Source organism: Syngnathus scovelli, chromosome 1 (assembly GCF_024217435.2).
Source record: "Syngnathus scovelli strain Florida chromosome 1, RoL_Ssco_1.2, whole genome shotgun sequence".
In the NCBI taxonomy this organism is placed as follows: Eukaryota; Metazoa; Chordata; class Actinopteri; order Syngnathiformes; family Syngnathidae; genus Syngnathus; species Syngnathus scovelli.
Window position 1 is genome coordinate 17,839,945 of NC_090847.1, and position 72,089 is coordinate 17,912,033.

Genomic DNA, 72,089 nt, shown 5'->3' on the forward strand with positions numbered 1-72,089 from the left:
AAAGAGTTACAATAAATTACAATTAAATTATCCCATCCGTTATCGGGCAGTAGGCTGGGAACACCCTGAACTAGTTGCCAGCCAATCGCAGAGCACACAGAGATGAACAACCATCCGCGCTCACACCTACGGGCAATTTGGAGTGCTCAATTGGCCTACCGCGCATGTTTTGAGAATGTGGGAGGAAACCGGAATTCCCAGAGAAAACCCATGCAGGCACAGGGGAGAACATGCAAGCTCCACACAGGGAAGGCCGGAGGTGTAATCGAATCCACAACCTCTTAACTGTGATGTGGTGGTGCTAACCAGTGGGCAACCGCGCCGCACAATATAATTTAATAATCACATTTTTAAGGATAAGTCTATCCATAATTGACAGCCTTTTACTTGGTTTCCTCAAGCTGACCCTGAATGATATTAGAGAGTGTCCAAATCCAACTGCCAGCCCACATCAGACAACACAACACAACACACACGTGCCTACAGACATACATACATTCATCAAACACAACAGTACAGTGCGTAACATTATCCAAAATAAGAGTTTCCCCAAAAATACCTGCCCTTATAAAGAGAACAAGTTTTGTATGATTATTATTACAGTAGGTCAGTATACAGGAGTTTTGAACTGCAATGCATGCACCTGTTTCTAATATTACGGCTGCCTTCTTTAAACTACCTGAAATAGGGACCAATGAAGAAGACCCCAAAGTTTGCAAGTACTGTATGAATAATGTGTTTACTGAGTTTGTATATTTGCATCATTAACAAGTTCATCGTGCTATATTCAATGCAAGCGTAGCTGATTTTATATTTACCGTAATTTCCGGACTATAAGCCGCACCGGACTATAAGCCGCACCAGCTAAAATTCAGGGATATTTTAGTTTTTTTCTTACATAAGCCACACCGGACTATAAGCCGCACGTGCACATGAGTTTTTTACAAAGAAAGACAGTACACAGAAAGCCGTAAAAATCCATAAATACGCCGCGCCGCCATTTAAGCCTCAGTAACCTTCTGAATAAAATGCATTAAAAGTTCACATTCATTACAACTTGTTTTTGGTGAGCAAAATGTCAGAAGAATTGAATTTAAATGCTGATTGATTGGGTTTTAATACAATGCAGATGGTCCAAACAGCGCCACTGCTTTGTGTAATCTCTGAGTCACATGGCAGACTAAGAGAAAGGGTTGAGAGCCCTTTGACACAGGTCACCTAGCGTGCATTCCTACTAAAGCTCATGATAGTCACAAGCAACACAGCCAGAATAATAGTAGTGTTTCAAAATAGTATTTTTGTTGTTGTTTTTTTCTTCAAGATACCGCACAACAGTGGTCCACAGCCTTTTTACGAGTGCATAAAAGTGATCAAGTCATCACAAAAATCACGAAAAAAATCTTATACAAGCCGCACCTGACTATAAATCGCAGGGTTCAAAATTTTGGAAAAACGTTGCGGCTTATAGTCCGGAAATTACGGTATGTATTTGCTTAGAGGGCTCACACTTCAAATGATCAGATTTCCATATACAGATGGAGAAGAAACTTACCACATGAAGAATCTTATTCTCTGTCTCATACACAGTGCAGTCCTGTGAAAAGAGCAGAAAAAATATTGGTGTCAACTTCTGCTCTGAGAGTGTCCTATTGTAAAAAATACATTTGGGAGTATTGAGAGGGCCGATTGGTAGGACGATGTTTTTTCACTAAAAGTCAGCATTTCTATTAATAAGAAGCAATGATTATGCATATGAGTTAATAAAACAGGGAGCAGTTTACTGAGATTTTAGAAACCTATCGACATGTGAACCTGACAGATTGTTATTTAACGATTGTGACTTGGTAATCTATTTATTGGAAAGCAGCCAACTGAGCCCACCAGATGTACACAGTAATAGACAATACATCTGCTTGATCCATTAGTACAGGCTGTTTTACCCTCATTGTGTGTCTTGCTGCATTCTGGCAACCATGAGTCCATTTGGACCATTGTGGTGTTTCCCTACTCTGGCCCTTGTTAGACCGTTTGGGTGTTATCTGTAAGGCTCCAGGACTAACTGTGGGCACTGACTCCAAACTGGATCTTAAAGTAAATACAGACCATGGAAACGGTCGAGAGCAGTTACGGTCAATACGATTGCTCCAGTAGCAATCACTCACAGAAAAGGGGCAAAAGTATAAATGTAGGTAATCTACATGGAGGCACTACAGAGAGCAGAGGGAGGACAGGAAATGAAAGTATGAGAAACGAGTTGTTCGTTGCCCATAAAGGCATTTAAGTGAAGCTGAGGATTGTGGTTGACAGTCAATCAATGAAACTGTTGGGAGCAGTTGTGATAGAGCACTCTTATCCCATCAGCTGCAAACATCCCTAAGCAGATGTTCCACTCATAGTCAAATCTACAAAAACGGGATCGAGTGTATACCTGAGCTAGGTCAATTGGTGTTGAGTTTTGTTAGGCCATTTTTGGAGGGAAATGAATCCCAAGCTCTATTGAGCCAAGCAAGGCACATATTTTACGTTAAAGAAAAATCTCATAGCATACCACCATAGAAGAATGTCACAAAAAGTGGACACTCCTGTCAATTAGACACTTTGTGCCATCCAATAGTTATGGTATTTGTTTTTTCTCTATACATGTCAGTGGCATAGGTAGATAAAGAAAGATACATTTTCTATTAGTTCAATATAAATTCAAGGGCCAATTCCGTTCAATTCTCATGATTGACACTGGTTGAGAAACACTGCTTTCGATGGCAAAAAGAAAAAAAAAGATTTAGTTAGCTAAATTTGGGAAATTTATGCGCGTACCTGTGCTGGCTGATCAGTACAATGTTGTAGCAACAGTATTAGTAATCAAAACATTATCTTTGCGCTTAAAAATAGAATTAAAAGAAATACATAAATAGTGATCTGATTTAAAAAGGATTGCACATAAGGTAAATACAAATTGTACACAAATATATTTAAAAACAACATTAAATACAACTGAACTGCAAATAAAAAATGTTCTGTAGTAGAGTGAAAAAAAATGCATTCACTGTAACATCATGCACCTGAACACTGAATTCAGTAGGAGCCCACACTTTGAGAATTGCTGTTTCGGTACAAGAAGACCGTTAAGTGGCCTGGGCAAAACTGCTGTGGTGTTCTTGAGCAAGACGCTGATACCCCAAATTGTACACCGGGCATTTACTATGTAGTCCCCTCTCCAGTGTGCGCCACTTGCAGTGTGTGTTTCATGTAATTTTATATATAAATAAATAGATGTAAATAGATAAAGATTTTTCTCGTAGATCGCCCCCGCCAACAGTAATTTGTAGCAGTAATTTGACCCTAAGCGCGCATGTGTGAGGCGGTGGGTGGTGGGGGGGGGGGGGGGGGTGGTGTTACCTGCTGTACAATGGTAGTTAATTCGAGGCAGAGCTGCACAATATTGTTCTTCAGTAATGAATACTCTGTCACACTGGCAAACGGAGACCTGAAACGAAGGACAAGAACAGTGTGGTGTAACATTCTGAATGAAGTAGAGACAGTTAGACAAGTTAAACACATTTTTGTCATTTTACGTATTCCCTCAATTTCTTAAGGTCTGCAGTAGGGCTGTGCAGATCAATCCAAGTATCGATAGAATCAATACAAATGATGCTGTGTGTGTGTGTGTGTGTGTGTGTGTGTGTGTGTGTGTGTGTGTGTGTGTGTGTGTGTGTGTGTGCGTGCGTGCGTGCGTGCGTGCGTGCGTGCGTGCGTGTGTGTGTGCGTACGTGTGTACTGTACGTGTATATTGGACCCTTTTGACTCTGTTACTGCCAAACACCATTTCACTGTAATGCCTAATTATTTCTTATGCAGCTAAAAAAAATTCTCATTTAGCTCGTTTTTATATATAGGTTGCGCAGGTGTTTTAGCTTATGTGTGTATGCTTATTTGAGTTAATTTAACAAATGTCACTGTTTTCCTGGGCAAAAAAAAAATGAACATAAAATAAAATCACTGTCCAAACTAAATTGTGTATGTAGTTCCTACCTGTCAAGCCAGGCTAGCAGGTTTTTTGCCGCACCAATCAAATCCACCACTGAGGTGAGGAAATCATTGGGTAGCCTTCGGGAAGCTCTTCCATCATAGTGTCCTCCCCTTCGCCTTCCCAGGATGAAATTCTGAAGGTTCTTGGCTGAAGCATTCAACTTATGTGACAGAGTCCGGAGGTTTTCTGTCTCTAGGCCATAGTTCTGGAAGAAAAACGAGATTCCTTTTTTAACTGCCAGGTAGAGAAAACGGGGCATTTTCTTATGCCAGTGTGTAACTGACCCTAAAGTCCGCCACAACGTGGTTAAACCGGACCGAATTATCGGCAACTAGTTTACATATGTGTCCAAATGTCAGTCACTAATTTTGCTGGGACTTATTTTGCGGCACTGGGAACTTGAATCACAGATGAAAGGCACCATAACGTTGCAGACGTTAAAATGCCATGTAAGCTTTAAAAACCAACATGCAATATTTCAGGTATGAGTGAGATTTAACCACAGAACATTGGCAACCTGTAAAGTTTGTTTTGCAACTGTATTTAACCATATGTATAATGAATTATAATGTACCCGTGTGTGAATACATGAGTAAAGTCAATGAAGGAAAGCAACAGTCTCAAAAGTGTCGACACTCTATTTCTAATTTCATACGCAGTTTCTTTCTTTGCATTATTATATCATACAGCCGCCAGGCCAATCCACGGCCAGGGCAAATTTGCTTCTCCCTTAACAATCGTACTTTGTTGTTTGAGGTTAAAAAAAATAACAGCAACTGTGAGGCAAACATTCAAACCAATAACTCACTGTGTTGCACTTTAACTACAATAATCTAATATATTGAGAAATGTATACTTCTCTCGCAGTCCCAATGTAAATAGGAAACTTATGTCTATTTATCTATTATGTATATTCAACCATTCTACCGTGTATTGCATCTTTTATGAAAAAAACTCTCTGGACTACAGCGTTACACAGATCATTACTGCTCAACCCTGTGACCCTTCAAAAGAAACACTCAGACCCACTGAGCCACATTGTGCACAGCCAACCACGGCACCTCTGGAAATATCTTGCCGAAAAGAGGCTTATTTCTGCTGACATGACGACTGCACACGCACACATACACAGATCTAGACTCTATTCCTCTCTGCCTCAAGTTCTATTTAGTACAGTCACGACAGCAGCGACTACAATGGCGAGACTTGCACAGTGGCAGCGAGAGGAGTGAGAGACCAAATTAGAGAAGCTAGAGAGACATAAAACAAGATGAACAGAGAGCAATGCATCTTGGTGAAACTGGGTCATGCATAAATTACAGTATGTTCTTTTTGATCTAATGTATGGGAATATGATGTACTGTGCATGTGAACCTGAAACTCGTATTTGCACATGCTACAATTAGGTTCCCCCAGTGATTCAGTATGGCACTTGTGCCTGCCTCCTGGGGACAATGCACAAATGACAAGTGGAGGGAAATAATAATCTGATCACGGTTTATGGGGTACGAATTTGTGTGCGTTTGCATCTCTGTGTGTACTAAAAGAAATAATTTAAGCTTGCATATGAGGCTGTGTGTCAATCAATACAGTACAAGGACAATGCCATTAGAGCAGGCCTCCACTACCTTCATGTCGATCCGGTTGCCATAGCAGCGGTGTGGGGTAAAAGCTCTTCTATACTGAAATTACAATCGTTCCCAGACGTAAATAATCACAATCAAACTTCATTTATGATATGAAAATTGGGCCTCACAACTTTTTTATCTTTCTCCGAAACATCTGATGGTACGTTACGCAGCGTTCTCAAAAGTTATACATATTGATGCAGCATTTCCTATTCTCCCAAAATTAATAATAGCCACTAAATGTTGGTAAAATTGTCTAAATAGTAGTGAACAAAATAAATGGTAGGTAAATAAAAATAATTAAAATTAATAAATAGAAAGTTAAGATCACTAGCAAACCAAACAACCATTCACATGCACATTTATACTTGCAGGAAATTTTGTGTTTTCGTGTAGGAGGAAACAGGAATACACAAAACAAAAAAATAACAGGCAAGCACAACGGAAACATACAAGAAGGGCCTGAGTCGAAATGTGAACCCAAGATTCAAATGAAAGTCAGGCCACAGTGCTACAGATAACTAAACTATTGTATGCAAATTCGTTAGGAAAAGGGAACTGTATGAATTCATTATTGTCTATGAACAAAGCCGGTCTTTGAGGACTGCTGAATCACAGTTTACGAAAATAAGGTGCCTTCAAGTAAAAAACAAAAACAGCTACAGTGAAAGATAATGTGGACCGATAAACAAAAATGTTGCTAAAAGCAAAGAATTGAAGGACACCACAAAGGCAGTGAATGGAATCAGCTGGGAGAGTGTCATAACCACTGCATTCTAAAAGTAAATTCATGGCATTTTATAATATTTCCAAAAAGAATGTTCATAATGACACTGTGACCGAGGTATACATTTTGCTATATTTATTTATCTTGTCCCAATTTACAATTTTTGTCATGTATCTGATTAGGAGGTGTGTGGTTCTATGTGGCCCCTCAGTAGCACTAATACAAAATTGGGGCCCCTCAATCTTTTAAGTTGCCCTACCCTGATATAGAACTGTCTGTTTGCTACCGAGACATGAGGCTGTACTGAGACATTGGACGTTATGAGAATGAATTGGTTTGTCCTGTCCCTGGACATACTATGATGAATGTCACCATGTGCCACTTATTTCCGTGTTGTAAAATTTAAATGGCAAAAGGGGCTGATTAACAGTCACAAGCACGCGCATACGCACACATGCAAACAACCTCGGCTAATCCAGCAGTGTGTGCTTGAGAGATAAGGTGCATCATGTGTATTTTTTTTCCACATACTCTCTCTATTTCACTTCCCCTCTCACACCTCCTGTCTTCTCTTCCTCATTCTCTCTCTTGGAGGGTAGCACCTAATTCCCCCTAATTCTCTAATCCGGAGCAGGGCCACCACACAGGCTGCCTGTCAAGATATACAAAAACAGGCCTAAAATGAGTTAACCATTTCATAGCGAATATACAAACGAAAAAAAAACAGGATGAGGAAAATACATCCCGTATGTGGGTGTTGGGATGGGAACTAATACCAATGCCTTAGTTGGGTTTGATTTTGAACTTGGCCCGCATGACGATTTGACCTCTACCTGTTTTTTGAATATTTTGGCTTCCTATATCCCAATTTTTATTGCCTTTACATACTACATAGCTACCAACATCACTGCAACACAGTCAGGAAATCAAATAGTTGTTTTTAGAACCGTGAGTTAAATGTGCCATAACTGTACGATATGGCACAAGTCTCTACCGTTTGCTAGCCGCGAGCGACGAGTGCCCAGCTGGCAAGAGCAAGTACTCCAACTTCACTTTCTTTTTCTTCTTATTCAATGTGGACATAGGCTAGTTCGTAATTCACGCTCCGTGTTTAGGGTTTAAATATCATAATGTTTTTCCAATGCTTTTGAACGGACATCAGGTTTCGGTCCCAATCCCCTACAAATAGCGAGTGCCAGCTGTACAGTAAATAATCAAGTCCATCTTTTGATCACATTGGTAGTCGGTGATCGGCTCCAAAATCTAAAAATTTAGCATCAACTGGATGTTGGTAATTTGTGCTGCTGTGTGCACATACACAATTGACTGGATTCACTGCAAATCAGAGCAGCTCCTCTCAATCCCAGTGCAATGTCAGTCTCGCATGGAGATACATCTGTATGGAAAAGAACACAGCGATTCTTGTGTGACCAATGTCAACAGGTACCCTCATTATATACAGAATGATCTGATGATAACCGCTGGCAACTTAGGTAGTGCATGACCTCATCTCTACCACCAATTGTTTGTGTGGCCCTACTCGCAGTTGTGTCAACCAGTAGGATGACTTTAAAATTACAATAATCATATCATCCACCCATCCATTTTCCTAAGCACTTTATCCTCACGCGGGTCATGGGTCCGCTGGAGCCTATCCCAGCGGTGTTTAGACGGTAGACGGGGTACACCCTGAACTAGTTGCCAGCCAATCGCAGGGCACACAGAGACAAACAACCATTCAGGCACACGCTCACACCAAAGTACAACTTAGATTGCTCAATTCACCTACCATGCATGTCTTTGGAAAAATTAGGAGGAAACCGGAGTACCCGGAAGAAACCCACGCAGGCACGGGGAGAACATGCAAACTCCACACAGGAAGGCCAGCGCCTCTGAATTGTGAGGTGGACGTGCTAACCAGTCAACTATCGTGCTGCTCATTTAAATACTAAAATAAAAACACTAAACTATTATTATTATTATTGCAGCTGCTGCTGTCATAATTATGCATGGAATACAATGACATCCACCACACGCCTTCAGATCTCTGCCTGTGCCCTGATCAAATTTACCAAAATCACATTACGTCATCTGTTTACCAACTCTACCAGACTTAGATGTGGTCTGAGCAGGTGGAGAGTTCAGATGACTTTCTGCCACCATTATATGATGCGGTGGGCGCATGTCAAAGGACACACCCTTGTTACGCCAGAACATTCAGCTTGGCGCGGAACAGTGCAACTAGGGTTGCACCTCTATTAGTTTTACTTTTGTGAATGACTTGGGAGACAAATACAAGCACTCAACACTCGCCTCTTCTGTTTGTGTCCAGTAGTGAGGGCTTTAGATTGTTTCCTACTTAAAGAGTCCACGACTTGACCAAACTCAGTGTTGACCAGACACATCCAGTAAGGATTTGTAATTTCAGTAGTGGGGAGTTTGGGAAACTTGTTTTGCTGTAATTCAAAATACGAATATGAAAAAAAATAAATTAAAGAAAATTAAATACCCGTTTAAGCTAGCGGGATACAGCCAGCCGGCCATGAAGTATAAAATACAGTATATACAGTATGCAAGACCTGCCAGCCAATCAAATGAGGTCATGGCCCCAGTCAGCCAGCATTTTAGAAACACCCTGGGGGAGGTTCCGAAAATCGCTTTCATCATAACCGCATGAATCTCCAAATGGAAAAGTGACAACTCAGGGCCTTTCCGATATGGAAAAGCAGTTTCAAGGTGAGGAGAGTAACTGACCAGGGCACAGAGGAGATCAACTGCTTCTAGGATGAGCTCCTGGTGTCCTATCCTGGTAACCCCCAACTCCTCCAGCTCCTGATGAGTGATGTGAAGAAGCTGCTCCCCGCCCATTTGCTCCCGCTCGAAACTCTTCACATACTGCTGGAGACAGTCATCCAGACCTAAGAGAAGATAGGAGGAGATTCAGCTCAACACATGCATCAAAATTGCATCATAGTTGACAAACTATTATGACATTTTTGGGTGGTTATAAAATATAAAGAAATCGATAAAGACTCAATGAGAACATCCAATGTTTCTTTTATTAATAACACCAAAGGTTGAAATACATAATCTAACGTTTTGCTGGTATTGCTTACTGGGATTGGACGTTCCTTTTATACCTATAATTTTTGTGCAATGGTTATTTTGTGCTTTTGCAATGCTGGCACATTTCCCAATTAAAATTGTGTCAAACGCACAGTACCCCTCAAGAGACGCAAGCAATGTATTGGCTTTTGATCTGCCATGCAGCATATAGATGTGGCGGTCTGGGATATCATTGATCAGTTAAGCGCTTCAGGCTTTGGATAAAAAAAAGTCAGCAAAAAGCTCTCCACAGACCTAATGAACATGCCCATTAGAAATGAGAACGCATGAAGCAAAATAGGCATGAGCGCACCCAACCCAGCACAACAGTGCGCTAAAGTCTGCCTGTGAATGTTTGTTTCAAACACATCACACATACAAAACAAGTACGATTGCTGTTGAGTGAAGCCGTAAGGAAAACACTGAGGCCCGAGGGGAAGCGAGGATAACAGAGAGACAGTGTGGTAGCACCTTAACACGGTCAACACACACATGCACACTAATCGCAAAGAAAGAGTGAGAGAAATCTTGCACTCAGTATGTCATGGGACACAGAAGGAAGAACATCAGTCCAGTGTTATTCCGAGAGACTCACAATCTTGTTACATACGGCAAAGTAGAGCAAGTTTAAGTCTAACACATTTCTTTGGGCTGTTACTCCCCAAGCGGAAAAAAAAATATTGACAGTGGCTCATTTTGTTTGCTTCAGATGTGACAATTTTTTGATATTATCTCATGCAAGATCATGAAAATCTGTTTTGCACACAAAAGCAGTATAATGCATCAAAATGCAGAAACAGCATTTTACGACCTTCATCCGATTGTGATTGCAATATAACAAATGTCAATGAAATTTTTAATAATGCCTGATGGCATTGCTCATTCATCTTGCCAATATTATATGCATGTTATCCCAAAGATTCATCTTTCCAAGCTACAAACTGATTATATTTTTGATGACGGGGCATCCTTTGAAAAAAAAGAAGAGGCAGCAGATCTATGTATATGCTATAGGTTAGATATACAGGAACTGAAAACCAATGTGATTGTAGCTGTTTTATCATAATGAGGCAACATTTTGTTTGTTTGTTTGTTTGTTTGTTTGTTTGTTTGTTTGTTTGTTTGTTTGTTTGTTTGTTTGTTTGTTTGTTTGTTTGTTTGTTCTCCTCAAAATGTTCACATTTCCCAAATATTTTAGGTAATTTTATTCTCATAAATACTAGGGGGAAAACTTTAAAATTTCATGTGTACTCTGGCATGTTTTCATATAACAGTAACACAAAATAAAAACAGGAAGAACAATTTTAATAGACGTTTCAACATTTGAACTGACAGTTAAAACCAATTGACCCTCTAAAATGCCAATACTCAAAAATGATACTAAAAATTAGAATACATAGAAATGCCAATCATACATCCTATGACTTACGTATATTGCTGCTAAAAATAAAATGTGCAAATCCGCATTCCTGCAGTTTAAAATTGCCTTCCCTTTAAGATATTTCCTGGTAAAATACATTCACATAAATCATGGCCAGTCTTGACAGAGATATCTGCAAGTTGAGTGCATGAGCAGATTTCTTCATGCAGCCGGCAGCAATAGGAGCAGATACAGCCACGCTGAAATGATGGCGGCAGAGCAAACCCTGCAGCAAGTAACGAGGAATATGAATTCATGACTCCAAACATTACCATATGAGAGAGACACATTTGCTCTTCTCATTTGTACCTTAGCTTCCGAGGCAAGGAGGCATTTATGAATTGTGGCCAATGTGCCATATTATGAAGTGCGTTCTGGGTAAATAGAGCTATTTATTTGGGGAACCATCCTTTCATTATATAGTTACAATTCAGGTTGTTCGTCACCACTCTTTTGTATTTGTAAACATCTGTTTTCCATACATCAATACCTAAACAACAATTTGAATGCTAATCAATCGATACACGATTTGCAAGGTTCGTTTCATTCATTATGCAGTAAGCGGTTTACTGCATTTTTAACTGCAGGGCTAATAAATGGTGACCCCCTTCCCTAAAGTTGGTCATGCAGTATAATACAAGTCAAACAAAAATTAGCCCCAGTGCGGCTAAAATAAACGCAAAGTTATTTTTCATGACATAATGTCAGAAATGTCATTCTGTGCAATCTAGTTATCAACTTGTGGTGCTTTTCCCTTGAAGCTATTTGCCGGAAATAAAATGCTTTCTCTGCACACTGCAAGCATCCACACAGAAGACTGGAGTCATGAGGAGAGAAGAGTGTTTCTTTGTTCATCGTAATGCAAAGTGTGGTTGGTGTGGATTTTATTTTACGAGATTGTTATCCAAAAGAATTCGCTGCAGTCTTTTAACTTGATTCATATTGTCAATATTATATACAGTATGTAGCTTCTTCATCTACATTCCATGCAAGTCCCTCTAATATTTTCGATGTTTATCGGCAAAAGATAAGGGTTGCCAAGCAACCAACAGCAAGAGAAACCTCATCAAATTGATTTCGTTGTTGAATATAGCTCGGGATGAAAAAGCTTCTCAGCTGTGTCTTTCCCGCTTGTCCATCGACATTAACGTAAATCAGACAGTAAAATCTGTTTTTAGCATTTCCATCGAGACCATGAGTGGGTCAGAGGGGAACTCGTGCAAAGAGCACTGACATGCGATGCAGAATTCTGTCTTAATGCCTCGGCTCCTATCTTTGAGTTTTCAGTTGGAAAAAGTCCAAGTAAAAAAGAAGACTCAAAACTCACTAAAATATTCCTACTGTGAAATATTCATCACATCATGACAGAATAGTCTTAAGAAGGTGGCATTTTACCTCTCCTGTATGTAAGCTTGCAATTGCACCCCAGCCTCCACTCCGAAGCACAGCTTGCTCGATGTGGAGGCATTCTGGACTGATGGCACTTCTACGGGAAATATTCATCTTTACATGCCAGGAGTTAATATTGCTGCTATTGAATACAATTTCTAACAGAGATTAGAGCTGTTTCAGCAAAAAGTAAGAGCAATGAACAAACAGTGCAACTCGTATGTATTTTAAACATTTGGTATTGTGCTTTCAAAATAATTTACTGGCCTATCAATAAACACTATATTTGTTAAAGACGAGGTCAACCCTAAAACTTTCTTTTCAATAATGTGTTGTATGTGCCGCCACTAGTCTAAACACGGCATTCTGATTAATATTGCGTTTGTGGAATATGAGTTAAGCAGCAACATCCACCTGTTTTTATCCATCTCAGGGGGCAGCCACTTTGCCACCTGCTGAGATGGATAAAAATAGGTGCCTATTTAATTCATATTGCACAAATGAAACAGTAATCAAGTGTGTAATCATGTTTCAACTAGTTGAGCTGCACAGAAAATATTATTACAAAGAAATTTTTGGGCTTGACTTCCCTTTTAAGTGAAATGTGATATTGTTCCACAGAAACTGCAGTTTATCTGAAAAACAATCTTTTTGCCATGATCAGTGTTAGGATATCATATTATCCGAACATTCACCGTGTTAAAATAACCTCGCGTAATGTTTATGACAACAATTTTCATCAAGATGTCAGAGTTGGCCCCAACAATATGATCATGCTGATAGTATTTTTATAACTTCACAAAATTTGAACACGCTCCAAATAAAACAATAACCACAAACAAAACACATCAAGAGGCAGTGTTCTCTTTTCTTATTATTTGTGAGTGAATGGCAAATAAATACAAATTGGTCTACCGGGCTACAGTACAGAAGCAAATAGAGGGAAATAGGAAATGTTACAAGCAGATTATTTGCCTACACATGATTAGAAAAAAATATATGTTTGCCACTGGTTCAGCTGTTCTATTATTGCTGCAAGTAAGAAATGTAAAACGTGGCGCCAACGATGTCTGACCTCAAAGCAATACAGTGAAAAGTAGGCAGAACATTTTGCTGACGACATGCATTTTTTTACGTTAGATGCACATTAGTGCGGGTATGCGGAAAGTTAAGGTACTATGCCTGTATAGGCTATATTCATCTACAATACTTTTTTTTGCATCTCCCATCAATTTCCATGCAAACTAGATTATTGGTATCTGGTCATTTAAGTTTAGTTCAACTTTTATTTGAAGGTTTTTATTTATTTATTTATTTTCATTTAGGACAATTGATAATGATTGCTGTCATCTCAGTCTCCAGCTCAGTGAATTTCAGCTCTTTCATTTCCCAGATGGAGTTGCTGGAAGTTGGATTGCTTTCTCACCATACCTGAAACGGTCTAAGCAGCCCTCTCCTGTATTGGTTAGTTCGCCTGAATTTGGTTACTGTGTTACTTAACACCTGACCAAACGAACCACAAAGGAGGAGAAAATGTCTTTTTTTTCCCCCTCCCTCTTTTGAATTCACAACAAAAATGTAATCACCCTTATGAAACTGTTGCTGATGGAACAACAGGTGCAAAAAGACACACACGCATCCATGCATGCACACTCACACTCACACTCACACAGGATCCTTTGTCTGAGTGTCCGGCTAGAGCCAGTACTTTGATAAGATGCCCACTGCATCGCTCATTCTATGCACAGTTCAGCCATAAATGTGCGTTTCTCCATCATGGCCTCATTTCCTCCCCCCATCTGAGGGAAGCGTTTTGTCCATTTTGCAGCACGCTTTCCTATTTCTGAATTTCCTGCTCCACTCTTGCCACTGTGAGTCATTACACATGACGGACACCCATGTGCGTGCGTGCATATGTGTGTGTGTTAAAATTGCAGCATACATATGTGTCTCGCTCTGTGCATATACATGTGATCCAGGCATGTGTAGCGGGCATCTGTGTGTTGCGGGCATCTGTGTGTGGGTTCTGCCTCCCCATCTTATGACATGTGTTGTGACTCCGACACATCAGATCTGGTTTCCATGGTTACCAATGCCCCACTTTAAGCTCCAGCTCCCAAGTTTGTGTGTATTTGTATGTGCGTGCGCGTCCATAAATGTGTACATGGCGTTCAACTACAGTAAACAGACAAAAGCTCTTTTTTTTTAATTTAAACCAACAAAATATGTTTTGTAATTATTTTGGAGCTACAATATGGACTTCTTTAAAGTTTGTATACAATGTGGTGTTATTTTGGGGCCGTGGCTTAGCTGGAGCCAAAAATATCTAGCGTGCTCGTATGGAAAAGCAGGTTTGCATATTTAGCTGGCGATGATCAATTTCAACATTTCATGACTGGCAGAGGTTGGGATGTGTTGTAGTTTCAAGTTTTTGTTTTTGATTTTATGCTTTTGGCAACCGAAACCAGGAAAAAACATTTTTCTTCATATAGGTAGCAGTGTTTAATGCTGGCTTCCCTTCTTTTGTTTCCAGCTAACACTGTAACGTCACCATGATGTAGGCCGTAAAGAGGTCTATAGCCAAACAGAATTTGGGGAGCGCAAACACTGCCTACTGAAAGTTGGCGACTACTGAGTGGAAGCCTCTTCACACAATTACCAAGGCGATGTAAAGGAACGCTCCGTGTCCGCCATCCATCCATCCATCCATCCATCATCCATCCATCCATCCATCCATCCATCCATCCATCCATCCATCCATCCATCCATCCATCCATCCATCCATCCATCCATCCATCCATCCATCCACCCACCCACCCATCCATCCATCCATCCATCCATCCATCCATCCATCCATCCATCCATCCAAAGTCAAAACATTTGTGTAGAGGAAGTAGCAAACCGCTGTTGGAAATGAAGAGCAAATAAAGGTGTAAACTTTACATTATTGTAAAGTTCATTCTTTGTGGATACGGCCCTCAGTGTTCAACTTGCAAGGAAGAATGAGTAATTTTGAGTAATTGACTTTTGGGAATAAATACAACGTTTTGAAATCAACGATTAATGTATTTTATTAATCAATATGAATCAAAATAAGTGGGATTATTGTTTGCAATCACCCACCCCTACCAATATATTGAACGAGGACCTGCGTATGTCACATTTTTAACAAGGCTATCACTGCTCATGTAAAAACAAACACCTATATTTGTAAAAGTTTTCATAATAGTACAGTATTTCGTTTTTATTATTTAATTTCTGTCTCGTCATGGCAGCACCCTACAGATATTAAGACTTGTGTTTTTATTCATTGGGTTCGAGCCATTTCATATAGGAAGGATTTACACACGTCACAGACGGGCTTCTGCCTAATGTGCAAATTGGGCGGCTGATATGCTGACAGTGTTAAAGGCATTTAAATTGAGAATACACAGCCAGACAGAACTATGGCCAGGGAAAGTCTTGAGCGCCTTCACAAAATAAAGGAACGTAAGAGGGCTTGGTTGTCTTTCACCCATTTGCTAGCAAATTCAGACAGAAAAAGAATATCTGGGAGATTCTTTCTGTACAAGAATCAGTCCATAATTCTACTTGGTTGGCAGGAGAAATAGATTCTCTGTCAAAAGGTTCATCGGCCCCAGATTGGTCTCATTCAAATTGACCCAACTTCCTTTTAACCCAAATTAGGTTGTTTTTAACCCAGCATTTTAAGGGTTTTGTATGCTTTCTTTGAATTGGAAAACAACTGCGCTGCACGGGCCATCATTGTAAATTTGTTTGTTGGCATACTTCCTTGAATAGATCAAATCTGGTTAACCTAATACACTACTGCACTTCTTACAGATGGTCTGCCTGCTCACTTATTATACTATCATACTGTTTTTGGGGCAAACATAATTAGAAGAAGAATGTGCTGTCTTTTATCATGGACTAAATAAAATATTCTTCTTATTATTAGTTAGTTAGTTAGTTATTAGTTAGTTAGTTAGTTAGTTAGTTAGTTAGTTAGTTAGTTAGTTAGTTAGTTAGTTAGTTAGTTAGTTAGTTAGTTAGTTAGTTAGTTAGTTAGTTTTATAATCGTGGTATTTATGTAATAGTTTTTTTTTAATAACTCTGAATGTTACGACAGGCCCGTTCTCAGCCCTTTGTTTGTGTTTATGTCACGTTAGCATATCTATCGTTTAGCCTGTTGTTGCTTGTTCATGTCTGTTCTAGGTGTTGGATTTTGTCGAATAAATTGCCCCCCAAAATGCGACTTATACTCTGGAGCGACTTATATATGTTTTTTCTTTTCACTTTTTTGGGCATTTTATGGCTGATGCGACTTGTACTCCGAGCGACTTTTAGTCCGAAAGTTACGGTACTATAAAAAGGCTCTAAAGGGCAAAATTCCATCAGTGCATGCATTTTCTGAACCACTTTAATAATAAATAATAATAATAAAAATTTCAGTTGCCACAGAAGTATGACACTGGCCGGCCAAGCCATGGATTTTTGCAGTCTGGAGGACATGTGTGGTGGCTGTCATCATATTACATTCATAAATATAGAAACAGCGTGCATAAAACCTTCTGAATCATTGTAGAAATCACTTCATTGATAGCATGGGAGGGTCACACACAGACACGTGCAATCACACATCTGTCATTTCTTTGAGCAACTTTACATCATCCACCCATTTAAGTCTGCTTGTGGTTCCTTATAAATGTACTTATTGCACTTCAACCTTCTGCATAGACATAGAAAAACTGTTTCTTCTACCGTCATGCCTCTCACATGTCGATTTGAAAGCAAGTTGGAGGAGCTGCATTAATTGGTGGCAAAGCAAAACGGCTGTGTGCACGTTTTTTCAACTGTGCCAACTGAAGTTATCAAAACATTGTCTAGGCCACCTCCACACAGTTCGACAGCTTGGTGTGCTAGACTTGTACCAGGCATTAAAAAAAATAGAACCCTGAACCTTTATGATACTGTCAATACCGTACTTTCCCAACAGCCTCTTTTAGCGATTGTTTGTTTGGGGTCATTTTCCTCTCCGGCAATGCATGCTCGATAGGATTGATTTATTTTCAATAACCCTTTCACTTTTTTCTGCTGATGAATTCATTTGAGATTTGGAGTCTTGCGTCATTATCTTGCCATTTGGTTGTATCCCTCTCTTTAAACTGACCAACAAAACGAAAACAAAAGGTGCTATCTTGCAAACTTGTATTTAAGTGCTCAACTGTACTTTTCTAAACCATGTTTTCACAAATTTTTCATTTTTAAAATGATGTTCTGTATACTTAAGAAAATGTGCAATGCCAAATTCTTATTAAAAAAGTCATCTTAGAATTTTAAAGAACAATCAGCAGTTTCAGTACATTAAGTGTTTTTGGAAGACAGTCTGCCACATTCCGTGTCTGTCAAATACAAATACGCACGTAGAGGAAACTCCTCCAGTGTGGGTGTTCAAAATAAATGCTGATGACTCATCTTTCTATGAGCCTTGTTGTTCTGCTTGAAGTCTTTCACCAGCACACAAAGTCTAGTCTCCTGCTCAAATAGATTAACCTTGCAGAATAAAAGATTCCTAAAAATGCACCTCAGGAATCTCCCAGGAATATGTATGTTGTTGTCTGATATTGATTTTAATCAACTAAGTAATGCATGTATCATTTATGGAAAAATAATAATAATAATGATAGACAACAATGCATTAAGAACATTTGGCTGTGGTTAAGGGTAAATTATTTTGTGATTTGGTCCATAAAGTCACTCATTTTGCCTTATTATGACTACAATATTGGCACTTGCAATTAACTATTTGTTAAAAAAGGCCATTAATAATGGAATGCTGAAAACAATACATCAATCCTGCCGAAGGAGAAGGACCTTTCCAAAATAAATCACAATTTACCTTTAAATGGATGCTGTACAGTGAAACCTCTACTTATAAATATTTCCCCCCATCACTCAAGTGGACACTGCTATAGAGAGTCGTCACATCTTTCACTTAAAAATTCATTTTACATTTTGCATTCACAATTATGGGAAAAATGACTTCTACTTACAAACTTTTCTACCTACGAACACGATCACAGAACGAATTAAGTTTGTAAGTAAAGGTTTCACTGTATTCCTATTCATTACATAGCAATTGTGAATTTATGTGTAACCTGTAAATTATTTTGATAGTAAAGAGATAGTAAAGAGTTGTTAAACCATTCTCTGACTTGAGAATTTGAATTGAACAAGGTCAAATATTACAAAAATATTGGTAATTAAAAAAGTCCTTCAGATTACCAGCCTCGAAAGAGAAAAGTGAAATTTCAGTCATTAAGAATGAAAAGAAACAACTCATTACAAATGAAATTGCTTCACTGATTCAAAGAACAAAACATGGGTCTAAAGATTTGAGCTGTCACTGGATATGGCAAAGACCTTGCTTAAGCACTTATAAAATTGGCCTCAATGGCATACGCTTAAAAAATGCTGGGTTTAAAAACAACCCAATTTGGGTTAAAAATTAGACCGACCCAGGATATTAGGTAGATTGCATGATGCTTTGCAAAAAAAAAAAAAAAAAAACATATAAAAAACAGATCCAATTTGTTGGTTTGTTTTGTACAAAAAAAATGTTTTGTGCAATTTGACCCAACTTCCTCGGGTCAGCAATTTTTAACCAGAATTTTTAATCCAAATTGGATTGTTTTCAACCCAGCATTTTTAAGTGGGTATGCAGTATAAGAGAGCTGATGGGCAACGAAACAAAAGGTCAACATAGGATTCTGAGCCTGAGAATTAACTTCATGGGACAACATGTTTTGGATAACAATCTCTGAGACCATTCGCTTTAGGGAGGCGATACGGGGTGGCGGGGTAAGGTGAATCAGAACGGATGACATATCAAAGCAGTACTCGACAAACTGAAACATGACAACTATTCACACTTAGATTGCCACCAATGGCACTTGATGGCTAATTTATTCGTTTTACCTAACATACATTTGAGAACATGGCAAGACGTCTTACAACCCAGAGAGGTCGCACACAATGACAGTGAGAACATCCACACAGAAAGACCCATCACAACATAGATTCAAACCTTCTTTCTGTGAGGTAACAGTGAAGCCTCTTTGGAAGCATTGAAGGTACTATTTCAAAATGTGAAAAATCTAAATTAAAACAGTGTCTCAGTTTTCCTCTCATTCTAGCTTTCCTCCCGACCATTCATCAATGTAGAGGATGAAGCCAGCTGATGAGGTCACTTACAAATTCAAGGACCTTAGGCATCCATGTTTCCTCGCTGCCTTGTCCTCTGGGGGTTCTTCGTAACTACCTTAGCATATAATCGTACAGAACTGTGATCGACCATTAAAAATACTGGTTTATACTACCTGCACAAATACAATAAATAAACCATTAAGCTGGTTGATCACACACATGATTGCGGACATTCCCATTTCCTCCCTTCTCTATCTCTACTGTCTGTCAATAGAGCTGCCACAGTTTGTGTCACACTGCTCCCTAGCTGATCAGTGTGTGAGTATCCATACACCCCCACCCCCCTTTCCCACCAGCTGGAACATCGCTCATGCAGGCAGACATATTCATATCCAGTAATTAATGGCATCTTGAAGGGCTCACCAATTAGGAAATATCATTGCTTTGTGAATCTTAACTGAACAGGCTGGCATTCAGGTTTGCTTTGGTATGTGCGTGCGTGCGTGCGTGTGTGTGCACTTGTGTGATGGTGGTGATGCAGCTAACAGCATTAATTGCACGCACAAGTACATATAACACACACTCACATAGACGCAAACACACACACACTGAGTGATGATATGAGCTCCAAGTGTGTGTCAGTGAAAGCAGCAGATGACAGATCCACCACATTCATTGATGGGACCACTGCATGGTGCTTACTCCAACCGCATCATCAGCAGCAGCCTGTAGGTTTGACTTGTAAGGCTCACAGCTATGACACAAATAAATGCTGAGTGTCCTCACATTTTGTTTTAGGAAACCACTGCAGCAGATCCAACACATCTGGTTTTGCATTGAAACCATTCACTCATTCAGGAAGGAGAAGCTCCATGCATGCAGTGTGTGGCCGCTGCTGCTCACTTCACCACCACCACCCCATAATCCTCAGTCAGATCACATACAAGCCCGGACTTTGACGTGATGCAGGATGCAGAGAGGGATCCTAATTTACCTTTCATCCAGTCCAGCACTTGCTTTGGTGTCCATTTACTTATAGGTTCCATAACCAAAGCCATGATGTCACAGCCTCTGTGCGTTAAACAGCAAAGGAGTGAAAGCAGGCTTCATAAAACGACTTGTCTGTCACATCTGGAGTGACATGGTGCCGGATCACTCGGAGTGTCAAAAGACGGTTGTCGGTTTTATTCCCTCCATCAGAGCATGGCCGCCTGCAGAAACGGTGAACGGGATGCGGTGGTGCAATCTACGCGCACGCACAGACTCACGCGCGCACACGCGCTCCCTGCCGCTTTACCCTCCCCTCTCCCTCGCTTCTCGTGCCTTCCCGCCAGCAGCTCGCGCGATGTGAGAAGGGGATTCGATGGGAGGGAGGGACCCCTCCCCTCCTCTCTCCTCTCCCCCAGCCTACCTCGCTGCAGCATCATAAGGGCCACCTCTCACAATACAGACTGGGGAATGGTGCAACGCACATCATACAGAGGAGGACCTCGTTCCGCGCCCCCTCCTCCCTCCAGCCTCACTTTTTAGAAACACAAAGTCAAAGAACATTTAGGGGATGTTTTCAAATTATTTTAAATGGAGAATATTGAACATTACAATAAAAGGCATCAAGTGTGTGTCAACAGGGTGAGGGAACTGTTTGTGCTTTCTTGTTATGTCTGCTTCAAAAAAAAAGTGTTATGTGGATGACTAATATCAAGATACTCTATGCAAAGGGGAAATCCGCAACAGTCGTCTGCATCTGTACATCAAAACTAAGCGATCAGCTGTGAGGGACAGCGCCTCCTATTGTGCACCCGAGACATGGGTGACGTAATGGAATAACGCGTCACTGTCCAACACAAGACGCACACACGCACACGCACACGTTCAAAGGGGCCTAAAAGTCAGATTCCTCACAAATCAAAATATGCAGACATGTGTCTTCTTCACATATTCTTACACAATATTTTCCTATCAGTGGGGTATTTTTAGTTGTCTTTATGCGAGGAGTGGTTCCACATTTGCTCGAAATATATCTGACCTGCAATCACTCCCCTCGCAATACGTAGCTTGAGATAACATTTTCAGGTAAAATGACGCTATATGAATACATTTGACTTGCAAAGCAAAGACATAATGTAATAATATCTTAGTGAAATCAAATATTCAATGTTTTTAGATTGACAAGTTTTTACTTTTCTGCAGAAATGTCTAATACATTTAAGATGTAAAATAAAGATTTCGACGCATCCATATCCATTACCTGGACGTGGGTGTGTGGTTAGGGTTTATGAAAAGTAATAAATAAATGATCAATTTAAATTGTTGTATTTTGATGTTGCGATTCTCTTTGGAAGTGACAAGGATGGACAAGGTCAGGAATGAACATATTGGAGGGACAGCTCAGGTGGGACGGTTTGGAGACAAACTCAGAGGGTGAGAATGAGATGGCTTGGACATGTGGAGGAGGAATCCGGGGTACACCGGTAGAAGGATGCTGAGGATGGAGCCACCGGGCAGAAGGAGAAGAGGGAGGTCAAAGAGCAAGTTTAAGGATGTGGTGAGGAATGACATGCAGGATGTTGGTGTGCCAGAGCAAGATACAGGGGACAGAGTGAGATGGAAACGATTGATCTCCTGTGGCGACCCCTAACGGGAGCAGCCAAAAGAAGTGAAATAAATCTCCCCAAAAATGGCCACTCCTCTGGAAAAGGCTAAATGTGTCTAATGTTTTATGAAAACAAACTCAGATATGTGATAAAAGTATAAGTTGTTAAAAGCATTGCCAAATACATGAGACGTTACGACAAACTATAATGCATTGATGATTTCAACCTGCACCAAACTTGGACCTACACTGTCTTCAAAATAATATGTTAATATGGACATTGAAAGAAAAGATAAGTGCCTGTGTCGCTGCTCCTCGTCCTCCTTCCAAGGCTCCTTTCTCCACAAAGTCAACGAGGGGCGGGGCATCGCTGCTCAGTTTTCAGCCCTCTCCGGATGTCAACGATGATCTCGTGCTCCCATTGGCCCCCTTACGTCGATACGTCACAATCATGATTAGAATTGATGATCGGACGGTCTGATTTCATTGTCTAGCAACGGGGTCCGTGGAAAAGAAATCTGCTTGAATTTAGGAGCTTCGTCTGAATTCGACACAGCAAGTATGAACATAATTTGACTTTTCACTTAGTTGTTTCCCGCCAGGTTTTTGTTGCTATTTGCTCGAAGCCGGGGTCAGTCAAATGGCAGCGGTGAGGCACATGAAATCTCGGCTTTGAAGGAAAAGTTGAGCTGCAGCTGTCCTTTTGGGAAAGCTTTGCTAATGCTAGCTCGCGTCTGCTGGTACAGACATGGCCGCTCGGGCCTTCTGGCTACGTTTAAAGATCCCGTGCCTGCGTGCCGCTTACTGAATTTGTTTTCTATGCGCCCGTACGTGGCAAACTATAGATACACGCTCCCTGGGTGGGAGGTTTGTTTCTTAATCCTCGCGAAAGTGCCAAGTGGCGTTGCTAATTATCTCTGTTACGTTTCCCTATTCGCAGATCGCTTGGCAAAATAAAGCCGCTCAATGCTTATTGGTCGTACAACAGTCCATGTGGCTTTTGGTGCGTGTGTTCGTTTAACCGCCTGAGATGGGTTTACTTAAGTTTGTAACAACATTCTGTTGTTGTGCAGTACCTTTCTGCTGGTACTCTGGAAAACATCAGTCATAACGGCATGGGGACAACTACTTGATTTTGTTCTGTTGGGAGTAAGGGATGGACGTGGACTACTTTTTGTTGAGGGGGGGTAATTTAGCGATGAAACTAGTAACTTTTCAAGTTCTCTGCTTTGGTCCCATCCCATTGCTCAACAGTGCGTCGGGTGCACTGAGAGGAGAAGATGTGGAGAGACGAGATGGTGACAACATAAAGCCTCGGATGTTTTGCTGTGATCGGCATGGCAGCTCCTTTCCCCTCCAACAGCAGCATGGATTCATGGCCACACAGACGTGGCCTGCAGGCTGTAAGTATTCATGCTTTTGCTGCTGTCATGCAATAATAATCACCAATAATAATTTTCTTAACACAGACCCCTTTTACAGAAGTTACTGGCACCTACTTATGAGAAACCAACGTTTACTTGGCTAAATTAGCATTTCATGCTTGCTAACTTTATTGTGAAAAAAGGGAGACTTTTTTTGGGGGGGGGGCGTATCAGCCCAAAGTTTCTTCGCCAGGTTTCCAAATTTTTTGGCCTTGCATTTACCACAGGAAGGAACATAATAAATTATTCTGTTTACAGTTGACGACTATGGATAAATGAGTAGTTTTATATTATGAAATGACTACCAGATCAGGCAAAAAATAATAAGGTCAAAATGCTGTGCATTTACTGTGCAGTATTTATTACGCAGTTTACTGTAAAAACAAAAAAAAAACAAAAAACAATTAACAGCATATAATATTTTGAACAAAGAAAAAAGCGAAAGAGCTGTCTGATGACCACACTGGCAGTCTCTCTCTTGACAAAGAGGAACTGTGTCATGTCACATCCCCCGCAATGTAAACTGTTTACTTTAATGTAAAATCAGGAGATTAGTGGGTGAAACGACTGAGCTGGGGGATAGGGTTGAAATTTGGGAGGCTCCCGCCTGGATTGGGGGTGTTGGCAAATATGGCCCATGTTAGAATGGCAGGTATAAAAATGTCTTGTTGGCTATAAAATGGAGTACACAAAAAAGTGAAAGTGAATTACCCATTCAGTGTACTAATGGACAGCATGGTGGTCGATTAGTTAGCATGTCCGCTTCACAGTGCAGAGGTTGTGGGTTCGAATCTAGGCTCCAGCCTTCCTGTGGGAAGTTTCAATGAAATTGAGAATAATTGTCAATTTTTGTCTATGTGAAGCCCTTTGAGACTGTTTGTGATTTAGGGCTATACAAATAAACTTAACTTGACTTGACTTGACAATGTTCTCCCTGTGCATGTGTCGGTTTTACTATTTACTCGGGTTTCCTAGATGGATGGACTGGTTGCTTTGCGACATCACTGTCTGTGATTGCTTCCTAGATGAACCTGCGGTCGGTATTCACAGTGGAACAGCAGATGATCCTGGAGCGTTACTATGATAATGGAATGACCAATCAAAGCAAGGCTTGCTTCCAGCTAATACTGCAATGTGCTCAGGAGGCCAAACTAGACTTCAGTGTTGTCCGGGTAAGGATATTGAGATGGCAACCAGTTTTCTTTGAGTGCCTTCATGTAACTTAGTTTCTGCAATGGTGTTTCATATTACTGATTGAATTGTACTTATCCCTATAGACATGGGTCGGTAACAAAAGAAGGAAACTTGCCTCCAAGGGAGACCAAAATGGAGGCATGTCTCATTCCTTACCGAGTCATGGACTTGCTGGGGGACTGTTGTCCAATCATCCGCTGGCTCATGGAGCTATGTCCAATCATGGTCTCTCTGCAGCAACATTGCTCCCAGCTGAACTTGCTGCCGTGCGGAATATACATAATCGCGCACACCTTCTCCCCACATCCTCTGCCTCTGCTTCTTCTCCCTCTTCTCTGAGCACTGGGAACAACAATAATAATGACGTCCTTCACACAAGTCTCTACTCCCAGAACTCCAACCCTCGCTCTCGGCCAAAACCCACAGGCCCCATACAGTCAGAGACTGAGCTCTCAGCACTCCCTCCTTGCTCCTTAGTCAGCCAGGCTATGCAGAGCAGAACCAACAGTAACTCCTCATCTCTTCACTCCAAGCTTGTGTCACTCTCTCAGAATTTGCCTTCCCTCACGTCTTCTTCTGCATCTCTGGTCTATACTGCTGGAAGGGACATGAAATCAAGTGTGCCCGTCAGGGACGTAGGATTGACTGCAGGGGTAGGAAGCCTACCTCCCAACTGGACTCGAACATTTGGTACTGCACAGACTCAGACATGGTCCTCTTCCCCTCAGTCCCAGGCTCTGCTTCAGCCCAGATCTGAGACCAATCCGCAACCACCACCACACAAGACCCGTCTGTCCCTTTCTCTCCAAAACTCAAGTCCTACCTCAGAGCACACACCCTGCTCCCAGCAGGTGTTCACTTATGCGGACAGGAGTGAGGGCAGCAGAATTAAGGCTGGACTAGGTTGTACTTTAAGAGCCCAGGAGATGCAGAGGCCAGTTTTACGCACTTTGGATACCAGTCATAACATCTCCATTGCCATGGAAACCGCAGATGAAGAAGATGAGTGGCAGAGGGAAGAAGAACTGGCCAATATGGCTGCTCAGAATAACATGCACCAGGAGCAGACGATGTCGTTGCTAAAAGGGAGCCCTGCTTTGACCATGGCCCACTCCCAAAATCTGCTGCTCAAGAACAACTCAACTCATCAGGGCAGCTACTCCTTCACACATACCTCGCTGTCTGGGGATGACAGCTCTCAGGTAGGAAAGGTTCTATGATGTCGTCAAGCTGAGTGAATTGAAAGCCTGACTCTGATTGGGTTTTTCTTTCTTTCTAGACTTCAGTCAGTGCCGCCACTTGGGTTGTCAGCAACTCCAGAAAAAGAACAGTGAGTTCTATTGTGCCAAATTCAATGCAAAGAGTGCAACATGCACTCAATGGACACTTAATTAGGTATAGCATAGTTCCTCAAATAGTGACCACATATTGTGTGTGTGTGTGCGCGTGTATGTATATAGTATATACACACACATACACATTCACACAGTCGTGTTCAGAATAATAGAAATGTGATGTGACTCAAAAGATGAATCCATGTTTTGACTATTTTTCTGTCTGAGTTTGTTTCCTGAATTTTTTAATCTATATTATATTGAATACAATATCTATTGTTATTGACCAGGTTTCTATTGCGATATATATTGAAATTGTATTATTGTCTGGCCCTAGTTCCAAACCAGCAAAATTCACATTTTGGAGTGGCCTGCCGTTCCCTGGACCTAAATCCAATTCAAAACTCAAGGCGACATTATACAAAAACAGTTTGTTAAGCAAAACCAAGAAATGTGATTGAATTGTGGAATGTCGTTAAAGAATCTTGGAGTAGAATAACAGCCTAAAGGTGTCACAAGTTGGTTAACTCTCAGATGTGACGAAATCATAATGCTGACATATCATGGTTATAAATCCTTTTTTATTTTGACATTTTACTCATTCAGTTGTGGTCTATAAAGTGGAACAATGAAGCTTTTCTCTGAATTCCTAGTCATCATAGCATCACAGGCCCCTCCTTTACCTCTGTTTGCAATGGATAAACTTAATAGAAAATTGATACAACTGAACGGAGTAAAAAATATATCCCAAACAGATTATGAAAGCATCTCTGCAGCACCTGGAGGGATTTGATTAAATATTTTACATCCTGGAGACTCCAAGTGCACAATAAAATGTATTTAAAAGCTAAAAAAGTGGATTTTCCATGATGTCAATTGTCTATTATTCTGAACACTACTGCATATACTGTATACCACGAAGGGTGGGTTAGGGTTTTATGCTGATGAGTCAGATACCGAATATCCATGAGTGAGATCACCCGATACAGATAGCAATCGTGAATTATCTGTACATTTAATTTTTTTTTAAAGCTGCTCACTAATGGTCATTTTTTATTATTGATTCATCTCTATTTTTTTTTTGTTCATTGATGAATCAAACTGAAAAAAAAACATTCTATTCAAATTTTCACCCCTGTATTATGCGAAAACAATACATTATCTCAAATTGACTTTGCAGAAAATGTACAAAAATATATTACCATTCAATTAGTGGTTTGGTCTTTAATGTGCAGAGTTAAGGAAAGGGGGAGACAATGCGAGACTTTGCACTAGCTGGTCTCTAATTGACTGCAAGCTTTAAAACACATTAAACTGCGGGGTGCTCATTTTCTATAATCGGCAATGGCTATTCGATCGGAGCACCACTAGACTATAAGTGTGTGATATTACTCAGAAACTGGGTTGTAGAATTTATGTCCAAACCTACAGTGTTCAATAGATTTCTTTTTGACAGATTTAAAAGCACTCCCATTAAGGCTATCAAATACCCCCCCCCCCCCCCCCATCCCTGCTGTAATTGATACCTTCCTTTATCTGCATTTGAGTAGCAACTCTGGTCACTATTTGTAGGAATACAGTAATCTATGAGCTGTCTAATACAAAAAATGTTCTTAACAAAAACAATAATGCTCAAGTTTGATTGTCAGTTTAAGAGATACATATGTATTGCCTGAAAACTGTGTTGTGGTTGCAGTAAGTTTGAACTGTACTGAATTGTACCGAACTGTTAGTTTTGTCTTGACCCTATACCTTATTTTGGTCTTGCTATACTGTGGTTTAACAACTCACTTTTGTAGTAAGAGGCTGAGACGGCAGCTCTATTCCTCAACTACGTTGGAGCAGCACCGTCTAGTGGTCACAGTAGTAGCAATACACCACAAGTATGTAAATAATTGGAAGTTCCACGCTGTTGATAAGAAGTCCTTCCACATTCTTCATCTCATTAACAATATCAAGCAAACTGAGCATTAGTTTTTGTAAAGACAGATTTTTTTATATGTACAGCTCTGCTGTTCAGGTTTGATTCACATGACCAGTAATCTCTACCTAGTATGTGAAAGGAAACAATAGTGTTGAGATTAGTGTAATTGTTTTTTAAAATTTTCCATAAAGGGAGAAGTATTTACTGTACCTACTCTGATCAAGAAACAAGTGAATGAACAAGCTTCTCGGTAATACTTGTCAACGGTAACCACGCTTTTTGCACAGAGATGCGGCAAATTCTTTTTTCTTTGTTTGCAGCGGAGTTAAAACGTCACTGATCAACAGTGACTTTTAATCAGGGATGTCTTTATGTGTCCTGGAATGCATTTTTCACACGGGTTTAAAAAACTTGCCCTGCGATTGTCTGGCAACCAGTTCAGGGTGTCCCCCGCCTACTGCCCGATGACTGCTGGGATAGGCTCCAGCACACCCGCGACCCCCGTGAGGACAAGCGGTATAGAAAATAGATACATGGATGGGTTTAAAAAACTCTTACTTTGTTTTATCGTTTTTAGCACATCAGGATTTTGAGATATTCTTTGCATAAGTTTGATCTATAAAAGCTTGCACAATATGAATTTTACCATGCAGTAAATTTGTAGCTAATGACAGGGAAAATAATCCATATTTTACTCACAAATTAAATTTATCAGGGCTACACTTAATAAATATTACTAATAAATATATTACTATTTTACATACTATTATTATTATTGTTGGTACTATGAAAACCTGATGTGGTAGACAAAAAACAAAGGCACATTCTGAAGTAGCACATGTTGAAAGGTTTTCTTGCATCACTGATTAAACATTTTGGAAAATATTTGTTGACCAGTGTTTAATTTTTGTCTGTTTCAATTTCATCCTTGCTGAAACATGTTTCTTCTCTCCCCTGTACATGTTGAGTTTCTCTCTCACTGCTCATGTATGGAAAATGCTTTTTTTTTTTTTTTTTTTTAACATTGTTTGTGTCAGTTCTCATCAAGTTACAAAAGAAAACTTTTTGGTGTGCTTCAAAAAGATGTAGCATCATACTAACCTCTTTTTTATTGAACTACCCTGATGTAAAGCATGGTTGATCTCCTCAGGATGTTTTCTGGGCTCTTGTCTAGTAACAGATTGTGCTCAGCATCTTTGTGCACATTGTGTGTTCAGTTGCAGGATCGCACCCAATTCAGCGATGGGGATATCGTTCAACTGAAACGCTTCTGGGAAAGGGGCATGACCAGCCTGGGCTCAGTGTGCAAGGAAAAGATCACTGCCGCAGCAAACCAGCTCAATGTAGACACTGAAATCGTTAAGGTAAAAACAATTCTGGTTAAACCTAAATGTAAAGTGTCTTTTGCGATTTGAGATAAATACATACGTACTGCAAATACATCTTTGTCACATACCACCGTATTTTTACTTTGTCCCTGGCTGGCAGACATGGATCAGCAACAGACGAAGGAAGTTCCGTCTCATGGGTATTGAAATACCACCGCCTAAAGGTGGGCCTGCTGTATTCACAAACACGAACTCCCCCAGAGGTGACTCTCCGGTGGCGTTTAGCCCTGAAGAAGATTGCCTCGGAACACCCGACCTAGGAGATGACTTGAATGATGGGGTATCTCTCTGCCTCTCTGAAGGTGGGGACTCTGATGCAACACTCGCATGGTTTATCTCTCTTTGTCTTGTGGAACTCAGTCTTAATGCAGAGCTCTCACCTCCAGATAGCACCATTGACTCACACCAGAGAGATGAAAATGGAACAAATGTGACTGGTTCTACGCTGCTGGCTAATAATGTGGTACTCCAATTCTTGCTCCATAGCGACTCTTTATCAATTCTTGTCTATCAATTCTTCACTAACCACTGTGAGGGTTTTCTTCCGTTAACAATTTTGTTTATATAGGGCCAAGGGTCATTTTATGTTTTATGTGGGAAGTTATTGTTGACTTATGTTTTGTGCGATAATGTTCTTGTACGGTATTTTTGTTGAAACGATGGACAACTAAACTCCGTCATTATTCATAGGTGCGAAAACTTATATAATATTGTTGATGCATAGTAAATCATTATAGCACAATGTGCTGATGACATATGTACGTTTGTTTAATAGAAAGTTGAAGTGATTGATGGGGATGAAGAGGAAGACTGCGACGAGGGGGAAATGATGCCCTTAGATTTAGAGCAGATGCAAAGCCTACTTGAATTCAAGGTGAGGACACATTGCACGCATGTGCCTTGTTATTCTCTGGCTCGCAGTGTAAGTATATTTGGCCCGTAAAGACAAATCGTGCATTGACTTTGTGTACTATACTAAAACTGCAAATTGTCTTCACTTGAAAAGAAAAAAAAAAGATGTTTGTTGCAATTTGTATTATCCTTTTAAAAATTTGAACAGTTCTTACTACTCTCTTTGAACAGTTCTTACTATTCAGTTTGTTGTGCTTATACTGTACATAACAGGAGACATTCATCCATTGATTAGGGTTGACAGTCTTAATGGCCCTCCGAAGGAAACTGACGACAATGTGGCCCGTGACAAAAATTAGTTTGACACCCCTGGTCTAGCCGATGAAAGTGCCTCGTGTTGGTATCTGGCGTAACTTCAGCTGAAATAGTGTTGTTTTTTTTATACTTTTCAGCATGAGGAAGTTCAGTTCTTGGAGAATGAGCTAGAGAACCAAAAACAAAAATACCTGGACCTTGCAAGCTTCACCAAGAGGCTGCTTTGTGCTGTGAGAAGTAAAGATGCGGAGAAACAGCAGGTACATTCAATAGTACTAGTAGGTTTACCAACCTGAAAAGCGTCAAGTGTTTTCTTTATGGTTTTACTGATTGTTTGTTCAGGAACTCATCGCCAGTCTACCTCAGCTTTCGGACCAGGTGTGGGACATGACCAAGGACAGAGGAACATTGCCTGATGTTGTGTCTGAAGAAAAGTCCTCCAACCATTGTATTACCATGACAAGTGGTGTTGAACACACACAGGACCTGGCAAATAAAGGCTCCCCATTGAGGAACATTAAAGACAATAAAGTTACCGAGCCCTCTGCATCAGAGGAGAAAATGCAAGGAGTGCAAGAAAATGGCCAATGAGAACTTCTACTCAAACAATTATTTGTAGATGCTACACGGAAATTTATTTTAAACTGGAGTTGCTAGCCATTCATCATTACAAACACATCCTCGGTGTCCAGTGCCTGTGGATTGAAGCTTGGCTCATTCAATTCATTTTTTATTGCACATCATTTGCCTTTCTCTGGCCAAGTCACAAGAAAAATAAAAGAACTTCCACCTGATGTGATTGTTTCTTACAAATATACAGTAGAGTTTTGTTCATATGTCAGTGTAGCACAAAAGAGCGTTGACATCTCAATCGTGAAATTACAAGCATTGAGGGGGGGGAAATTTTCAGGGATAAATTGTTGTCTATGTGGCCAAGAGCTTTCCGTGAGCAGTCCTAAAGACACGTATCCTTTTGCCTTGACTGTTATCAGGGAGAAAAAGAGCCCCAGTGAAAGTGGATGAGCTTTAAGCTTCTTATTTCTTTCCACCGGGACAAGAGATGGTCCGGCTTCAACATTCAGCGTTAACTCCAAGGGATCGGAATCATGCATGGATTGTTGTCAACAGAAAGCAGATGGGATACGTTTTGCGTCGATCATTAAATAAGCCTTGCTTGCGAAGCCTGTCATGTCGATCCGGTGCTTTGCGGTGGATTGGGGAAATCCTTAACTGAGTTGCGTCACAAGTACGTCAATAAACTCATTCGCCGACCAGTTACCACAGTAGCCGCCATATTCGCAGCTATGGTGGGGTAACGGTGTCGTTGCGGAGCGCATGGTCCGATCATTGACATCATCTACCCACGCAGTGACACCAAAATCTCACCCTGATAGTGGTCCACGATCAGCCACGCATCCCGCCCACCCCCGTGAACGACCGAGCTCAGTAGCCGGGATTTTACACTGGGGGCAACATGTACTTTGGAGCGTGAGTCTAGGTGGACTACGATGCCTTAGATTTGGAGAGGAATTCTGGCACAACATGGAGATAAACAACGGAAGTAGTGAGGTGGGTTTATGTATTTTTACTTGCTCAAGATTGTTTCGGCTTTGTGGCCGAGTTGAGGTAGTTGAAGGTTACGTTCAATTCGTGTCACGATCTGCAGCGCATCGCGATGCATGCTAACACGCTAGCTAATGCTAACAGCTGGGAATATGTTTATTTTTGTTGCACCGCCGTCTGGCTTTCTGTGTTTCAAAAATGTCCCCTCTGCGCCCGCCCAAAAAAAAACCCAAAACAAAACTAGCCTTTCGAGACAATGTCAGATTCATAGTACAATGACGCGCAGTTTTCTTGTACCGTTTGTTGTCATACTTCTCAAGAGGAGTTTGCTGCTGTGCTAGCTTACCGCATGTAGCATTAGCATGTAGTTCGTGTGCCAAGTGACAGTTCCCTATCAGGTAACTTTCTCTTCTCTCTTATTGTATTCATTAAAAAAATAAAAATGATTGTGTTTTTACATATTTGCAAGTTAATATTTTTGAAGTTACCGCTCAGGGTTGCTCCCAGCTCCAGTAAAAAGAGTGATGCTGTTGCATATAAACTTCCCGGTGTAAATTTACAAAATATTTTACACCCTACTTTTACGCATGTTGTTGTTTTTTCTTAACATTATTTGCTAAGTATGCGTTATTAAAACCATATGTCGCGTTCTTTCAACCCGTTTCAAGCTGCTTTTCTAAACTGGGAACCAGTATAACAGAAAAAAAAACCGTGGGTGATTCTCAACTGTTGTCACCCTGGGACCCACAGCTTCCTCTTGTTACAAAGACGCGAGGGATATTATAGGAGTTAGAGATTTTTTTTAAAAAAAGGCTCTGAAAACACATATACAATATGTCAAACCGAAATGCATTTTCAGAACTCCACTGTTTTTGTTTACAGAGTAGCTAGTCACTAGAGCACCGTCTTGATACATATTGACAACACGAAATGTGTCATCACTGATTGTTAGTTGTGCATACCTTTTACAAACGCACTGATGCAATGTATTGTAAATGAGGCACACTGACAGCTGACTAAAGCAATGAAGTAAACAGGTAGATTAGCCACTTTAACTAGGGTAGCCTTTTAATCCACTTTGCATCAGTTTTGGATGGTGGAAGACATTCAAACACAGTCGTGTTCAATAAGACTGGTCTTTTCAAAATGATCAATTCCATGTTTGAAAATGGCAGGAAAAAGGCCTGCCATGCTGCAAGTGTAGGCTGCATTCTTGTTACAAGCTGTGATGAGCCACATCAGATGTGGGAGTGAAGATTCATGTGTGAATGATGTCCTGGCTTTAGCTGTAGCCAGCATGTCACACTTCAGGCTCCACGGATGCACCAAGACTTGCATTTTAATATTGTAGCGTTAAAGATTGCTTCAGAGTTCTTTCATCTCATGTCTTTTAAAGGTTAAAGCTCGTACAACATTCTGTAGTTCAATCCAATTGGAAAGTGATTTGTTGTCCTCCGTTCTGTGGATGTCAGTGAGTGTATGTCAGTGGCTCCACCCACTGAGTGGTCTTGCGTAGTGGTATGACTCATCCTCTCTCTTCAGAGCCTTGATGGAATTCAACACACACAAACACATTAGACTGAATACAGCATGCAGTAAGCTTCATTTCATAAGTGAAACCTGCAAAATCTCTGCAGCACTTGTCTCTTGACAATAATTTAATTTACATGAAAACGATGATACATTTGTGTACGCGTTTGATTGGCTTTTTAGTTATTTACATTGCATTATGTTTTACATATTTATCTGAGAGAAACAAAGCGCAGTTCTCTGTTGTCAGTCATTAATAATAAATTCGTTGTTATTACAACGTACCAGAGCGACATTATTAGAAAGAGGCCACATAGTAAATGTCAGGCATCACAAGAGCCATGCTGTGTCCGCTCTGGTCAGGAATTACAGTATAGACTGCTAATTACAAGAGAGCTATACTGCTGTATAGGATGTGCAATTTTCGAGCATGGAATCCATACTGTTTGTCAACAAACAGGACTTCATGTTGGTGAAAAAGCTCTGTTATTGCATGTGACTCATCGTTTTCATCTGTTGATTTGCTCATCATTCACGTGGGTGTGTTGGAGCCGCAGTTCTATTCAGTTGAAAGCACGGATTCACAAGCTTTCCTCGAGTTTAGCTTTTTTTCTGACTCCTATGATGTAATTTGTTTTTGCGGCTGCAGGTCAATGGACATCAGATCATGGATGAGCCCATGGAGGAGGGAGAGTGTTACACGCACTGTGTAAGTAAGGTCTCAATCTATGTAGACTGGCATATGTGAAACAGGTTTCGCTCACTTGTTCCTGTGTGTGCAGGATGAAGGGACATACAAGGAGATTCCGATCACTCACCACGTAAAAGAGGGCTGTGAGAAAGCAGATCCATCACAGTTTGAGCTCCTCAAGGTCCTGGGTCAGGGCTCTTTTGGCAAGGTGAGAACACATCAAGTCAAATGTCTAGCTCACTTGCTCTCTCTCTATTGCTCTGTTCATCATCCTAAATTGTTCTTCCCAAACCAGGTATTTTTGGTGAGAAAAATTGTGGGTCCAGATGCTAGTCAATTATATGCAATGAAAGTTCTAAAAAAGGCATCATTGAAAGGTAATGTGACTATTTACAAAGCCCATAGCACAAAAATTTGTGTTCTGTTGTTGTCAGTGTTAATTTTAATCCGTGACTGCACTCCTGTGTACAGTCAGGGACAGAGTTCGCACCAAGATGGAGAGAGACATCTTAGTGGAGGTCAATCATCCCTTCATAGTGAAATTGCACTACGGTAAGAAAATGAAAACCATTTAAGTGTTTTTGAGAAAGAGTTTCTAAATGGGCATTAATATTTGCTAGATATAGCAGCGACATTGGTGCCTCTTTTTCATGAGACAAACATTTCAAAACTTGTTAAATTTAGTGAGGGTAATATGAAAATGTGAAAAGTGTGCTACAGTAGAACGTCTGACTTCGACCATAAATCATCCCAGAAAATTGGTCAGACCCGATTTGGTCGGAATCCGATTCAGTTTTTCCCATAAGAAATAATGGAAAACGAAATAATGGATGTTCGAAACGGGGCGTTCGTCTGTATAATTCTCAATGCTTAGCATGCCGCAGACATCCCACATGGGAATGAATTGTGGGAAAAATATGTCTCTTTTAAATGTCAAACACTATTATTCCTATGTTTGGCCGGCCTCTGATTTAATAATAGTATTTCCAAAGTTCTTGTTTAGGACTTTTGAATATCCCCGTATTCATCCAGTAACTTTCAGAAGTAGGCATACACCTTAAACTTTACCATATTTTGTTCTGTTACAGCCACAAACATGAATATTTGTATATCTGTATTTCATTGATGTTTGATGTGGTCAACACAAAGTGGCATAATTCTGAAGTGTAAAGAAATTATTTATGATCAATTTAGTGCTAAATACAAATGTGAAAAATTCATCTAGAGCCATAAATTGCCTTTGAAAGTGTTTTGATTAGTAAATGATGTGCTTCTTTGTGTAATTTTATGACTGTATGAAAGCACCTCATATTTTTGTTAATGAATGATAGTAAACAAATGGGGACTGATGTGGGGATACTTTTCTTCAGCAGACCTACCCAAATCCAGACTTAAATCCTATTGACAATCCGTGGCATAATTTTGAAATTGCTTCACTGTTTCTCTCCATTTAATTTAAGTATAACCTGTTCATGGGCTAATATTTCAGTCTCAAGATGTGCAAATCTGACATTTTCCAATATTTTATTTTGTTTAGTTTCCTTTTCTTTCCAAAATGGGCAGTTAAAATTAGGAATTTTGGAAGGCTGTGATATTCAAGTAAAAATAGAAACATTTTGTTTCGTATGTTATTGAACATTCAATAATTGCATTGAAGAACAATAACACAATGTGTTAAATATTACTCATTTCTCTGACACTACCTATTCAAAAAATAAATAAATAAATGCATTCCCATCCAAAAAGACCAACCCAAGCCCCATTCAAATTTGTAAGTGAAAAGAGAACCTCTTCTTCCAAATATAAAGAAATAAAATAATCATATGTAATAAAAATTAAATAAAATCTATTTTCTACAAATCATCTCTGCATGTAATGCAATGTACAGTGCATGTAGGGGGAGTGGTTTCAATAGCCCTGCAGTAAGCAGTGTACAATGTGCATTTCATTGAGGAATAGTTTTTGAACGAAATCTGTCCGTTTTTGTCAAGATTATGCTAAAATGTCTTGGTGTTAGATTATGTCAAATAAATTTCCCCCAAAAATGCAATTTATATTCCTGTGCTTGTTTTCTTGCCTCTGCAGCCTTTCAGACGGAAGGGAAATTGTATTTAATACTGGACTTTCTCAGGGGAGGAGATGTATTCACTCGCTTATCCAAAGAGGTATGTCCTGTTGCTCTACGTCTTATTTTACTTTAATCCCTACTATCTGATGTTTTTATTTCTATTTGAAGAGCAACATAGAAAAATACAAATATTGTTCAAACCCAAAGGAATTGCTAAGATGAACATTACATGTGAAATTGGCGTACGTTTATATTCATCAACTGCCAAGGCATGTCTCCTTGGTTCGTCTTCACATTTAATCATTGTTTGAGTGGGATTCCTGGTGGAAACAAGTGCTTTCAGCTTTTCAAATATGAATTGCTTGTCAGCTCATGGCCCTGGTCAACTCTTTTCAAGGGTATCACTATGGGAACTTAAGTGACGTACGGTTGTTCTCCTGACAGAGCTTTTGTAAAAGCATCACTCAGAAACAAAGCTAGAGCTTCCGGCAATGTAAAAGAATGCAGTTACCTTCTTCAAATGTTGAGTCTGTGACAATAATACTCCTCGCCTTGTTGGTACTTACTCATATGTATCTGTTTGCCACGCAATTGTCCTCATCTGAGTTCTGAAAGTAAATTTGTCTAGTTCTTAACAGGTTATGTTTACAGAGGAAGATGTGAAATTCTACCTTGCAGAGCTGGCCCTGGCCCTTGACCACCTGCACAACTTGGGCATAGTTTACAGAGATCTCAAGCCAGAGAAGTACGAAACCTCACTGAACTTTCACACACAAGCACTTACCATAGCCTTTATTTCATAAAGATTCACGGAGTGTTTTTGTTGCTTTAGAACCTCATAACCTCAAGCCCCAAAATTCAAGAGTATGATTTGCACAAAATCCTCACCTGGGGATTTTCAGTCATGAACACTTTTCACTGTGTTAAAAAAATGTTTTGAATCTTTCCATCATGGGAAAATGTGCTCTCTCCCCCCAGTATCTTACTTGATGAAGCTGGACATGTAAAGTTAACAGGTATGTTTTTCACAGTGTAGCCATATAACAAAGCATCTTCTGCGAATTTTGTATGTAGGATGTCACAAAACAAGAATAGTTTGAAATCATTCTTGTTTTCAGAAATGTTCAAAATGTCATTTAGTGCACTGTTTTTTCCTTTTAACTTACAATATAATTTTAAATGCTCTTAAAAGGAAACAGTCACAACTTATACACTTTTATGTGGGGGCTGTCATGATTTAGTTGTTTTTCTACGAGACATAATCCGGTGTCATTGTGTACAGACTTTGGCCTGAGCAAAGAGTCAGTGGATGCTGACAAGAAGGCGTATTCTTTCTGTGGTACGGTGGAGTATATGGCCCCTGAGGTGGTCAACAGGAGAGGACACACGCAGAGTGCCGACTGGTGGTCGCTGGGTGTACTAATGGTATGGGGGCTCCCTCAATACGCAAACATTAGCTCATGATCTTTAACTAGACTTGTCAATTCCGAACCAAGGCCCAAGAACATGTAGTCATTAATTGCCAAAGCATCAAATGTTGAACATTAGTGTGAAAGCACACAACAGAAGATAATCTCAAATAGCAAATGACTCAAAATTCCCTTTTTCAAACCAAAAAAGAACAATAAAATCACAGTTCTGCCTTTAAAACAAAGATGTTTTGCAGAGTTAACTTGTTTTTACTCATTGAGTTATTGTACACTTATTTTATTGCTTTTGCTTTCTCTTATGTTTGCAGTTTGAGATGCTGACGGGGACGTTACCGTTTCAAGGGAAAGACCGCAATGAAACCATGAACATGATTCTCAAGTGAGTTACACACTAATGCAACTGCTCGAATAGAACTCTAACAATGATAAGATTATGTCAGTTCTATTTAGTGTTCCCAACAGAAGTGTTGCATAACTTTTCTACCAGATATTCATTCACAAAAAAAATGAAAAATAATTGATCCTGAACGTCAAGTGGCCACAAATTCTCATTTTTTGAACACACCCAATATTAATGCAGTGGTATCTTGACGAAGCTTTGATAGCATTACAGATGCAGTCAACAGTATTCATTGCCTCACACGTTGCAGGCATTTTTGTATTTTGCTCTGAATTAGCCCTCTGTATGGGTCCAAAAATACTGAAAGCTGCTTGTGACAAATTGCGATGACTGACTTAGCATTTTCTAGTGCCGCTTTTGAAAGACAGGTGCTCACTGTCACGTGGAATTATGCCAATGTTCTGCAAGCAAAAAAATGTGAGGGAGCAGCAAGAACCTTTTCCACTATTTAAACAAAAATCCTCATGACATTGTTTATAAAGCAATGCAATTTTTGTGGTTCTAAATGGAATCATCTGATATGAAGCCAGTCACGGAATCTTGCGATATCACTTAAGATAAAACTCCTATCAACTTAGCATTACTTTGTCTCTGGGTCATTCAGCGCACCGGCCTCTCCCAGAGCACTTGTTTGGGCGTGTTATCCCAAGTTTCAAATGCAGTGTTACCCAAGATGGGCAAATCGCATGCATGAGTGACTAATTGAATCAAACAACAGCAGTTATTGGTTTACCCCAAATTTTCAGAGAGATTTTATTTTTGTTATTTTCTAATTCCATCAATTTAAACTTCATTTGTCATTTGTGCTACCTTTCCAGATTTTCAATGGTAAAAATCATCAGAACTGCCCTAAAGTGCAAAATCCTTTTTTACATATGTTTTCCAACACCTTTGTTCCTGTTGACGACGTTACGAGCAGTCCATTTTAGTGGACAGGCAATGTCGCTTCCATTATTTGAAATCTTTAGTAAAAGATCAGTCTTATCAAGTGGGCAATTAGTGGCCCTGACCACAATCAGAGTGGCCCCTAGATCGTTTGTGAAAATACCAGTGCCAGATCAGTTTTAAGTTGTAATAATGCCGTTCACCACTAGAGGAGAGACATCACACATGGTAGCGCTTCACCCGACCCTAAGGGAAAATTAGGTGACAAAAGGTCAACCGATTTCTTTGGACAGCGGTGTAGTGGTGGCAAATTTACCTTTTTCATTCTTTCCCCCCCCTTTAGAGCAAAGTTGGGAATGCCTCAGTTCCTTAGTATAGAAGCCCAGAGTTTGCTGAGGATGCTGTTCAAACGTAACCCAACAAACAGACTAGGTAAGTAATCTTGCAATTTAGTGGTCAATCAACCTATAAAACTACCACGCCTGACTATTTTCTGCGCTCAAGGAGAAAGTCTTCTTTTCAAACATGAACTTAACTGCTGGCATTTACTTCAGTCATGTGCAGAATATTGCACAAAGAACAACTTGTGAAAGTATTGATACTGTTTAAGGAATACCGCTACATCGTGCCCGCTTTACTGAAGGCTTATATGATCTTTGTTTTAAGGGGCCGGACCTGACGGTGTGGAGGAGATCAAACGGCATGCTTTTTTCTCCACCATCGACTGGAATGTGGGCACACACACACACACACACACACACACACACACATCCTTGTTAACCTCCCTCTGCAGGACCCAACTTAATTTACCGAGTTCTGGGGTCCACCCTTTCTAGTGGTCCAAGAACTATGAAAAAAATCAGGCAACTCCCAAAAAAAATCTTGTTACTAAAAATCACTTTCAATAAACACAATTTGAAACTTTTTTTTTCATGTCAGTTTTTCAGTCATATCTGGGGCCTGTTTCTAACATTCCGGCTTTGCGGGGTCCACCTTTACACACATGAGATTTTTAGTCAGTTATGGGGATCGCTTTTAATATTTCAACCTTAAGAGGTCTACCTATACACACATTATTTTTTTAGCCAGTTATGGAGCTTGCTGTTAAGATTTAAGACTTGTTAGGTCTGCCTTTATAAAGAGGATCTATCAAGTTCAACCCCAACCCTAATCTAACCCAAACATGCATTTGTGTGGACTTAATCATTTGAGAAAACCTAAAAATTTTGTTAGTGTTATTAATACTTTCATCTGGCTAAATATACTAGATATACATTGAAATGTGCATTCTAAAATACATTCTGAAGTCTTTATTCAGATTCTGGTCCATTTTCCTTGGTCACAGTCTTAATATTCTTCAATTTGTTCAGTCATATTGGTACATTTTAAAATATTTAAATTCTGCATTTTAGCTAACTATAAAGTACACAGGATTTACAAGTAATAATTGTCGAGTCAAAATTTTAAATGGACACATTACAAATGTAGCCAATGAATAAAGGAACTTATTTAATCTAACATTTACGAACAGGAGAAGTGGAGCATAAAAAAAATCACAAACAAATAGTGAACAAATGGTGAAACAGGACCAGCCATGTGTTTCTATCTCTGTTAAGGGAAGCTGTTTCACTCATATTTTCTCCTCATGGTGGTTATTCTCTTTTTGACAAAGTACTTAACAGCTCGGTGCTTGTGGTTCTGCAGCAATGCATCTCTCGCAGTCAAGCTTACCAGGAACCTGATTTGTCAATATATACTTCCTTGAATGTTTATTTACTGCAGCACATTCCTCTGGGGTCCAGCTTCTTTTCACAACTTTTCCGTTACCTAAGGGCATAGGAAGAGCACTTTTTAGTTTACAACTTAATTAGAACAAAATTGCATAAAGAATACATTCACTTTATGGACAATTATCCGACAATATAATTCAAATGAGATATTTTATAACGTCAACTATCTTTGTCAACAGTGATGAGCCTACAATAGACATAAGTAAATCAGTTAATATCTGAGATATTAATCCGGTCATTTAAGTTGCTAGGTGGTCTTCAGTGTCAGCTGTTTTGATATTAACAAAATTAAAAATAGATGCACAAAAGGGTAACATTAGAATGCCCCCAGTTTTGGTGGTGGGGGAAAGAGGTCTCTCATTTTCTTGATTACTTTTAAGCAGTTTTGCATTTGACCAGAATGTCACTGCTGGTAGATGAAGCAATTCCTGGACCCTACAGAGGTTGCACAGGCAGTCAAACTCCACCATGGCAGCACATTGGGATGCACCATTTCTCTGACAAAACCATTAAGAACAGATACAAGTTGTTGCAAAATCAGGGAAAATAAAAAATAAAAATCAGAGAAAAACTTTTTTCAGACAGTGTTTTACATGTATGGGGAATTTGCTTTGATAACGTGCTACACATGGACAAACAAAGATGATAAAAGTAAATTTGGAAATATATAGTGTGTAAAAAATTAAATGCAAGCTGTATAAGAATGGTATCTGCCTTGGTGTGACAATGTGTGAATTTGCATATTCACTAATAGGTTAATCTAGAGCAATTTTTCTTTCTCTCTTTTGAGGTAAATGTGTCATGTATACATTACCTCTATTTAAAAATAGATGTAAACAAACATCTCACATATAATCAAGGTTAGCAATGACCTGTAACTCACATGAGAAAGGATGGGTCAATTTTCATTTTATGACAAAATTCAAAAGTTTAGACCTTACATGTCTAAGAAAAAAAGTCAAGTGGTGTTTAATATATCTTGCTTGGGTCATCTAAATCTTAGTAAGCAGCATATGTGAGGATAATTAGATACTGATACAGTAGTAACAATTGGGCAATTTAAAAGCAACTGTGATAAAGTTATATATTGAAAAGGATTACTCTAAACTCACCTCCCTTTTTGGCAGACTTTTCATTACTTGGGCCACGAGATGCGGAGGTACAAGAGGTCACTTCTATCACTTCTGGGATCAGCCCATCTGAAATGATGATTTTTAAGTACAGAAAAAAAACACAGTATAGCAATATTCTAAAACAAAAATTAACTGCACCTGTATAAGAATGCTTGGTCAAATTTAATATACTCTTGTTTTGAGCAGATTGATTTGCAGAGGTACAGAGCAGTCCTTTTGGGAATCATTGTCAGTATCATCACTGTCTGAGTAGTCCACTTTGAGAAACTCCTTTGATAATTGATAGCTCTATGGAGGGAATTAAAAGAAATGTGTTGTTAGTTTCTGCAAGCTACTCTTATATGCTGTATTAATATAAAGACTAGAATTTCTTTGCTCAAAATAATTAAAATTTCTGTCCAATATCTTAACTGGTAGACGACCGGTGCTGTACACATCCTCTGAAATATGCCAAAACCTTATATCACAGGAAAGTTTACATATAAAACATGGAAAAGGCTCCAAAATTTACAACAAAGAAGCCACAAGAAACCATATTTCAGAAATCTGTTATTATGTGAGTGTGAATGATTGGCTTGGTTGGAATAACCAAGACAACTTTAGATCCATACGGAGGGCCCCACAAGTAGCCATCACAAATCTGTTATGTGTGTGTGAATGATTGGCTTGGTTGGACACCCATGGGCGCATGTTTCAACAATCCATCTATAGGTGTGTGTGCCACTGGTTCGTTTGGGCTCTATGAGGAGAACCACTAAAACCGTGTGATCCAATGGTTGGCTGAATGCTGTTTAAGGTACCTTCTGACTAAAGAACAGCTTTCCAACTAAAAGCTGTAAACTAAGAGAACAAGAAAAGGTCTACAAAGTTTATTTCTTACAACAAAGTCTAACTGAATGTTACCTGTTGGCTGGCATCTTGTTTGATGTTATCATCAGGGTCAGAGTCCTGCCAAGTTCTGGCTGATTCAGGCAGCGCACCATCAACAGGAGCCTGAGAGCCTGTCACCTGGAATTAAAACCACAAATAACTTACCAACATCATACAGACACCACAAATGACAGACTCAAGACCTGTATAGTTAAATCATGTGAAGTTAGTCCCCAAAACCAAACAAGCTTTTCTAACTAAAGTGTTCCAGTCAGTTCTGGATGTCTAATCAGGTCCTATAACAGCATCTTTATGGATGTAGTGGAGCATCCTTGAGCATGACACTTTAGCCGTTTAACTGTTGAGGATGTGTGGAACTATAGCTGTAATATAATCAGCCTCCATAATGTCCATAACCGAAATATGATCTAAAAACATGAGACAACCTTCGATCCATACGGAGGGCCCCACAAGTAGCTATCAGAAATCTGTTATTATGTGTGTGTGAATGATTGGCTTGGTTGGAATAACCAAGACAACTTTAGATCCATACGGAGGGCCCCACAAGTAGCCATCAGAAATCTGTTATTATGTGTGTGTGAATGATTGGCTTGGTTGGAATAACCAAGACAACTTTCGATCCATGCGGAGGGCCCCACAAGTAGCCATCAGAAATCTTTTATGTGTGTGTGAATGATTGGCTTGGTTGGACACCCATGGGCGCATGTTTCAAATATCCATCTATAGGTGTGTGTGCCACTGGTTCGTTTGGGCTCTATGAGGAGAACCACTAAAACCGTGTGATCCAATGGTTGGCTGAATGCTGTTTAAGGTACCTTCTGACTAAAGAACAGCTTTCCAACTAAAAGCTGTAAACTAAGAGAACAAGAAAAGGTCTACAAAGTTTATTTCTTACAACAAAGTCTAACTGAATGTTACCTGTTGGCTGGCATCTTGTTTGATGTTATTATCAGGGTCAGAGTCCTGCCAAGTTCTGGCTGGTTCAGGCAGCGCACCATCAACGGGAGCCTGAGAGCCTGTCACCTGGAATTAAAACCACAAATAACTTACCAACATCATACAGACACCACAAATGACAGACTCAAGACCTGTATAGTTAAATCATGTGAAGTTAGTCCCCGAAACCAAACAAGCTTTTCTAACTAAAGTGTTACAGTCAGTTCTGGATGTCTAATCAGGTCCTATAACAGCATCTTTATGGATGTAGTGGAGCATCCTTGAGCATGACACTTTAGCCGTTTAACTGTTGAGGATGTGTGGAACTATAGCTGTAATATAATCAGCCTCCATAATGTCCATAACCAAAATATGATCTAAAAACATGAGACAACCTTCGATCAATACGGAGGGCCCCACAAGTAGCTGTCAGAAATCTGTTATTATGTGTGTGTGAATGATTGGCTTGGTTGGAATAACCAAGACAACTTTCGATCCATACGGAGGGCCCCACAAGTAGCCATGAGAAATCTGTTATTATGTGTGTGTGAATGATTGGCTTGGTTGGAATAACCAAGACAACTTTCGATCCATACGGAGGGCCCCACAAGTAGCCATCAGAAATCTGTTATGTGTGTGTGAATGATTGGCTTGGTTGGACACCCATGGGCGCATGTTTCAAATATCCATGTATAGGTGTGTGTGCCACTGGTTCGTTTGGGCTCTATGAGGAGAACCACTAAAACCGTGTGATCCAATGGTTGGCTGAATGCTGTTTAAGGTACCTTCTGACTAAAGAACAGCTTTCCAACTAAAAGCTGTAAACTAAGAGAACAAGAAAAGGTCTACAAAGTTGATTTCTTACAACAAAGTCTAACTGAATGTTACCTGTTGGCTGGCATCTTGTTTGATGTTATCATCAGGGACAGAGTCCTGCCAAGTTCTGGCTGGTTCAGGCAGAGCACCGTCAACAGGAGCCTGAGAGCCTGTCACCTGGAATTAAAACCACAAATAACTTACCAACATCATACAGACACGACAAATGACAGACTCAAGACCTGTATAGTTAAATCGTGTGAAGTTAGTCCCCAAAACCAAACAAGCTTTTCTAACTAAAGTGTTCCAGTCAGACCTGATGTCTAATCAGGTCCTATAACAGCATCTTTATGGATGTAGTGGAGCATCCTTCAGCATGACACTTTAGTCGTTTTGCTGTTGAGGATGTGTGGAACTATAGCTGTAATATAATCAGCCTCCATAATGTCCATAACCAAAATATGATCTAAAAACATGAGACAACTTTCGATCCATACGGAGAGCCCCACAAGTAGCCATCAGAAATCTGTTATTGTGTGTGTGTGAATGATTGGCTTGGTTGGAATAACCAAGACAATTTTAGATCCATACGGAGGGCCCCACAAGTAGCCATCAGAAATCTGTTATGTGTGTGTGAATGATTGGCTTGGTTGGACACCCATGGGCGCATGTTTCAACAATCCTTCTATAGGTGTGTGTGTGCCACTGGTTCGTTTGGGCTCTATGAGGAGAACCACTAAAACCATGTGATCCAATGGTTGGCTGAATGCTGTTTAAGGTACCTTCTGACTAAAGAACAGCTTTCCAACTAAAAGCTGTAAACTAAGAGAACAAGAAAAGGTCTACAAAGTTTATTTCTTACAACAAAGTCTAACTGAATGTTACCTGTTGGCTGGCATCTTGTTTGATGTTATCATCAGGGCCAGAGTCCTGCCAAGTTCTGGCTGATTCAGGCAGCGCACCATCAACAGGAGCCTGAGAGCCTGTCACCTGGAATTAAAACCACAAATAACTTACCAACATCATACAGACACCACAAATGACAGACTCAAGACCTGTATAGTTAAATCATGTGAAGTTAGTCCCCAAAACCAAACAAGCTTTTCTAACTAAAGTGTTCCAGTCAGTTCTGGATGTCTAATCAGGTCCTATAACAGCATCTTTATGGATGTAGTGGAGCATCCTTGAGCATGACACTTTAGCCGTTTAACTGTTGAGGATGTGTGGAACTATAGCTGTAATATAATCAGCCTCCATAATGTCCATAACCGAAATATGATCTAAAAACATGAGACAACCTTCGATCCATACGGAGGGCCCCACAAGTAGCTATCAGAAATCTGTTATTATGTGTGTGTGAATGATTGGCTTGGTTGGAATAACCAAGACAACTTTAGATCCGTACGGAGGGCCCCACAAGTAGCCATCAGAAATCTGTTATTATGTGTGTGTGAATGATTGGCTTGGTTGGAATAACCAAGACAACTTTCGATCCATGCGGAGGGCCCCACAAGTAGCCATCAGAAATCTTTTATGTGTGTGTGAATGATTGGCTTGGTTGGACACCCATGGGCGCATGTTTCAAATATCCATCTATAGGTGTGTGTGCCACTGGTTCGTTTGGGCTCTATGAGGAGAACCACTAAAACCGTGTGATCCAATGGTTGGCTGAATGCTGTTTAAGGTACCTTCTGACTAAAGAACAGCTTTCCAACTAAAAGCTGTAAACTAAGAGAACAAGAAAAGGTCTACAAAGTTTATTTCTTACAACAAAGTCTAACTGAATGTTACCTGTTGGCTGGCATCTTGTTTGATGTTATTATCAGGGTCAGAGTCCTGCCAAGTTCTGGCTGGTTCAGGCAGCGCACCATCAACGGGAGCCTGAGAGCCTGTCACCTGGAATTAAAACCACAAATAACTTACCAACATCATACAGACACCACAAATGACAGACTCAAGACCTGTATAGTTAAATCATGTGAAGTTAGTCCCCGAAACCAAACAAGCTTTTCTAACTAAAGTGTTACAGTCAGTTCTGGATGTCTAATCAGGTCCTATAACAGCATCTTTATGGATGTAGTGGAGCATCCTTGAGCATGACACTTTAGCCGTTTAACTGTTGAGGATGTGTGGAACTATAGCTGTAATATAATCAGCCTCCATAATGTCCATAACCAAAATATGATCTAAAAACATGAGACAACCTTCGATCAATACGGAGGGCCCCACAAGTAGCTGTCAGAAATCTGTTATTATGTGTGTGTGAATGATTGGCTTGGTTGGAATAACCAAGACAACTTTCGATCCATACGGAGGGCCCCACAAGTAGCCATGAGAAATCTGTTATTATGTGTGTGTGAATGATTGGCTTGGTTGGAATAACCAAGACAACTTTCGATCCATACGGAGGGCCCCACAAGTAGCCATCAGAAATCTGTTATGTGTGTGTGAATGATTGGCTTGGTTGGACACCCATGGGCGCATGTTTCAAATATCCATGTATAGGTGTGTGTGCCACTGGTTCGTTTGGGCTCTATGAGGAGAACCACTAAAACCGTGTGATCCAATGGTTGGCTGAATGCTGTTTAAGGTACCTTCTGACTAAAGAACAGCTTTCCAACTAAAAGCTGTAAACTAAGAGAACAAGAAAAGGTCTACAAAGTTGATTTCTTACAACAAAGTCTAACTGAATGTTACCTGTTGGCTGGCATCTTGTTTGATGTTATCATCAGGGACAGAGTCCTGCCAAGTTCTGGCTGGTTCAGGCAGAGCACCGTCAACAGGAGCCTGAGAGCCTGTCACCTGGAATTAAAACCACAAATAACTTACCAACATCATACAGACACGACAAATGACAGACTCAAGACCTGTATAGTTAAATCATGTGAAGTTAGTCCCCAAAACCAAACAAGCTTTTCTAACTAAAGTGTTCCAGTCAGACCTGATGTCTAATCAGGTCCTATAACAGCATCTTTATGGATGTAGTGGAGCATCCTTCAGCATGACACTTTAGTCGTTTTGCTGTTGAGGATGTGTGGAACTATAGCTGTAATATAATCAGCCTCCATAATGTCCATAACCAAAATATGATCTAAAAACATGAGACAACTTTCGATCCATACGGAGAGCCCCACAAGTAGCCATCAGAAATCTGTTATTGTGTGTGTGTGAATGATTGGCTTGGTTGGAATAACCAAGACAATTTTAGATCCATACGGAGGGCCCCACAAGTAGCCATCAGAAATCTGTTATGTGTGTGTGAATGATTGGCTTGGTTGGACACCCATGGGCGCATGTTTCAACAATCCTTCTATAGGTGTGTGTGCCACTGGTTCGTTTGGGCTCTATGAGGAGAACCACTAAAACCATGTGATCCAATGGTTGGCTGAATGCTGTTTAAGGTACCTTCTGACTAAAGAACAGCTTTCCAACTAAAAGCTGTAAACTAAGAGAACAAGAAAAGGTCTACAAAGTTTATTTCTTACAACAAAGTCTAACTGAATGTTACCTGTTGGCTGGCATCTTGTTTGATGTTATCATCAGGGCCAGAGTCCTGCCAAGTTCTGGCTGGTTCAGGCAGCGCACCGTCAACAGGAGCCTGAGAGCCTGTCACCTGGAATCAAAACCACAAATAACTTACCAACATCATACTGAGAGTAATTCAAATAAAAGAGACAAAAATCTTTTTTTTAATAACAAATTAATATTCCAACTTGCATACTTGATCTTACTGACTTACTTTTTCACGCCATGGCCATTTAGAATCACCATAGTTGTAATTGATTTCAGTTCCCATTTCTATGTTTTTGATGGCAAAAAGGCACAAATGGGGCTCGTCATTTACTATTTTTTTCATGGTGCAGTTTGGAGACTTGTGGTTGTCATTCACTAATCTTCCAAGAGAGCCATCCTCTGTTGATGCATCAATACTAGGAAAGAAAAAACAGAAATCAAACATTTTGTATCATATAACTAGTTTTTTAGTAAAATAAAAGTTGGCTTACAGAAATAAAAACTTGCAACATTTCAAAAGAAAAGTTGAGAGGGAAACAATGTCTTTTTGAACATCATAGCACTAAATAAAAAAAATTGTTAATGCCACAATCCTGATGTGTTATTGAAATATTGCTTCTGAGTGACTCACTAATTTAGGGTATTTTATTCCAGTTTCTTTCTAGAGTTCATAATTATTGTATAGAAAATATTTGGATATACATACCACCAGTAATGATTCTGCCATTCAAAGTCAAAGAGAAATGTACTCTCCTTTTCAGAGTACTTGCTTGTTTGGCATTTTTCTGCTGACAGAAGTTGACCCCTGTATTATAAGATGAACTCTCCTTGTTCAAAGTGCTGGGTAGCAAACACGCCTCTTCCTGCAAGGACATTTTATATAAAACCATTGGTTATGAGAAAATATTTCTTTAAGATACACCTTTAACCAAATAATTGTGGTGTTATCTTACAATTTTAATACTAAGTTCTCGCTTAGAAACAGAAATACAACAACCAATCTGAATTTGATTGTTTTTTGTGTTGTTTTATAAAATAAATAAATATATACTTAATGGATAAATGGTCTAAAAATGAGTTTATTACCTTTTTGATCATCAATAAATCTTTCCACTAGTCCAGGTTTGTCCTTTGAGGATTAAATGTAAAAGGCTGCTTCATCAGCAGGCTTTTTTCTTGCTTTCCTTTTGGACATTTCTGGCTCTAAAAAATAATTCAAAACATGGCAGAGAGAACTTTAACAAGCACTCTATATTAATTTTAAAAGATTTGTAATCATCCACTGTATAAAGACTGAAGGAATAAGCCTGGCCTGAGAACTAACAGAACAAGAGTGATTAAAGAAAGAATATTTTTCAGAAAATACTGATATATTAATGAAAATGTTTGTCGGTTTGAAGCTGAGCTTTGTTACTTTTAACTAGTCACAGTTCCAACCAGGTGCTGCATCCAAAGAAAAGTTATTTCAATAGTTTTACCAGTATAACTCGTTATACTTTTCAGGAGCTACCAACTCGTTTTTATTATGTTTGTGTTTGAAAAGTGAACGTAGCATCCTGATTAGCGGTAGCTAATTAGCCAATAAGCTAGTTTCCGGATAGTTTTATTTGCGTCAGAATGCTTGTGTTATTTAAAGAAAGCATTCTGATAGAAAACCACCGAGAAATACAGAAGACATGCAGATATATCATAACACTGAGCACACACGTGTTTGACGAGTTTTGAAGTGGTTTCGGCAATTACGGCCAGAGTCCGGTTCTGGGCTTAGCAATTATGAAACATTAGCACATCGAAATCATCCTGAATATAACACGGAGCAATTATACATTCTGTCGTTCTCTTTTACACCATTGTTTTTAAAACCACTGCAAGCTAAGATGAATAACAAGTTAAAAAGCCGGACTGTCTGAGGGGAAAACGTTACGCCATCCGAGTGACAATATACCGAATCCGAAGCCATAATCATTGCATATAAACCCCTCGGGGTCTGGACAAAAAGCATTTCTACATCAGTTTCTTGTACTTAGTATTTACATGCAGTTGATTTACTCACCGTGTATGTTGTGTTTCGTTATGAGCAGCGTGTCTTCGTCGCGGAGCAGTCTCAGTCTGGCGGCGTCACACGTGGCGAAGTGACGTTAAGCTGGTGGTTTTAGCCGCATGAAGCTAACACATGCAATACCTGCTGATTTAACTAATATGTAAACTGATGGTAAAGAATAAATTACTATTTATTTATACCTTTATTTTTATGTTTAGAACATGAAAAATGCACGAGATGCTGATTTAACTAATATGTAAACTGATGGTAAAGAATAAATTACTATTTATTTATACCTTTATTTTTATGTTTAGAACATGAAAAATGCACGAGACAGTTTTTAAAATAAGCCTAATAGAATGAGCGTATTTTTATAAAGCAAGTGTAATGAATATTAAATAACGTAGATAAATTGCAATTGTAATGCAGGAATTTTATGTTTACAGTATTATTTTAGCTGCTATGGTTACTAAAATAATAATTACCTGGTTTAAATCTACAGGAAATAGCATTTTATTTTCTTAATCAACACTCGGATCACAAGGTGCCCTGATTGGTTGAATCACACACACTTCCGGTAGTGTGTATACTTGCAATACCACTTGCCATGGTCGGGGGGCCGCTACTGAGCACACACACTTCACACACACAATTCTCAACATTGCGACCATGAGGGGTAAGTGAAAAAAATTCGTGAGGCATGTTGTTAGAGCATTTCAAGCTGTTTTAGAGTGGTTTCCCGAGTGGGGTCCATGATTTTGGACCCCACAACGACACAGGGCCCCACTTTGTTGGTGGGCTCCCTGTCTTCGGACCCCCCATACTAATAAAAACAAGTACACACACACACACACACACACACACACACACACACACACACACACACACACACACATGCAATCATTTTCCATTTCCCACCTACCCGCACAAATACACATGTAACTGCAGCTTCTGTTGAAGATTCACACTTCACAAACGTTCAGTTTTGTCATTAATTTTGGCCGTGCCAGCACTGTATGTGTGCATCTGGGCATTTGGCCAATTCTGGCTGTGTGTGAGCTAATAGCTCTGCGTGAATGTTCATTAGCCAGCAGACTGCTGGTGGCTGGACACCATTGTAGAGGAATGGGAGCGAGTTCAATAACGAGGGATATTGGCCTTTCCTTCATGTATCAGATGTGTCAGAAAGGTTCCAGGACTGGTGTAGCAAAATATATTTTTTTAAACCAAAATGACAAGATTTCCCCTTTAATATGGACCAGACGATAAACCAGCTCATCTACAAAACAGGATTGTATGATGCATAAGACCAGTATTTTTCAATAAGGGGCAGGGGTATGCAAAAAAACTTTAAACATCTAATAATTTATTTCCAGGACGATAATTTAATAAGCATGTCAATTAAAGGGTACACTTCCACACGTATGAACACGTGAGGGGGTTGATTTAAAACAACAGTATGTTTGGAAATTCACTCTGAGGCCCCTGCTCCGGCACTATTTTTGGTACATTCCGAATAACCAAACAGCTGCTTTGAACAAGGCTCTGAATTTCTGAACTGAAGCACGTTCGGAACATATTTCCTAACGCACCCTATTTCTTATTACACCTGTCTTTTAATTTTTCTAATTCACGTATACCCACGCATTACAAACAGTTTATGGGAAGGGTTTGATCCCTAATATCTAAAATGGACAAATGTGGCCCCCATCAGAAACTGTTCAGGAGAGAGCTACAGCCCCCGTTCAAGCCGGCGGCAGGTAAACCAGATGACACGTTCTGTTTCGACCCAGAGTTCACTGCAAAGACACCTAAAGGTATACAAATACACTCTCACTCAGTCTAAGCTTGTTAGGTTGAAAACTATCCTGCTTTGTGTTTGTACTTGTCACTACATAATTTATTGAGTGTTTGTATTCGTATTTTTTTTAAAAAAAAATGTATGCAACTTGTTTCTTTTAGACTCCCCAGGTATCCCTCCCAGTGCAAACGCCCACCAGCTCTTCAAAGGCTTCAGTTTTGTTGCTCCAACGCCGATGGATGAAAACAAGAGTTCCCCACTCCTTAGTATACTCCCGATAGTTCAGGTAAACTCAATCCCACTTGTATAGCTTGCGTAAAAGGGTCTCGAGGTTTGCGAACACCACAAAGGCAATACAATGAAGGCTCATCATTCGTTCATCTCATTTTTTGCTCTTAATAGGACACCACTTAAGTTCATACACAAACAAAGAGACAAAGTAGAGTGGAGTGCATTGTCATAAGACTCCAACTGAAGGCTCTGGAGTGGCATCAGAGGACAAGTAACACTATCAATTCTGGTTTTCAGGATGGCCAGCAGTTGTAGTTCAGGTCATACCAAACATTTTCATTAGCACGGTTATATCATTCATGGCTCGAAGAATAGTAATTGTATGCTTAAGCAGGACCAGATTAGCTCAAACTGTGAAATATAGTGTTGAGAATTGTACCGCCAAGACACATTCCCTCCACATGCATTACATTTGCTTCATCTGGATTTTGGAGGCATCACTGCCTTAACATGTGATGCTTTTTTTGTGTATTGTAATTTCAGAAAATATTGTGTCATTTATCATCAGTGCGCAGCTTCATGTTAATATCGACATTGTGTTTGCTTTAAAATACAGTATATATGTTTAGAAGCTAAGCATGTCCCCACGGCTATCCCGGCTTACTTTGGGCAGTAGGCGGGGGACACCCTGAACTAGTTGCCAGCCAAATCGCAGGGCACACAGACGAACAACCATCCGCACTCCCACTCACACCTATGGCCAATTTTGCAGTGCTCAATCGGTCTACCAAGCATGTTTTTGGGATGCGGGAGGAAACCAGAGTACCTTGAGAAAACCCACATAGGCACAGGGAGAACATGCAAGTTCCACACAGGGTGGTGGAATCGAACACGTAACCTCTGAACTGTGAGGCGAACGGGCTAACCAGTGCTTCACCATGCCGCTCCATAAAAAAAACATAAGTAACAATAACTGAAATTAGATACAGGTCATATGTACATAATACAAAACCAAATAAGGTGTATTATAAAGCATGATAACAAATCCATTCTGCTTTGATGAATGAGTTTTGGATTTAAATACTCGACAGTGAATGTACACCAATACAGTAAATGTAACATTTTATCATACTGTGTTTCTTATTAAAACGAATAGCACTTGTACTGTTTGTTGTTACAAAATTAAAATATTGTGTTGCGGTAGACATGTTTTGCAATTTTTTCACAATTTCTAAGTTCCCAGATGTCGTAATAACAAGTTTGTGGCATGAGTTCAATGATCGAGAATGATCTATTTTGGTTTTATTTTCTTATTTGTTAAGTTTTTAAGAGGTGTACGATGCAACATTGCTCCATTTTTTTTATACACATGCTGCAAAGGAAGGTAAACCGATGTGAATGGATATACAAATGCGTGGGCACTATGCATTTCCAGTTTCAATTTATTCCTCAATGCCTCGCTGTCAGTTGTGTGCCTGGTGTTGACAAAGTTACTGTTGCAGTGAAAAGTACAGATTTGTGTTTTCTTTTTTTTTTTAATGAAATAATATTTTGTGGTGAATAAAAGTACTTCTGGACCAGAGACAAGCCAAAGAAAGACACAAAACTTTGAATGACCAGGCACTCCAGACATGTTTAGATACAAGACACTAAAAAGTCTTCTCCATAATACATTCCCTTTGATCATAGTTAGATAACACATATACACCAACCAATGAGATGTAAATACCTCTTTTTTTGGTCTTTCAGATGCATGCGGGGTCCAAGTTTTTGGATCTATACGAGCTGCAGGAGGACATCGGAGTCGGCTCCTACTCCATTTGTAAACGCTGTGTACACCGAGTCTCTGCCATGGACTATGCTGTGAAGGTGACCATTCACTGACATTTAAACAACTCCCAAAATATATTTTGCAGCCAAACATCAACTTTAGTCATATAAGATGTTAAGATGCATATTTATCTTTTTCTATTGCGTGATTTGTGCTCCTACAGTAAGTAGTTGGGAGATTCACTGCCATGGCTAAACACAATTGGATGTGATATTTTCATTAATACTCATTTCATTAATGATTCATTAATACTTTCCTCATAAAATTGCAATTGTTCTTCAAAGTTCATGTGAACATTTCTACTTATGTCAACTTCAAACGCCCGCAGCAAATATTACAACAATCGCTCGGCTTCAATATATTGAATTCTTTGAGCAAAACATCTTCCTTGCCACACTACAGCTTGAAAAACATACTAGTTAGTACTGTCCATGAAATGCAAAATATTGCGGTGATCCTTTTAACAATTTCAGAGCGCGATAAATACTAGTGTCAAACTCGCATACAAACAATACCCAATGTTATTGTGACATTCACCCAGCGAATCTTCTCCAGTGGTTCAATGCAGGCACATAGCACAAAATTCAATGCGAGTGTTGCAACACGCTTCATGCATGAAATGAAAAGAAGCACATGTACAACATGCCGCAAAAGGTACATTCGTTAGGACATTTTGCCATTTTCACCCTCAAGTATCCGGCCCTTAAAGTTCATTTTTGGTTTATGCTGCACTCTGTTGTTTTTCTAAATCTGATGAACAAGGCCAGCTTTCCAGCAGAGGGCAGCACGACTGTTCAAATTATCTCATCAGGCACCCGTGAAACAATAGTAGAAATGCAAACTATTTGATTGTTTTTTTTATGTCACAGATTATAGACAAAAGTAAGAGGGACCCCTCTGAGGAGATTGAAATCCTGATGAGATACGGCCAACACCCTAACATCATTACTCTCAAGGATGTTAGTACAATATTTGTTGTATTAGTATTTCATCATACACAAGTCATACTTAGCCGAACATGGTGACAGGGACTTGCTACGTGTGATTGTGTCAGGTGTACGATGAGGGCAGGTATGTTTACCTGGTGACGGAGCTGATGAAGGGGGGAGAACTGCTTGACAAAATCCTCAGGCAGAAGTTTTTCTCTGAGCGAGAGGCCAGTGCCGTGCTTTACACCATCACTAAGACTGTTGACTACCTCCACTGTCAAGGGGTGAGGAAACACACGCACGCACACACACACACATCAAGCTGTGACAAGCTCACCAATCATCCAATCTTTTCAACTCATCTTTGTCAGGTAGTGCACCGAGACCTGAAACCCAGCAACATTCTGTATATGGACGACTCTGGGAATCCAGACTCAATCAGGATCTGTGACTTTGGTTTTGCAAAGCAGCTTCGAGGGGGCAACGGCCTACTCCTCACACCTTGCTATACCGCCAACTTTGTGGCACCAGAGGTGAGCCAGATAGAGGAGAACTGCCACTTGAGCTGTTCAGAATGTAGCCTAATGGGTTGCAGTGTATGAGGAAGTCGGTAATTTACATCTGAAATACTTCAGTCTCTGATTGTCTTTCCATGTGTTTGTGTTTAGGTACTAATGCGGCAAGGTTATGATGCAGCCTGTGATATATGGAGTCTTGGAGTTCTATTATATACAATGTTGGCTGGGTAAGGCCGAAACAGGATACATGGTGTTTTCCATTTGAAGACACTCATACAGAACCCATCCTGGGGTTTATGAACACAATAATTGTGATTCTAAATATAGCTTTTATTAAGTTCTTAATGCTTTATTAATCCTTTTGTCAGGTACACACCATTTGCAAATGGGCCAAATGACACACCAGAGGAGATTCTGCTTCGAATAGGCTCTGGAAAGTTTTCTTTGACAGGTGGTAACTGGGATACTGTGTCAGACACCTCAAAGGTAACATGGTCTCTCTGACATCTACTACATTGTAAATATGTCACTTTGTGTCATTTACGGGTCAAGTTAAAATAATAATCTGACTTGTAGTTTTAGTGTTTAAAGTATAACTAAAAGTTACTACTGTAAGGGATTCGGTGTGTTTCTAATATTAGTATTATTTGTGCTAACATTTTCTAAAGGCTGATTGTTTGAGCAACTGGGTGTGCTTACGTGTTGCAGGACCTCCTGTCTCACATGCTCCATGTGGATCCCCACCAGCGATACACAGCAGAGCAAGTTCTAAAGCATTCCTGGATTTCCTGCAGAGATGCACTTCCTCACTTCCAGCTTACACGCCATGATGCACCACACCTCGTCAAGGTGAGGGGGACATCCCTTTCACTGATCTAGGCCAAGCCTCCTCAGGGATGAGAATTTTCCGCAGATCCACAGATTTCTGTGTTTTTTTCCGTCGAAAGTATCATTTTCGTGAATCGTGTAAATCCGTTGGAAAATTATTTTTTTTATATCTGGGGGGAACGGCCGGCCAGCTGGCCGGGCAACGTTAGCCCCGCCCGCCGCGACGGCATATATATATATGGTTTTGGCATTTTTCTACGCAACAGTAGCAGTGTTTGCTCCTGGCTACCGTTCACTTGCCTCCAGCGTCAGTTTCTTTTGCCTCCAGCTAACATTGTGACATCATTGTGACGTAGGCTGTGAAGGGCTCTATAACCATGACTTTAGAGATGTTGTGTGCCATAATGACCATTTATAACTCAGTAATTAGGCTCCTTAAGTTCAACCCACACCTCTGCCAACTCGGAAATATTAACATATTTGTGGAATGTTCATCTATTTGTTGGTAAGCAGTCTTCTCTCTCATTCATGATAATAAACTAATAGGGCAGGTACCGTTCTTATCAAGGGGTGAACAGTTTTATCAGTTCCATAGTGACTGAAATGGTGAAAATAAAAATGATTTATCTGCAACTCTATGCAGATCCTCACCTAAAAGAACCCACCGCTGCTGCATATTTTTGTGGAAGCGTGTGTTTTTTATTCATAATCTATCCAGCTGCATTGAGCAGTTGGATATGTGTATTCCAAAATATAGAGAAGTGTTTGTGAGTAGTAGCTAATGTCTAGTGTCTTTTCCTTACAGGGAGCCATGGCTGCCACTTATTCAGCGCTGAGCCAGAAGACAAGCCAGCCCGTGCTAGAACCTGTGGCCGCATCCAGTTTAGCCCAGCGACGCAGCATGAAGAAACTCACCTCAACAGACATGTAGAACCACATCACATAAACATACAGGGAGCCTATGCTACCATTTTGACCTCACTCATACGGACTGAAGAAGTGGCCAGTCAAAGCTACCGTCTCCCTTTTTAACGTATTTATTTGACAAAACACACGCACGGCTCTGTGCATATGCCCACTTGATGAGGCTCCTATGCGAAGACATGGGCTCAAAAGCAAGACTAGAAACTTGTATCTGTTACTGCTGGGGAGACAGACTTGTATTTATTTCCACAGCTTTCATATGCACTTGCCCTCCTCGCCTTTCATTCTTTCTTCCCCAGGAAGAAACGCACCAGCTGATGTTTTCCTTCACTGTGATTGGCTGATACAATGCTGCTTCGCTAAACTGTGCCCCGACCCCCTCCCACTGCTCTTCATCTATGTTCTGCCATCCTATCTGCCTCGGTTCTTTCTCCTTCCTTGATTGCATTTGCTCTCTTCTTTTCTCCACAATATGGAGTAAAAGGTCCATGCGCGAGAGTGCTGGCAAGATGATGTTGACTGAGAAATGACCACAAAGTGTTTGCTGACTGGAAGCGTACCACAAGCAAAATGCTTCTTTTTGACATACTGCTAAATCGTACGGATCAAAATCATGTTCTAGCACTTTTGGCAGTATATTTGCATGTGTGGAAAGATGCTGTATTTTGTTAACCTTTAATTCATGTTTGTGATGCTTACAATGTATCTAAAGAGGTTACAAAATGGCTGCAGGTGGACAAAATATCTTGAACTGAATGTGAAACAGTGTGGTGACAACAGAAGTTCTTAGTTGCACATATACATATTAACTTGCTAATTTATTTGGGTACACCTGGATTAAACTAATACAGTGGCCTCTGTTCATGAGGTTTTTACTGCATCTGTTTCAGAGAGGTAGTGTTTTCTTTAAATGCTCAATGATCTATATTTTTTATAAATGGACAAAATATCAGCACCAAATTTCGGCAAGTAAACCTCTACCTTTGAAAATGAGACTGAAAAACGGATGAAAATAGTCCTTATAAATATTTATTGACATTCGTTTGATCTGTTTGTACCTAGTACATTTGCAATTGATTGTATCCATTGTATCTTAATATTTACAGTGAAGATTCTGAAGATGAAGAGCACGTGTGGGAGCTGTATTGGGAATTCTCTGGGGGAATGGAATGCACCTGTTAAACCAGAGAGGCTGAATCAAAAAACATAAATTCCATAGATATCTCTTTTAAAGACATTGTGGAAATTGTATGATATTGTATTTATTTCATTTGATTTTTAAGATTCTATTTTTCTTTCAAGTTCTGTATATATTGACATTAAAGATCATTATTGACATTCATTCACTCTGACCATGCCTTTTTGTATTGTAGATGGAATTATGACAAAAATTTTAATGACCAATCCGATTGACTATGAGGATGAGCAGTATAGAAAATGGGCGAATAAAGTACCGATTGTGTCCTCAATCGGTGCACAGAGCAAAAGACGCCACTGGGTGGTAACACTGATCAGTGTATGACTTGTGGCACATTCTACTACGAGGTACCATGAGGGACATATTTCACAAGATTATTTTCTCACGCCCACAACTGAAAACCTCGCAAACATTCTGTGAGTGTATAAATCATTCCCTCAGATTACTAATCCATAACTATATAACAATCTACTATAGTCTATTACCCCAGTTTGTTAATCCATATCCTCAGTTTACTCTGTTCCTTCAAATTACTGAAAGACTGTTTTAATAGTGTGTCCAAAGATCCACCAGTTTAGAAAAAGGTACAAAAATATGCGGGTACAAGGACTAAAAATGCCAAATGGCTACACAAAAGCAAAAATGAAACAGAAAAATAAGTTTGAAAGTATATCTACTTGTGTTCTGTTGTAGATTTATATGTTGAATCATTAGTTTAATGGATAAAGTGATAAAGGGGTAGGAATCTAAAAAGCTATCCTTCCTTCTACTCCTTTTCGAGCATTCTTTATTGATTTTTTTTCAGTTTGTTGGTTTATTGTTTGTTTGTTTGTTTGTTTGTTTGTTTGTTTGTTTGTTTGTTTGTTTGTTTGTTTGTTTGTTTGCACATTAAAGTGTTATTTTTTTATTTTATTTTTTTATGTTTTAAATATGTTCGAAATAAAGATGTCAATCAATCAACCAATCAATCAACAAATACATTTTCAGTAGTGTGGAAGTGTTACAGTTGTAGTAGTAATTTAGCTCTCTGTCTCTCTGTCGTGTGATAATCCTAAATTATGTCCCCGACAGCCGCTCACATTCTAGTCTGGATCCAGTGTGTTATGTAAACTTTTTCCACTCTTTCCATTTTTTTTCACTTTTTCTTGATCTTCTTTTGTCTGACAAAGCTTTTGTGTGTTTGTGTGACAGCAGAAGATTGGGAATCTTGGCTGAAAAGCAGATGGATATGGGGAAATGCTACCATCTTTACACACACACACACACGCACACACACACACACACACACACACACACACACACACACACACACACACACACACACACACACACACACACACACGCACACTTGCCTATGGACCAGCTGTTGTCCTCTGTCTTTGTGGCTGTCTGAGTTGACTCCATGTCCCCCCTCTCTCTCCTGGATAATGCATCTGCAGCCTGGGAGCTGAGAGGTAAACACTGAGGCTAATTGCTTTGACATGCTGCTCTTTGTTTTGGCCTCCTGGTGCTAATCAAGCAGTCTGCTAATAAGTCTGCCTGGCAAGGAAACATAACTGTGTCCAGACTGGGAGGAAGTATAAAGGGACAGGGTGTGTGTGAGTTGGTCTCCATGATCTTGTGTTGCAGCCCACATTTGTATACGTCAGCCGCATTTCCCACGGTGCCGCCATGACTCGGTAGCGCCCCATTCAGGTGTGAATCTATTTATCCTCATTAACAAGAATCTCCCCCAAGTCAGCCAATTAGCACGCTGCTCCAAATGAAGCCATTAGCTGTCACATGAGGTAGAGGCAATACTTGTCATTGGTCCGCTGTGTGTGCGTGCGTGCGTCTGCATTCACTCTTGCTGCTAATAAAAGCAAGAGAATTAATGGAGCGGGCGTGTGTGATAATGAGTTAATGTGGAACAAGCAGGACAAGCAGTGATCAGTCTCAAATGAAGATATCACACACTGTGATTTACTCTCCCACAGCTATAAACAGGCCATCCTACCCTTACTTATCTGTGTCTTGTGTGTATTCATTAGACATGCTGTTAGAGTAAGTGGGATGGCAAAAACACCCCTCTAAGTGCGGAGATACTGCTTGACTGTAGGTTTTGAAATAAGACCTCGTAATTGCCACTCTGCTGCGGAAGTAACGTTAAAATTTGGAAGCTGACTAGATTCAAAACTAACAACTATAGAGACGTACCGTACTTGGACAAAAAATTGATCTATTTCAAATCAAGGTTACTGGGGACTCAATAATGTCACTGGATTGAACCTTGGCATGTAATAAGCTTTTTAAATCAATTAACTAATCAATGAGGATGTGGTGTAGAGGAACACTCCCTTACCTTAAATTTATATTTGAAATATATTTTGATCTTAACTTTTAGAGGGACTTCAATGTTGTTCTGAATGAAAAGACAAATTCACACATCCTTCCATAACTTTCTGATACATTGTCAAGCACATTTTCAGCCATTTCTTACTGCTTAGTGTATTCACCTCTGTCCATTTGTCCCCCGTAATTTATCATGTGGCTGCTGTTGCTTTGTACACAAAAGAGTGACCACATTGCTGGCAAACAGCTCATTAGTTGAACAGTGTGGCTCAATAGTTTGGATTGCACACAGCAGAGGTATCATGTGCCCAAATTCAAGTGTCAAAGCATTTGTTCAGACTTCAAAGTGACAGAACAAAATAACCAAAAAAGCTGGTTTAGCGCCACTACTTTCCAAAATCATTGCAATGACGAGAGAAAATAAAAAGAGACTTCCTTGCGAAGAGCTGGCATTGATCCAAGAAGGTACAGAAGAGGAAATAATTAAAAGGGGGGAAAATACCTCTTCATTTTATTGTACTAGCAGCAGAGCTTTCCCTCAAATTGTCTAAATATATGAGGTGATTATGATTTTTAAAGAGATACGGGGACCAATTTGATGCCATTTAAAACTGATTTCTGATGCGTGTTGCACATTCTTGCACTCTCGCTTCTTCTTGGTGTTCTCTAATTAAGCAAATAACAATGCTTGTCTGGCTCACAGACCACAAGAGAACACCCTGTAGGGATGATCTGTCTAAATGGGTCAATAATTCATGTGCAACAAGTGTGGGAACAACCCAAAGCATCACTTAAAATATTTCATTCCATAGAAACAGAAAAAACAGCATATACACACACGCGTGTGTGCGTGTGCGTGTGCGTGTGTGTGTGCGTCTGTGATGAGCAGTCATTCAATCTCATCATGAAGCCACCACATCTCTCTGACTCAGGATCTGATTCAGAGCCTCAGTTACCTTGTAAGAGTCATCAAATCTCAAACATTCTAGAGGACACAATTCCAATATACTGTATATATTTTGCTGACTTTCACCTGTTTCTTTTTCGCCCCTTGACGTGTTTCGAGAGTCAATCATTTCTGCACCAGTGAGTTATTCAAGTATTAGTTAATCTTTAAAAATGTGCTTCCTCTCAGACTCCACATGTTTTAGGGCCACTAAAGTAGTAAAGCGCTTCAATTTGTGTGCTAATCTGAACTCAACATTTTTGTTCATTTGCTAGCTCACCTCCATCAGACGCATTCAACGCCCATCATTTGCAACTAAAACGGTTGGATGGCTATATATTTTGTTTTACTTCCTTCCATATTGTCGTAGGCGTCCCCTTTTACCTCCATCCTCACTCCTTCTTCATCCTCTCTTTCTGTCTCTCCCAACCCCCTCCCAGGGCCGCAGACTGAGGAGATGCATAAATTCAAGACACATTAGTATTCCAGTCAGGCTCTCTGTTTTCAAGGCAAGGCCCTAACACCCTCCCCCCACACCCCCACACCCTCCTTCACTCGCCCTCTCCAGCTCTATTTTTGAATCATTTAAACAGTGCTGCATTTAGTTATTTCAAAACCACCGCTCATTTATTTTCAAGCTTCACCATTTTTTTTTTTTTTTCAGGAATCAAGTTCTAGTTTGCTTTTGCATCGCCAATTATACGGAACTGTAGTCTTTGAAATGAGATTCATGCTTCTCTGTGTGTGCGTGCTTGTGCGTGTGTCAACGTGTGTGCACGCGCGCGCTGTCAGGCCCATTGGCCCAGGCGATACATCACGCATGTCTGATCAAGGAGGGCATAGGGCCCCGACAATAACATTTCAGAGGAACTGCATACAGAATGCGTCTCGTTTTTTTTTTTTCAGTGATCAGCCTACAGCCAAGACTATCGAGCCACTCGGTAGGATATTTACAGCTGTTGGGGACACCAAAACATATTGGGGGGGGGGGGGGGGGGGCATTTCGGACATGGCAGGCAATAGGAGACGCTGCATCAAACACACATTACACTAGAATCATTTATTTAATTTGTTAGTCTAGATTGGGTTATAGTCTAATGTTTGAGGTGTTTAAATAGAACTTTAATGTAATAACACGTTAATAATAATAATAATAATAATAATAATAATAATAATAATAATAATATTGCCGAACTTTAATTATTACAGTGAACAATTGTAACAAGAAACTGTTTATTACAACATACATAGTTTATTTCAAAACATAATACAAGCTTTATACTGAAAATAAATAATTACTTGAGCTGTCATCGAAATTTGGAATAAAACCGCCGAAACAGTTCAATCTTATACTGAAAATATTTTTTTTTTTACATTGGTAATTAAGTGCAGGAATAACTAAGAGCATTTGTTTAAATTAATGACTTCAAAATGGTAATATATAAAACTGTACAATATTCGAAAAAATACTTGTGAAATAAACCAAAAAACAGGAGTATTTAATATTATAAAATTTGGATAGTGAACGTACGATAGAATTATAGGCAGGTGAATAGCGTCAACCCCATTTTTTCTATTCACGGCTCCTCTTCAGAGTCTACACAGTTTAAATGGTCGAAGATGGATGAAATAAAACAAAATACGTTTATAAATAACTGCTCTTGTGAGTGGCCGTGTAAATTACAGGCCACAACCGAAGGATTCAAATATAAGTTTTCAAGTGCTATTGTGTTGGCAGAACATACCACTGGAATGAGGGCCTATAGGCAAATATATTTATAAAGAAATGTATTTGCTTATAAGCAAAAAAAAAATAATAACAGCAATTACAGATGTTGTACGAGTGTGTTACAAAATAATAACACGGGAGGATTGAGTGAGCTCGAGTGGACAATAAAATTACACGTGGTGCCCAAACACTGAAATATCAAATCAGCTCAGAAAACAAGAATCATTTGTGTCCCGAAAACCCCCCCAAAAGCGGGGGAAAATTATAACAGCAGTCCCATTTGTTGGATTATGGTGAGAAAAAACTAAAGGCGCTGGTAGATTATAGGCACATTTTTGTATTTATATCCAAACATTTTGACCGGCTCCACAGAGTGCGGTGAAATGATGGAATAATGACCTCGTGGCGCTTCGAAAGAGGCGAAGGCTGAGCGCGTATCTCCGGCGCTGGATCTCGTGAGTCTGGAGCAGTCTGTACCGGTGGGACCCGTACCGCGAGAGTCCAGCCCTTCCGGAGCGGTGCGGCGGTCAGAGGTCGTGGCACGACGACGCGTCCCCCGCGCTCCCGCCGTGGGAATAGGGAGCTTCGTGAGGCGGCGGCGGCTCCCCGGGCGGCGTCATGCGCTTCTCTTTCTGCCTCCGGTTGCAGAACCACACGCGGACAACTTCCTTCTCCAGCTGCAGGGTGTCCGCCAGCGACGTGATTTCCTGCGCGGATGGTTTGGGACACTTGAGAAAGTGCGTCTCCAGGACCCCTTTAACGCTGACCTCAATGGACGTCCTCTTCTTCCTCTTCCTCCCTTGAGCTGCGATCTTGTCTATACTGCTCGAGCTGCCCGTGGACGAATCTGCCTCCTCCAACCACTTGTTTAGCAGCGGCTTGAGTTTGCACATGTTTTTAAAGCTCAGCTGTAGAGCCTCGAACCTGCAGATGGTCGTTTGGGAAAAGACGTTACCGTAGAGAGTGCCCAGCGCCAGTCCCACGTCGGCCTGTGTGAAGCCCAGCTTGATCCTCCGCTGCTTGAATTGCTTGGCAAAGTGTTCCAGCTCGTCCGACGTCGGCGTCTCCTCATCGGAGTGGTCGTGGCAGTGGTGGCCACCCAGGTCGCTGTGCTCGGGGCTGAGCGTATCCCTGAGGCCCGGGTGCATGGCTTGGCCCTGCGGGTTGGGCGGAGGGGTGAGCCCGCCGTGCTCCAGCATGCCGTTGACGGTGAAGCCCGTCTGGGAGTAGATATTGATCTGCTGCCCGCTGCTGATGGAGGAGTTGTGGGACACCGGAGTCCCCCACGCCGCCGGGTGGTTCCCATGATTGTTGTGGTGTGGGGAGTGATGAGCGACGTGCGGTGAACGGTGATGGATGATGCCGAGCTGCAAGTCTTCTCTGCCCGGTTTGACGTCCTGCTGCTCCATCGAGGCCGACCAAGGGCTGCTATCCGACAGATTGCTCGCCCACTGGTGCCCGAGGGGGTGCCCGTTGCTCTGGACGTTCTGCAGGTAGTCACTGTGCAGGAGTTTCTGGTGGCCTCTGAAGGGGCTAGCAGGCTGCATGGCCTGACTGTCCGGGTGGATCATGGGACTGGATCCGAGCAAGGTGTAGGGGCTGGAGGCAGCTGTGGCCATGCTGGCTGGCTGCTGAACCCCACTGGCGATACTAAAGTGAGCTTCAGCTCAGCCTCTGACATCTCCCTCTCTCTGGAGTGAGGCGTTGACTGACGGCAACACCCGCCACTCACCGGTCGAGAACGCCGCAGCCGCGACACCTCTCCACCAATGACAACGACCCCCCAACATACACACACACACGCGCGCGCGCGCGCACACGCACCATGACCACCTCGGGGCGCAGAACCGCAGAGAGGGTTAAGGGTGATCGAACCGGAAGTGAGTCCGAGTGCTGGTCCATTGAGTCTGTTTGTGGAACAATGTGCGCGTGGAGCGCAGTTCCTCTTTATTAATCGAAGTTTCCAACTGCTTTACGCGCAAGTTTAATGCCGCTCCTGTCACCCCTGAGCGCGTGCGAAGGAGGTTTAAGCTCCAGTGGCATTTGTCAGACGTGCCAACACTTAATTTAGAAGGATACAATCAAACCTGGTCCGCTTCTAGGAGATAATCATTAACTTTCTGTAAACACTTCCTCAGGACTTTTCCTGCACGTCAAGATCTTGCACTTTTGCGCGTGGAATACTCCACACACACTCCACACAACACGTACACGCACACGCACATGCACACGCGCGCGCGCACATACACACACACACACACATGAATGTAACTAATAAAACACATTAGGAAAAAATCTGTCAAAAATGCAAAAATTAGCCCTGTATAACTCACCTCTGTCGCTACTATATGGAAGCCATCGATTTCTCACATTGCGCATGTTCTGATGCAAGTACATTTATTCTCCACTCGTAACATTCTCGTTACAATTCAGCAAGGTATTTCTGCTCATATCTAACTACTGCTCACTATAATTTCCAGTTGAAGAATGTGTGCCAGCATCCTTATTGCTTTCCAATTCCATTAAATATATTGTGGGGCTCCCAGGTTAAGCTTGATTTAAATTTGCATACATTTTCATACATTTAGGAGAAATAAAAAGCAGGCTCGAGCCGGCAGAAAGTCATTAGGTAGCGTCGCGCCGTGGAGGAGCCATGCTGGAGGCCAGAGCAGGTGATCGAACGGCGCGGAGGATGTGTTGGCAGGACCGCTGGACATCAACCGACCTCGGTGACCGGAAACGGGCATGCACCAAAGGCTGATGATGACCGAGTAAGATGCGTTCGAACTCAAGAGAAATAACATTAGGCTGCTACTACTAATTATTATTATTTTAATGTTTAAGAATTGATTGTGCGTGTGTGTATGTGTATGTGTGTGCATGCGTGCGCGCGCGCATGTTTGCTCCGGTGGAGTTGTTCGGTGGAAGATGTGAGAAATTTAGTCCGTGTAAGTTTTTTTTCTCCCGAAAATGTATGCAGTTAGAGTTTAGTTTAACTCATGATATAAAAAATAAAGGCTACCAATGTGAATTTAGAAAATAAAAAAGCAATTATCTTAAAATTGGCTGCATTATTTTACGCTCACCTTTACAATAGCCTACTTTGGGATATATTGCAAAGCAAAAAGAAACGTTTTATTTCGACGATTTTTAATAAATCGTATTGCACCTGCCTCCATGATTTTAAAGCACGTATTTTGGTGCGCTTAAAGTGGACAAGAGTGCTGCTTTGAGAGAGGGGGCTGTATTGCTCTCGATAGTCTAAGTTTCTAAGTGTAACAGATGCTTCTCTAGAAACCCTCCGCGTGCTGATTCCTTTTATTCCCATCAACATTTTTCTGCCGTCGAGCTCGTTTCCATAGTGAGGCGAATAAAAGGCAAATCCCCGCTCCGCGCCTCCAATAAAGAGCCCATTCACAGATAACCCGACACAGCCCTGCTACACTGACTGCCTCTCTCCTACCGAGGTGCACATTACTGCTCAATAAGACAAGCTAATGACTCATAATTTCTCTCATTTGCTCTTTCGGAATTAATAGTTTGTTTAGAGTTTGCTGTTTGTTTGTTTTGTGGTTTTAAGGGACGTTTGTGGTAACTTTTACCGCCGCATGAATAAAACAAACAGGGACGTAACAACAATTCTCGAAATGAATGCCACATTAGATATTTGTGTTTTCAAAACAGAACTATGGGCTGCATTAGTAGGAGTGTTGTTGAAATCGGACTGGCCGTTTTCTGTGGAGCGAAATCACCACGGTGTAGATTTTTTTTTTTTTTTTTTTTTTTGCACAAAATCTTCTACAAAGGGTTTATGTATTTTCTCCGTCACAGAGTCATGACACCTACAAGAATACACTACCAGCATGATTGGTGATGTTAAGTTCCCACAATTATTAAAATCTTTTAAATGTTCTAAATTAATATGATGCACCACAGGACAGAATTGTGTGCATTTATTTTTTGCGGTACAATTTTCTATTTACTGCTATCAGATTAATAAGGTTCAGACTGCTATTGAGACAGCACTGGGCTTCAGGCTTCACCCTGTCACTGAGTGTCATGACCTCTGTAAACTTTCCCGAAGCATGTGCACTGACCCCCTCGATTCTTTGAGTCAAACCCATATATGTGTTAATGTGTTGAACGAGAAATATCTCAATGCACGTGAATCTCAGTTTAGCCCAGCAGCTTTGGACAAGATGAAAAGATTGTATCTGCTAATTATGGGAATTATTAATTTTTATGTTAATGAACACTGGAAGGCAATAACAAAATACGTGTGCAAGTATGTGTTTTATTAAAGCGGCAGAGGCTAATATACATTAAATAATAATACTTTATACAGACAGACCGCAAAAGACTAATAATCAAAACCCCCCATCAGCGCATGATGTCGAGAACAGTGAAATCTTGTTTAAACAGTTCAGCCCTAAATACAAACTATTCTCATCTGCATGACGCTGCTGATACAGTGTCTGTTTTCATAACGAATTTAGAACATAAATGTTTATTATTTCTTCATTTTGTTCCCGACAAGAACAATTGAAGTGCATGTTTATAGTTTTTCTTGCGTTTGATCATGTCTGCATAAAATGTATAGCTTTTCCGCAGATTTTTGTTTTTGTTTCCCGAATTAAAATTTGAAATTGGGTTTATGTCGATCAATAGTACGTTTAATAATTTGAATTCTGACATTTCTTTTTTAGATTAAGACTGTCTTAAAAAACAATTATTGCATAAGAATGAAATTGTTGTCAAAGGTGCACCACAAGCTGTATTTTTAACTCAGTGATTTAGTAACATTCTCACACCAAATGACTCAGCAAGTGTTAATTCCAACTGACTGGTTATTGGCTGTTCCATTCTGTTGTTACACATTTAAAAGGTTGAACATAAAAACAGAGGCAAGGTTAGGATTGTGGATCTTAGAGATATTTAAATTAACGTGAGGGATGCAGGTGTAAACAAAGTGACATTTTGTAGCATTGTTGTGACAGTAAACACAACCAATCATTAGATAATGTTGTTTTGAATAATTGAAGTTCTCACAAAATGTAATTATGGTTTTCCCAAAGAATTGCAAAGAGGAGCTTCAAAGAGAGCGTCAAGGCCTTCAAACTGCATTTGTATTTTCCATTAGTATTCCAATATGATGCAAAGTCGAGCATAAAATTATTTGACTTTGTGGTTAATTAGAAATTGAATTGAGTGAAAACAATAGACTGCCCTAGGTCAGGCACTCTTTTTTTTATTATTCTCACTGAAACTGTCTTTCTGTTGCTTAGAAAAGAGTATGTCACAATAATATTCTCCATCTGGGAGAATTTTAATCATAAAATTATAAGATTATTCTGCATATGTGCGTGTGAGTGTGTGTGTGTGTGCGCGCATGCGTGTGTGTGTGTGCGTTTGCTACATGTGCTGTTTGCAAAGTGGCTGTACGTTTATTGTTACTGTGTGAGTGAAGGAGCCTCTGTTGGTTAAAATCTACATAACATTACCATCTGTTAAAATCCAAATCGCTTCACTTACACTTAGAGCAATAAAGAAAAATAGAGAGTCTATATAATCATATAATGTCTGCTCTTCAGCAGCTCTTCAACTCCTCTCTTTGCCTGCATTGAAAGCTGAAAAGAGCACTGGTCTGGGCTGGGACCAATGAAGGTGTGTGCGTGTATTTGATGAGGAAAAGTTGTAATAAATTGCTTTCAAAATAAGAAAAAATAATAATTTACAAAACATATTTGGTCAACTTTATTCAGTAATAAAACACCAAACAAATCAGGTAGCTTGCTGCCATGGCTAAACAACTAACACCCATACCTACCTACTCCCCCCACCATCCCCAAACAAATCAACCCCTCTCCTCAAATGCACACATACACACACAGGTCCCTCTGAAGGAGCAGGCGGAGTCGACAGTTGCACATCTGCATTTCAAACACAGACTCTCTGGGATTCATTATTAATTAGCCCACTGAGCCCTGGAGGCCTGAACACACACACACACACACACACACACACACACACACACACACACACACACACACACACACACACACACACACACACACGCACGCACATAGGCACACACACACGCGAGCACGCGTAAGTATGGCATTGCACCGTTCCATCATCTGATCTATTCTTGATTCCCGAGCTAGTGAATGATAAAGGGTGATGAATTAATGGACTGGATGGGTATCCTGCCCAAGTGCCAATGCATTGTATTGAAAGTTGTCTGTATATACAATGCATATGTGGTAAAAGACTGCATGTGAATGCAGCTCAACCCATGTGGGATGAAAAAAAGTATTGGTTCTCCATTTGACACGAATAAAGTCATCTACACACCTCCATGGCCTTTGTTTGCTTGAGTCACTGCAACCTTACTGTTGTGCTTTGTCTAACAATTGCTTAATTGTGTGTTTCTGTGGGTACCCGTAGTAGAGGCAGATCAGAAAGACATCCAGTGATTATGCATGAGCAACGTCTCCTGGGCCCACATGCACGCACACGCACGAGTCAAACACACAGCAGCAAAAACACTGTCCACAACACATCCGACTGCTGCACAAAGTTTGGGCCTCACACTTTACTAAAATAAACACACAGTAATGTATCCTATTGTGCGGCTCTGCATTAGCATGCAAGGGGGCAGATGCAGAGCTCATCGAAGAGTATCAGATTGCACAGGATTCTCAGACATGATGGTGCGTTGACTGCTAATATTTAGAGTGCAGCATCTCAAGCCTGAAAGGAGCCTCTTTTGCTCTTGAAGTGAGTTAGGTCATTAATTTGTGATGTACTAAAACGTGTCATAAACTGATCCCAGGTAAAATTCCACCTATCCTTTACGGCTCAGATGATGTTACAACGGTGACTTGCAAGATGGCCTCTTTGCGCTCTCACTACACATAACACTTCTCACATGGTTGGCTAGCTCCAGGCTATAATCCGGAATGTGATAGGGTGACAAAGTCTGTATTTAATTGCATAATTGAGCAGGAACGAAGCATCAGCACCTTCTCCTCTAGGCCTCCCGGAGGCGGAGTCTGCTGTTCAGATGTCCTCGTCCGTCTCTGGTCAAACTGCAGAGGAGCAACACACACCGGCTGCGACATCTCATCTCCTGCAAGCATCGGCGCCTCTTGAACCGATCAGATGTGATTCAGTGCCAGTGGTGGACCTCCGCTGAGCCCATGCGCTTCCTGATGTTGCAGGGCATGCTGGGTAGCGGTGGGATTTGCACCGGGGGAACAGACCACTTCTCTCCAGCACAACGCGCTCTTTGTTAGATGAAGAGGCCGAGTGAAGAAGCCGCAGAAATGTTGTTACAAGTTTCGAAAGGGAATTCTCGTTCCCTATCCGAGATGTTTCCTCAGTCCACTCTTTCGTTCAAAGGAAGGCACACATGATTTTTGGTTTCATAGCAACTCTACCTGGGGTCTCAAAAGGGAAGAACAACAAATATCGGAAACATTTAATACAGAGGAATATGTTTATTCAGATACGTGGTTTTCGGATGAATGGACCCCCTCTGATGTGCTGTGCTGCCAGTGTGTGCAACTTTTTGCGATTGCGGTCATGCACGTTGTGATGTGTGGGTTTTCATGTTTGGGTTGGACGCATGAGACGGGTGAAGAGAAGAGACCTTCTACCCCCTGTAGGCAGGAACTCTGGGTGGAGAGGGAAAGACGTCCAACACTCACATTTCTCATTACGTATCACATTTGTATTTATGTGCTAGCGCGGGTGAGTCTAGGTCTAGGACGTGACAAACTCAACAACAGCAATTATAGTGGGCTGGTTGCAAAACATGATTTGAATGTTCTGTCTGCATTCAAGAAAACCACTTTTTTCTCCACAACTTGTGTTGTCTTTAATAACAATTTCTTAATTATAAGCCTGATCAGGCCCAGAGCCCCACACAGTCAAAGGCCTATCAGAATGGCAGAAAAAATGTGTGCTGATTTGTTGTCAATGGTTAAAAATGAGTTGAGCATTTCGGTTAGAGTTGGGGGGGTTATACTAGTTAGACTTATACTAATAATTTTTTTAATTTATTTATGTATTTACATTTTTGTCATTATTATTATTACTTTTACATTCTTTTTTTTAATAGACCTAATTTAAAAGTTTGAGTATATATATAATTTTCATATCAAATTCATCTTATACTAAGAAGATTTATTTATTTATTTGTTTATTTACTTTTTGTCATTATTCTTATTACTTTTACATCCTTTTTTTTAATAGGCTTAGTTTAAAAGTTTGAGATTCTTACATTTACTGTCTTATCACAATAAATGTTGAGGAAAGGTTGGTTGTAAAGGAAGAACCCATTAGTTTTGGCGCAATTGAAAATACCGTGTTGCTAAAAATACATATGAGAAGCTTACACTCATTTTTGACGCTCGAGCTACGATGTGTTCCCCGTACCTCCAGAATGCAAATGATACAGTCCAGTCTCTCTTTTCACAAAATTTTACATCATTGACCACATACTCCATTTGTCTGTTAAGTAAATTTGGACAAAAAATAAAGAAATATCCACATTTTTACCACATTGAAGATTTTTTTCTTATTATTAAATCAGGATTGGTTTCT

The 72,089-nt window shown here is 40.3% G+C and overlaps 4 protein-coding genes across 7 annotated transcripts in view; 2 read left to right on the forward strand and 2 right to left on the reverse strand.

Annotated features, from left to right (window-relative positions):
- The window catches only part of si:ch211-26b3.4 (connector enhancer of kinase suppressor of ras 2), a 50,781-nt gene extending 29,839 nt beyond the window's left edge, over positions 1-20,942 (reverse strand). The window contains exons 1-5 of one of the 3 annotated variants that reach the window (XM_049761965.2): positions 20,497-20,942; positions 9,137-9,300; positions 4,030-4,232; positions 3,397-3,484; positions 1,553-1,594 (exon numbers count right to left, since the gene is read on the reverse strand). In XM_049761965.2, coding sequence (XP_049617922.1) covers positions 1,553-1,594; positions 3,397-3,484; positions 4,030-4,232; positions 9,137-9,300; positions 20,497-20,560 — 561 coding nt within the window. In that variant the 5' untranslated portion in view covers positions 20,561-20,942. The remainder of the gene's footprint in view (positions 1-1,552; positions 1,595-3,396; positions 3,485-4,029; positions 4,233-9,136; positions 9,301-20,496) is intronic. The other 2 variants (XM_049761970.2, XM_049761987.2) reach the window with 2 other exon arrangements.
- Positions 20,943-22,495: 1,553 nt separating this feature from the next.
- On the forward strand, positions 22,496-31,320 carry hdx (highly divergent homeobox). Of its 2 annotated transcripts, none has more exons than XM_049762014.2 (11): positions 22,496-22,654; positions 23,350-23,498; positions 24,545-24,691; positions 24,797-25,915; positions 25,993-26,043; positions 29,189-29,335; positions 29,460-29,661; positions 29,746-29,822; positions 30,135-30,233; positions 30,664-30,786; positions 30,869-31,320. In XM_049762014.2, the coding sequence occupies exons 2-11, from the start codon at positions 23,433-23,435 to the stop codon at positions 31,115-31,117; spliced, it is 2,280 nt and encodes a 759-aa protein (XP_049617971.1). In that variant the 5' UTR covers positions 22,496-22,654; positions 23,350-23,432; the 3' UTR covers positions 31,118-31,320. The 2 variants fall into 2 exon arrangements, with proteins under 2 accessions (XP_049617971.1, XP_049617982.1); XM_049762025.2 differs by having other exon boundaries at positions 22,521-22,654; positions 23,316-23,498.
- Positions 31,321-31,786: 466 nt separating this feature from the next.
- On the forward strand, positions 31,787-58,617 carry rps6kal (ribosomal protein S6 kinase a, like). Its single transcript, XM_049762001.2, has 22 exons — positions 31,787-32,095; positions 34,269-34,328; positions 34,402-34,518; positions 34,606-34,687; positions 34,782-34,862; positions 36,396-36,475; positions 37,017-37,123; positions 37,357-37,394; positions 37,661-37,803; positions 38,117-38,187; positions 39,437-39,525; positions 39,760-39,824; positions 51,928-52,030; positions 52,176-52,300; positions 53,995-54,114; positions 54,946-55,035; positions 55,131-55,289; positions 55,377-55,538; positions 55,674-55,750; positions 55,892-56,009; positions 56,232-56,372; positions 57,157-58,617. The coding sequence occupies exons 1-22, from the start codon at positions 31,862-31,864 to the stop codon at positions 57,280-57,282; spliced, it is 2,388 nt and encodes a 795-aa protein (XP_049617958.1). The 5' UTR covers positions 31,787-31,861; the 3' UTR covers positions 57,283-58,617.
- A 4,348-nt stretch (positions 58,618-62,965) lies between these two features.
- Positions 62,966-65,452, reverse strand: LOC125985402 (POU domain, class 3, transcription factor 4). The gene has a single exon (XM_049748227.2). The coding sequence runs from the start codon at positions 65,096-65,098 to the stop codon at positions 64,007-64,009; it is 1,092 nt and encodes a 363-aa protein (XP_049604184.1). The 5' UTR covers positions 65,099-65,452; the 3' UTR covers positions 62,966-64,006.
- Between the last annotated feature and the right edge of the window lie 6,637 nt (positions 65,453-72,089).

Bases quoted from the DNA above. Each gene is read 5' to 3' on its own strand.
- rps6kal (XM_049762001.2), top strand. From the start codon at position 31,862: ATGGTCCGATCATTGACATCATCTACCCACGCAGTGACACCAAAATCT. The intron at 34,519-34,605 runs GTGAGAACACAT...TTCCCAAACCAG, and splicing joins GTCAGGGCTCTTTTGGCAAG to GTATTTTTGGTGAGAAAAAT. The intron at 55,539-55,673 runs GTGAGCCAGATA...GTTTGTGTTTAG, and splicing joins CCAACTTTGTGGCACCAGAG to GTACTAATGCGGCAAGGTTA.
- LOC125985402 (XM_049748227.2), bottom strand. From the start codon at position 65,098: ATGGCCACAGCTGCCTCCAGCCCCTACACCTTGCTCGGATCCAGTCCC.
- hdx (XM_049762014.2), top strand. From the start codon at position 23,433: ATGGCAGCTCCTTTCCCCTCCAACAGCAGCATGGATTCATGGCCACAC. The intron at 29,336-29,459 runs GTAAAAACAATT...CCTGGCTGGCAG, and splicing joins TAGACACTGAAATCGTTAAG to ACATGGATCAGCAACAGACG. The intron at 30,787-30,868 runs GTACATTCAATA...TTGTTTGTTCAG, and splicing joins AAGATGCGGAGAAACAGCAG to GAACTCATCGCCAGTCTACC.